Genomic DNA, 72089 nt, shown 5'->3' on the forward strand with positions numbered 1-72089 from the left:
AAGAACCTCTTTAGTTTTGATATGCTAACCTTTCTTTTTTCTTGCCCTCCTATTTGATCTTACTTTGAGCATGCCAGCAACACGCTCAAACTTGCGGGACGCCTCTCGCCGGTTGCGTGCGACATTGCGAGTGCGCGTACCGGCGCTCGGGCCGCCATTGACGTAGAAAGGGCACTGTCGTAACTGTCGCCACTCCGACTGCGAGCGATCCTTCTTAGGAAAGTGGCAGCGACATCACAGGGAGGAAGAGGCAGAAGACGAGCGCAGGTGTGTCCAGCAACGGCTGTAGCAGGCGTTCTGACTGGTGTCTTCTGGACAAACTAATGCTAAAACTATTGTAGGCAAAATAGTAGAGGTCGCGAAGATCTCGTTCTGAGGCCTCTTGTTTCACGCTCGCTCCTCACCTTGTCTCATACGTGCTACTCGAACTCTAGTTGCTCCTCCAGCATTCGAAACCATTTGCACGCATACAGACGAGGTCTCAGTGAACAGGAAAGCTCGTAGCTTCAGTAATAAAAAAGTGTCAGTAGGAAGAGGTACACAACAGCCGTTCACTCTGTATGGTGTGCGACCGCGGACTGATAAAAGCAGGTTAATAATTGGTACCTTCATTTGGCACATCTTCACTGGATACATCATCACAGCCTCACACGAAGTCTTATTTTGTGACATACTCAGAGGTCTGTCTATACATTCTAAACTTGCGTTATAAGTTTAATGCCATGGTAGTTTCCAACGGGCCTGTTCGTCTATATAAGAAAAATGATCCGCACGTTGAACGATACTTCGGTTGTACCTGTGTCATTTTTGCGTGTCACTGGAACACGCTTGTAGAAGAATGTTCGCCAACAGTCACAAGCGTTCGTCCAGGATGTGCAAAAGGGCTTTTGTCGCTTTGTTCATGCAAGAGTGCTTAGGCGAAGGTCCCAGGATATTTTCCTCCGAAAGGGTTGTCATCCCAGCGGCGGCTTCTGTTATTTGCCTTATTTTTAATTTTTCCACCCACTTCCCATCTAAGTATAGGTTAGCCTACCGGGCATGGCTTTAATTAAGCTCGCTGCCTTTCCTTCGTCTCTCTCACTTTCCTTTCACTGGAAAGATCAGTGCTTATGTAATGCGTAATAGGTAAAAAGTGTCTGCCGGGGCGCTTTGCCATGTGCTGTTCGTCCCACGCTCTACTGAACATGCCTTTTAGGCGTCGAACGTGTACGGTATGGTGCTGAACACAAGCACCAGAGATACTAGCAGAAACGACATTCTAGTGGCAAAAAGCGTTACCAATACCGTTGCAAAAGGAGGCCAGAGAAAAGTATGTTTCAACTATGGCGTTCCGCTGGAAAAGGCCTGACCTTTCTTTCCGGTGCACAAGTTTGCGACGCCACGTATTGTTTCTTGTCTACAAATTCATTTGGGAACTAAGCAGTGACAAATTGTTGATCGTGATGGAACGTTGATTAAGCATTATTAGTTGTTCTGAAACACATCTAGGCGCCGAACCTTTGTGGATGAAAGGCTATTTTATTTCTGCCTTGTGAAACTAGTCTATTTTTGATGTCTTGTAGATTAAGTTGTTTTGTTGCTTGAAAAATATCCTCTCAGCATTAGTTTGGGTAATGTTCGCAAATGTGGCAGTCGCCACCGTTTATTTTTTTCATTCATTCATTCATTCATTCATTCATTCATTCATTCATTCATTCATTCATTCATTCATTCATTCATTCATTCATTCATTCACAGTTTCCACATGCTCTCAAGCTCTGATAAAACATTGCACATTGAAGTAGGTTACATAATTAGTAGGAATACAACAGAATGTACAGATTAACACTCCTAGCAACAGGTATCGTACAGTGATGTTATTGAATTCACTAATCGCGAACAAGCCGCTGTAGTAAGAACTATGCAACGTAAAAAAAGTCGAAAGCATAACCACCAAGAGATAGAAAAAAATATAATAAACAAAACAAAAGGCACCCAACAACGCCGTAAAAGCTTCACAATAAAATAATAAAAAAGAAATTTAAGATCCAACGCACATGTTGGAATTATTGTGAAGCGAAGCTTAAGTAAAGCGGTTAAATTAAAGCGGCTTTACGACTTACGGCGATGCGTACAATTTTGTTTACCTTCATACTATGCAACGTGTAATCTCATTGAATGTTCATCTTTATCCGCCACGTAGTTCAAAACTGTATTGTCACGCAATTTATATGTCGAAGTACTGCGTTCACAAGCTACGCCGAAATGCAACCTCCAAACCAGGTGAATGCCCACTGTGAGACGTATACGCAGCCGTGCCACAAGGATGAAGGCGAGGTTGTATGTTTGTTGAGGGAAGAATGGTGACGACAGGTGTACACGCAGAAAAGTACGCCACGTATCAAGCTACAGTTAGGGATTCTTTACCTTTTGCTTCCACAGTGGTACATACCCATTCTAGACGATTGGTCAAGAACGGGCAAGCCTCCAGTGGCACAGACCGAATGGCGAAATGCAATAAAGGGAAGCACATGGAAGAACCTGTGAAATAGGAATCACTATGCTTCAGGAATGCATGTAAACCGACATTATATGTTCAGGCTTTGTGTAGGAAGTTTTTTTTTTCTGCTTTTTTTTGCTACGCAGTACAGAAAGCCGCCTGCTTGGTCAGCATACAAGGGTTATATATAAGGCACTTGGCGGGTGCAACTAATAATCTCTCTCTCTCTCTCTTGATATATATATATATATATATATATACCACATATATATCCGTCGAGGTTGCAACTTACCCTACAAGGGCCGCTTTAAAAACGCAAAAATAGATGGGAGACAAAAAATAGTAATCACTAGTACATACGCGACTCTGATAGGAGTCGTTTGATTGATAGGTTTATATATATAAACAGTCAGGTCAGTAAATAAGGGTGCTTCTATGACAAAGCTTACTTGTAACCTGTTTATGGTTGACTCGGAAGGATTCTTATAATGGCAAAATGATGAGCTCAGTAAGTATTAGGGCGTCAACGTATGCCTTATTGCGGGTATAGTTGACGTACGCTTGAAAAAGGAAAAAGGAAAAGTAAGAAGCAAATACCTAACTGACAGTAAGTACCTAACTGATAATTATATTAATATTTTGCTATCTCAAATTGTCGCGTAAAGATCGCTTAGTACTGTTTTCATTGTTTTCAGTTCAACAGGAGTTATCTGTCATAGCTCAGAGAACACAGTTAAGCGCCTGGCTATTGATTTGTTGACGGAGAATAAAGCTGAATATCGTTGAATGTTTTAGACTTAGATATTTATTGGGTATAACTCCATCAGCATTTTCTGTCCGTTCACGGAAGCATGGCGTCATCTAATCAGGACTGTGAGATAGCTTTGTCGCTTTTGTTTCGTATCTCTCGAAATATAAAACTGTCGTCGGCTTGCGGATGCATCCAAAACGAAGTTCAGTTGAGTAATTCATTTATAATAATAGATTCGGATAGACAGTGTACCTAACGATAAGATGACGAAGCATTTTCTTACCACTTTTAAGCCCATTCATATTTAAGAAGTGGAACTCTTATATTACAGGAGTGGCCCGTAGGAATACTTACTACACATGTTGTGACTTTTCATGTAGCCCATATCTGCAGTCAGATTAATGAATGAATAAGTGTGCGTCATTGGCCATTCCACACACGTTTGGATGTGTAGCCAAGAACGTATACTATATAATTTATGTCCTGCCTTATATGTAAGAGCGCCTTTGTGTGTGTTGCTATATAAGTTGCCGAGAAAAGTTTCAAACTAGGTTTGAAATACACTCTGAATCTTTCTATGCATATACTATTTCAGCATATTCTTCGTGGTTCGAATGTGCTTGTACTGCGACTGAAACATGTCTTTGTATTTAAGAAGTTCGCAATATCGCTAAAATTATCGTCCGTACGACGAAGTTCCCTTCAATTCAATGCAGCTGTATTCATTGTCTGTCAAATGTTTGGATCACTGACAAAGAAACTAAGCAAGCCTGACTGGGTTCGTGTTGAATGCAGAGTGTGGCCACAGTAGCACAAATTTCTTACATATACAAGAAAAATAAATGTTGAGTATATTTGCAGAAAGTTATGCAGGAAACGAGGCACAACCAGAACTTAAGAGAGAGAGAGAGAGAGAGAGAGATTCCTCTTTGGGACATTGCGGATCCTAAATATTGACAGATTTGTCTAGGCTTTAACAAAAATTAGAACGGAAGCCTTGGCAAGAGAAAAGTGGTAGGATAATGTTGCCTTTTAGTTCGTGCTATTTGCGAATGGTCGTGTAGTACCGAGCACGCGCATGTTAGAAAAAGCGGTGAAGCTTGCCTCGTCATTGCGAACGGTTCTTCGCACGGCAGTCTTTTTTTTTTTCTCCTTGTGACAGGCTAGCCAAGCAGAAAAGCATGCTTTGCAGGCACGTGGTGTTGTCTATAGCGCCGTGCTGGAACTCTCGGAAAGAAAAGTTGTGCAGAACGCGGGCCGACGTAAGTTGCAAAATGAGATTGCTAGAGTTTCTTCAGCGCCGGGAATCGTCATGCGAAAAAGAAAGGGAGAGAGAGAGAGGGAGAAAAAGAACACACTTTTCTGGACATATTGAGTTTGCTGTAAATTGCTTCGTGCTGATGTGTGGCGTCTCCCTGATGCAGCCGTGCGCCAATCAGGCGAACGTGAGTAATAGCGGCGAATGTTAAGTTTCAGTGTGCGGGACGGCGTCGTTTTCGGGAAGCAGGAAGACTCGAAGCTTGTATTCCTGGCGAGCGTTTTTGATTTGACATGGTCCTCACGATCAGCGTTTCTCGCCCTGATGTCGACCTGCGGTGAGGTTTCCGCCGCTCTGGGCGCTTCGCGGTGTCCTCTTATTTCTTTCTTCATCGCTCTCTCTCTCGGCGTCAGAGGCGGTCGTACTAACGAGAACCCGAGTGCCGCAGAACCATTAGTCGCGCCCAGGTTGCAGCCACGAAGCCATTGTTTTCTCGTCTCGGGAACCATTAACGCCGCGGGCCCATTTGGGGCTGCGCTTTGAAATTCAGCCTCGATGGCCTGCCTGTCTGCCCGCCCGCCTGCCTGCTCACCCTGGGTGGACAGCGCACGGGTGCAACACCTCCGAAGCCGCCCATCTCTTTCGCGCAAATGGATGGACGAGCGCCGGGAACAGCACGTCCACAACTGAGTCCCCAGGGCTCGACCTCTGGCGAGGTCGTGCGAATCATACGCGTTTCTGCGACAATCTGTCTTCAAAACACCAACGGCAGACGTAAACAGCATCTCCGCGGATCGGTACGCAGGGCGCGTTGTAAGATGTACAATCCATGCACGTCGCTTCCGTGCTCACTGTATGCGGAACTGACGTTCGTAAGAAGCGGACCACGAAGTTCCTAAGTTTTCTTCTCGAGCGGTCGTTTGGGGATCCGCCGTGATGAAAGGCAACACCCGGTATCTTACGCGCCGTGCCACTTAAGCAGCAATGTTAAAGGGACACTAAAGTGAAACAATAAATCAGTTTAGACTAATGAAGCATTGTTTGAGAACCCTGCAGGCAGTCATTTCAAAAAATAGTTTGGTTATTAGATGAGAAAATGAAGGTCCAAGTATCAGTATTTGAATTTCGCGCCGAAACCCTAGCGCCCGTACGTCAGCGTGACGTCAGGGATTCCAAAGTATGTTTTCGCATTTGGACCGCGTTGGCTGAATAAAGGTTCCCGAAACTTGCTATGTTTAATATTTGGTTCTTCTAGAACACAATTTAGTCAATCTGTACCGCTATATATAATTAGTAGGCCCTAGAAGATGCCATCAAAATCCAAGACGTCACAGCCCCCAGGTGCGGGAACTTAAGTAGGCGTCGCCACACATATTTCGTTCTTGCGCTTTTTCTGGCTTACCAAACGTCTTAGCGTTGTAAGAGTGGTGTTTTTGGTGTTGTAGAACGGTAATTTACTGATGCAGAAGAAATCGTTTTTCACTTTAGTGTCCCTTTAAGCAATGAGCAGGGGAGGTGGGAATTTGTTACAGGAAAGGCAAAAAAGTTGTTCTCCGCTAATTACCTCTTGCCTGCTACTCTGCGCAGGGAAACAGAAAATGGTATAGAAAAAAGCGATGAAACATTATGATGATTAGGACAGCAAGAAGGGATGCCTATATAGCGTAACCACGTCATACCGTGATTTCCGTAGTGTGTCTAGTCTGGTCCGGTTCTCTGAAGATAGTTTGTAAAAGACGTGGATGTTTTTTTTTTCGCTTTGTGGTCGCAAATACAGACAAAATAGGACCGCCTGGTAATACTTACTTTGCATTGTTTGCCAGTTTAGAAACCAGCATTTTCCACTTTGACGCGTACTCTTAGCAGTGCTGACACGTTTCCATGGAGTATTGGCAGTTGGCCTCGAGGTTGGAGAAGAAAGCAAAGGGCTTGCGTTAAATGGTCGCAGCCCAGTTTCAAGTTAAAAAGATCAGAAAGCAAGAGTAGGACATTGGTGGCATTCTTTAGTCTCTCTCTCTCTCTCTCTCTCTCTCTCTCTCTCTGTAAAACTGGTGAACTCGCAATATTGCTATATAGTGTTTTGAAGATGTTTATATTTCCTTCAATGAATTGTGTCATGCCGTGACAAATGCCATGTGGCGTGCTGAACTTCCGGCCTGTATGCCTTATTTGCCTTGTAGGTTGGGTTGCTTCAGCCTTCGATTTTTTCTGGCGCTACAGTCGACTGCAGTTCCGGCGCCTTGTCATTCCACTTGGCAATATCATTTCTTACCGCTTCCGCGTCAGTTGCTCGTCGCGAAAGCCAGAACGGCGAAATTAAACGCAACGTGAGGCCAGAGGCATAAAATTTTCGTGTACAGCCAGGGTGCGCACAGGAGTCAGTAATGCCGACTCGGCAAGAAACTTCGGCGACTCGTGGGCAAAGAAACGGCGGGTCCGTGACCCCGGGTGCGCCGGGACGAATACACTTTGCTGCCCTCAACCTCTCATTCGCACAATCACAAAAAATACACGTGCCTTGCACGCAGAAACACAACTATAGAGGCAGGGCATTGGTGTGTGAGAGAGAGAGAGAGCTAACGTAAGTGAAGATGCAGGGGGCCCGCTGTGGAAGCTGTAGAAGCTAGACAGCTAGAGGCAAACAGTGGAGGCAGAGTGAGACGCAACGGAAGAAAGCGCCACAGCAGCCGTATGTGCCGTGCCGCGAGCGGCCACGACGTTGTGGAGCGGCGGCGCGTTAACGCCCAGCCGGCTGGAAGAAAAGCGTGGGGAGGCGAAAGGGAAGAGGAATTTTCTTCCTATATGCCGGAGCGCGCCACTCTGTTTAATGGGCAGCGCCGGTCTCGCTCGTGCGCCTGCTTCCGTCTGACGTGCGCGCCGCGCGCCAGATGTGTTTTCTTCTTTTTTTGTGTGTGAAAAAGCGGGACATTCAAACTTCGTAATTAACTCCCACTTTTTTTCTCGTGTCCGTCAGCTGCCGGGCTGATCACGTGGTGTTTAAGCGTCCTTGATGAGGAGCCTGCTTATGCGCCGCCAGTGCATCTCATCTCACGTGGGTTTATATATTAGTTTAAAGTCGTTGACATCTCGCCTTCATGAATAACGTATGGTGATGGCGTCTAGTGAATGGTTATCTGAACATCTCAAACTTTCTGCACTATACGGGCTGATGGGGTGTCCTTTCTTATTTATTTTGTTTTTTTAGATCTATGCGATGCTGCACAGGAGAACGATTTTTTTGACAGAGGTGGTGTACATTAGTAATCTCGTGAACAATTGTGAGTAGGCCAGTTGGTTTTTGAACACGGAAGCAAAGTTGCGCTGCATAGTTGACACGAAACACACACAATGTAAAAACACCGTCTTCGCGATCTTGCGTGTCTTCGTGCATTTTTTACATCGTGTATGTTCCGTACCAACTATGCAGCGCGACATGACTTCCACAGCGCTATCACATTTCGGACTTTGTTACAGTGTTCTCGACAGAGGCTTTCTCTTGTGTTTTATTTAGGTATCGCCTAGGGCGACAATTTTTTTATTTATGTTATTAACCAATTGAATCAGTAGCCTTCGTCAGCAAACGACCGACATCTCCTTTGTTTATTTTTCATATATAAAAGTCGTGCCTAAAGTTCGCCCTTTCTCTTACAAGTTTAAAGTTCTAGATGTTTATCAGTACTTGAGTGGCTTGCGTTATGCTGCAAAACAACATATGAGTCGTGTAATAAGTGAAATAATTATCAGGTATTACTTGGTTTGTTTGGACGCGCTTTGTCTCACCGCCCACGTACGTCTGCTTCAGCTTTGAAATCAGAGCAGGTGGGACCGTGCATTAACTAACTAACTAACTAACTAACTAACTAACTAACTAACTAACTAACTAACTAACTAACTAACTAACTAACTAACTAACTAACTAACATAAATAAAACGTGATTTAACATCTAAATAAATTAATAAGTAGTCAGTCACCGCTCATACGGATTTAGGGTCTGAGTCCCGTGTACCCATTGACTTAGTTTGTATGCAAACATACCGTTGTAGACACGCCGACGCAGCAAGCGGGGAGCGAGGCATTTAAATGTAAGGCTCGAATTCTTTTAACTGCTACAATATATATGTCGTCGCGGTCCAGTATTCTACGCCGCCAGATGTTTATTCGCATCGTGGGCGAGCGTTGCATCAATTAACGTGTCCCGGACACACTTGCCTCGTAACAGAATTATACGCAGGAATATGTCCGCCATTGGATTGGATTGGAGAAACTTTATTTATGCCTGCAGTTGGGCGCTCGCGCGCCCCGACGAGGGCCTACGTCATCCAGAATTTCGATTTAAGCGTTTGGCTCACAGCGAGCTCATCCCCGCCATCTCTTTTGCACGATATACGCACGCTAATGCGAGGCGCGTTGATCGCGCGTGTGCTTTCGACGAGGACACAAGAACCCGATCTCGTTTCCTTTCCACGTGAACCGCGACCATCTCGAGCGCTCGATTCCACGCGACGGTCTTCTTGAAGGAGCCAGCCATAGCTCTTAATAACGGGTCCCGGACATTATTATAGATCGCGGGAGGAATGATTCCTCCCTGGGTTCGGGGCGCGCGCCGTGCCATGCGACCGGACGTTTCTCTTCTTCTCGGTTTAAGATAAGTGCATTGTCTCTTTTTCGGGGCATTAATCTTGCGTTCCGCGGCGTCGTCCAATAAATCAGGGGATGCCGCCGCCGCCACACACAGCACCGACGAAGGGCGCCCTCTTCACGAGAACCGCGCGTTTCGCCAGAGGGCACGCGACGACGTGGTCGGGGTCGCGAGAACTCCGCCACGTATACAGTCGGCGTGAAAAGTTCACGGACTGCGAAAGCTCAATATTTCCACGCTTCTAATCTCCAGCCATCATCATCATCATCATCATCATCATCATCATCATCATCATCATCATCATCATCATAATCTGCTTCTTCTTCTTCTTCTTCTTCTTCTTCTTCTTCTTCTTCTTCTTCTTCATGGTTATGCCCACTGCAGGGCAAAGGCCTCTCCCGTACTTCTCCAACTACCCCGGTCATGTGCTAATTGTGCCCATGTTGTCCCTGCAAACTTCTTAATCTCATCCGCCCACGCTTCAGCGCCTTAAATTTGAGTGTCCCACTTTCAGTGCGCAGCGCATGTCGCTAGTGAGAAACTATCATCTGCTTGGCCTGCGGTGTGCGACACTCGAGGAATGTTTATACCCCAGTGGTTGTGCATCTAATCGTGATCAGGCCCATCGCGCCCTACTAACCTTTCTAGAGTTAACTAACTTAGCTTCACGTTTGTAGCGTGAACATTCAACATTCTGTAGTAGCGTGACCTTCAAGGACCGGCCCTACTGTGTGTGATCTGTACTGTGTTCTATAACGCGTCTTCCTTCGAAGATGGGAGGTGGCTGGTTCAAACACCTTGTAGTGTATATTGTGAACCGACTACCGGTGAAGCCGTGATTGCATGCAGCTGTACTTGGCGTGTCATCGTGGAGCGCACAATTAGCCTCATAGCGAACTATAGCCATGGATGTGATTGATAATTGTGGAGGCTTTTCGACGCGGCGCGTCACTTTAATTCCGGCTGCAGAGTCGAAACTCGGCAGGACAACGTGCGTAGTGTACTGTGTTCTACTTTAGTCTTTAGATTTGTGCTGTTGCTCTCCCTTTCCTCTTTCCTCCCTTCCTTCCTATCTTCCATTTCTGTGTTGCTGTCACCTCCCTTCAGAAGAGTATAGGCAGGCGTTGTGCCCCTTCCGGTGGCAGTTGCCAGCCTGCTCGTCGCTTTTCCTTTCCTGTTAACTGTGTATGTGTGTTCAAAACAAATAATAATAATAATAATAATAATAATAATAATAATAATAATAACTTTCTGCCGCGCCCTGCTAGGCTTCCCTTCCCTTGGAATCCAGTCCGTAACCCTTAACGACCATCGGTTATCTTCCCTCCTCATTACATGTCCTGCCCATGCCCATTTCTTTTTCTTTTTTACAGCCAGTATTTCAGTACAATATGAGAACAACATCATGCCGTGCACTTTTAATTGGCTTCAGTAGCAGGCTGCTCGGAAATTTAACATTTCCTCAGATCGCTCGGTCCGTGAACTTTTTTTTATGTCGATTGTAAGCGCACCATGCGCACGCGCTTGGGGAGGTTAGGCACTGTGCCGAGAATGCTGCCGAAAGAGTGCTTGATGATGTCTTCATTAATTTGAATGTGCATTCCTGCACTCCCTTACGAAATATCAATTCATTGGTGCGTAGACTACAACTGGTGTGATATACAAAGGCTGATTTTGACGATATATGCCGCGTGGCACAGTTCTTGCAGCTTCTTTGAATAAAGATGAGAAAGCGTGCATTTTATGTATTTCATGCTACTACGGCAGTTATGTACATCTTTTCTTTTCTTCTTTTTCTCCCGCCTTCCACATCTCTTTCCCCCATTCCCCGGCACAGCGTAGCCAACCCCGGAGATATATCCCCTGGTTCACTTCCCTGTCTTTCCTTTGGCTTTATCTCTCTCTCTCTCTCCCTCTGTCTGCTACTACTACTACTACTACTACTACTACTACTACTACTACTACTACTACTACTACTACTACTACTTTTTCAGAAAAAATGCCGCGCCACCGGAACAACACTTGCCGCGCTGGTGCTCTTACTCTTCCAGGCTGAATACTCTGTAGCCTGAACAGAAGAAAAAGAAAGAAACGAGAAATGAAGAGAGAGGAACTTCAACTTCAATGTAAAGGCGTGCAAGGAAACCCGTTTCGCCCTCCTTGACTGACGTCGGCGGTCATAGTGCAGCGCTCGAGATCGCGGAGACGTAATAGGGAGACGTGGAAGCACCATATGGCCTTTCATGCAACAGCTCGCAAGAACATCGTGGGAAGGTTCACTTAGAATTGGGGTGGGCGGAGGGGGATGACGCAGCGAAGTCGACGTATCGCATATCTTCTGGCTCTCGTTGAGATCCGTGCGAATCGCATACGCGAACCTTCATCCAGGATGTGCGCTCCAGCGCCTTCGAAGAGTGGATGTCACCGGGCAGGGACATACCACACAGAAACACTATTGACCTCCCTCTGAACTTCATCACCTCTTTCGGACTGCGTGTATTTTTTTTATTCTCCTTCACCACACGTGACAACAGTCATGGCCGGTAGTCGAATCGTAAAGAACTAGTAGCATTACAGCAGAAAGTTCATCGCCAAATGTTCTCGCGGTAATGCAGTCATGACACGAAAACCTACGACACAAGTATACACATCGAGAAAGGTTCATGCGGCGGAATTTACAAGTCATAACCCGCAGTATACGACAAAACGACGCTTGCCGGCAGTCATTGCGGAAAACTCGATTTCTTCAAAGGGCCCAACCGTACGCCTGACGTGGTGTTCACACTTTTCTTTAATTTTGTTCGCTTCGTCCTTAGATTTCGTGACACTGCGAGTATCCACACTTAATAGATGACTTCACACGTTATAGTCACAGCAGCAAGCTGACCTACTTGGTGGGGCAACGCTGTTCCGTGCACAGCAACGCTGTGCGCTTTTAGCCGAGTGACAATTCGCCTAAACACGTTTTGTGAAAACGAATTCTCCGTTTGATGGCGCGCGGTGACGCATCCTCGCCTTCGTTTCAAGAAAGAAACAAAATTCTGATGACACATTGCCTTAAGATTTACAGTGTCAAGAAGAGAGAGAAAAAAGAAACAACGCTAGGGGTACGTCGTCCGAAGCAAGGAACAGCAGGAACGAATCCCTTGATGTAGCGTCAGCGGCTGCCGTGGCCGGTCATCATGGCCGACCTTTCCTCCTCTCTCTCGGCTGCCGCTCAAAAGTCTTCCCCGCTGAGATGCGCGGCGCGTTAAGGCCCGCGCTACTATGCACGCTCCCTTGGCTCCCGGCATACGTAAGCCCCATACGGAGAAGGGAGCTCGAATCTTCCCCTCCTCACCGTTATCCCTCCTATCCGTTGGTCCGTTGCGCAACGAAGCAAAACACGAAGCCTGTAAGTGAACTCGAAGGAAATCTGCGCATGCGTGGTGCGCTTCTCTTTGTCACTATTTCGAACTCGCTACGCTGTTCTGCGGCTCATCTGTGTAGAAAGAAGCCTGTACGAGAACGCTGAGCAGTAGAGTGGTGTGCGTCCTCCTCCCCCTCTTCTTGGTCTGTCGCCTCTCGAGCGCGGAGGGCCTGCGGTGGTCGCGCGGGGTAGCGCATTGCCGCCGGGGTGGTGGTGGTGATAGAGGGGAGGCCGGGGGGGGGGGGGGGGGGGCTACCAGCGGCGCGTGGCGGTCGTGCTCGCGCCCGTTCCCAGCGCGCCGCGCTTTTGACATTTGAGAGTTTTTCAGCGCGTGACTGGTGGTGGTGATTGAGGCGACCGAGGCGCGGGGCTTGCTTCCTCTCCCCATCCCCCTGCGCCGCGCAGGAAGCTCTTCCTCTTCTCTGTTCCCTAAAATTTTACATCGCGCTCCCGGTCTGTTCCCCGCGTCCCGTCTTCTCTACTGTTCTTTTTTTATATAAACTGTTACTTTCAAATCGCGTAGTTGTTGGCTTTCTTTGCTGCGTTACGTGTGTCACGCGTCCCCCCCCCCTCTCTCTCCTGTCTTTTTGATCTCCGATTTCTGCGAAGTCGTCCGGGGGATGTCGGGCGGCGTTCGGGTCTGTCGCCTTGGCGCGGACTCTCGCACTAACGCGTTTCGAACCGTTTTCTCCCTACTTCCCAACCCAGTTGCGACCCGCCACTTCCCTTTTGTGCTGCTCTGCAACGCGTGCCTGACGCGCGAGTGTCTCTAGAGGAAAACCGCCGAGAGGCGCGCATAATGATGGCGTCAACAAAAGCTTTGCAGTCGCATTGGGTGGCAAAGGAGGAAGGAAAATAAACATTAAATGGCGCCGCACGTCTAGACGCGCCCTCCTTCCTGTTTTTCTTTTTCTGCTATCAAGGGGCGTGCGTTGCAGAGCTCGCGATTCGAAAAACTCCATCTCATACATAGCCAATGAGAAGGCTGACTATGGAGATGGGGGCGGTCCAGGATTTTCAAACCGCGGAAAGGGTGCTCTGACTTTTTAACGTGATCGTGTGCGCGTGCGCGCTCGCGCATAATATTGTTTGTTGCGCTTTGTGTTTTGTTGACGGAATCGTCCTCCACAAGGAAGCCTCACGTGACTTTGTTGGGGGAAGGGGCGTGTTCAGAGGCACTGCTGGTTTTGTTGATGTGACAGGATGTATATAGTGCTTGTCTATTTTTTCTGTTGTTTTCCTCTTCGCTTAGCGCCTGCGCACTAGGGCTGTAGATCCTTGGGAGTCTCACGGAGGGGCCTTGTAAATTTCTTCATGTGGAAGTCGAAAGAAGGCGTTGCCTATGTTGAGGTTTCTTTTTTAATTCTCTGAATTCTTTATTAACCAATGTGTAAAGCTTGTTCACTATTTGATTACGAAAGCATGCGCACATGTTTGTTTAATGCGGCAGGAGGATCCAGTGAGAACTGTCAGGAGGTTCTTCTCTTAATAGTGAATGCAGGAAAACAAACTTTGCTGCAGCAGATCATTACAGAAACATAGAAATGAAAGGCTAAAAGATGGCTGTAGCATTTCCGCGTGTCGCTGTGTTCACACGTTCTCAATTCAATTTTGACATTGGAAGGCATATAGGCGCGGACTACCGGGGCGCTCCGGGGCCCGAGCCCCCTCCGGAGTTTTCCAGATGGAGCAGAGACCCCCCCCCCCCGTGTTGCCGAAGTATACACACACGTGATATGTTATTACCAGAATTTTGCCACCCACATCATTTGAGGATTCCTTTGACTTGCCTCGACCTTTTTTTTCGCTTAAAATTTTAATGTGGCTAGTAGCTTACTGCATGATGTTTGGTGCGGACGTGCAGGGATTTTGATTCATACTTTCGCTTTATTTCTGCAAATCCTGACAATAGGCATCTTGGCGATTCATTGTCGCGATCATGGCTGCAAACCTATCGAGGACGATTGCACGATTATGTCCCGCGGCAGGACGCAGCTCGTCCGTGAAATAACTGAAGGGCAGATGATTGCAAAATTGGGTGATAAGTGTGTTAGTTTCCCTTTGCTTGCTCTCACAGAAAAAAAAACTAAGTTTCTTAGAGGCTGCTTCACATGACTCATAACTTTGTTGCACGAACGCGCAGTTCGTTTTCTTCATGTATGCGCATGCGCAGTTTATACTGCTTCACATATATAAACCGATTCAGTGGCACAATAAATTTAGCTGAAAGTTTGCGCTTGGTGTGTGTTCTTCTCCTACGTCCGTGTGTGTGTGTGTGTGTGTGTTTTTTTTTTGCGCAGTAATACTTTAGTAATTAAGTGGCAGGTACGGCTTGTACGCAATATTCGGAAGCTGACGCCATCTGTACCAAAGTGAGGTTAGAGAAAAATATGCTAACTGCGCATCGGAAAGCTTTTCACTGGCGTTACTGTACCGACGGGTGGAGCGAATGGCGTCGTCTCTACTTCAATATTATCGTCTCCTCTATGTTCTCCCCATTGCTATTCTAATAAGCATCCTTCGCGTTCAGCGACAGTACATAGAGGCCTCTGCACACCGTTCGCTCCGGCAGCGCGCTGTGCCCCCCGCTTTGTGCATGTATCGCAGCTCCGCGCCGGCTCAGTATACGAAGGGTCATCAATCCAGCTATTCATTAAGATGGCAGCTGGGGAGGCACCTTCGTTTCCCGAGCGCCCTCGTTCCTGGCCGGCCTCTTCTTTCGCAGCCGTAGATGCGTTTCCTTTTCTTGCGCGTGCGGAGGACGCGTGCCTTACGTTGCATTGATGCGGACGCGCGGCGATGGACGCTGGAGAAGAGAAAGCGAGGCGGCCGAGGGCGCGCGCAAAAGGGCTCTGGTTCAACGGGCCGCGGTTGCGTGCTATGGGCTCACGGTGGACCGTGGGTGCATTGCGAGCGCCCCTGTTCGGCGAGAGGGGAAAAAAAAGGAAATAAAGAGACTGCCATGACTGAGAGAAAGACGAGCGTATTATGCGGACTCGCGCAGGGATGAAACTTGGTCGGCGCGTCGTCCCTTTCTGCGCCTTGTGCGTCGTTCTTTTCTGTGCGAATTTGTTCCGTGCAGAGCGTGCGGACACTGCAACTTGACGTTGGCCCAGTTTGTAGAGAAAGGCGTTGGAATTGCGCGCTCGATGACTTCGGCTGCTTGGACTGCAGCTTTGCTTCCGTAGCATATTTGCTTGCGTAGCCACGTCTTTCATTCTCCGAAGGTGCGTTGCATAAGTATCTTTGCCATTCTTCTTCAGGATCTATCTTCTTACTGTGGTTGTTGTTTGTTCACTGCAACGAGACAAATTTCCGTCCCAAAAGCAAGGTTACAGAGTCATAAGGCCTAAACGCTGTCTGACCTTTATAAAATTGTCCTTTGAAGACGCCCATTCAGAGATCGACAACTGGACACTATACGCATATATACCACGCACTATGCACCACCCATCGCGTACGAGGAATTGGACCTTTTTGCCGCGTTCTCTCCGTCGTTAGCACTGCCCAGAATTACACGAGCCGGGTGCAGGTTTGTCTTTTGGAGGCTGCCTTTCTGTCGCGCATCTGATTGATATGCAGCGCGTCCTTTGACCGACCCTAAGTGGCCGTTCATTCTTCGGCCCCCGGGGGAGGGAGGAGGGGGGGAGGTCACCCACCGGTTTCCTTCCGCTTTTATGTCGCAATCTGGCGGCCCCCTTTGGCCTCGTCCTCCGCCGGCCACCCTTTCCGACCGGCCATGCGAATAAACGCGCGCGCGCTCGCGTCTAAAATAATGAAAGCGCCAATCAATAAGCGCGCAGACAGGCCGCCATTGGCGTCGTTCCCCTTCTTCTCCAAAGGCAGGAAGGGCAGCAGTGAAAGGCTTTCACTTTTCCGTCTCTGCTGCTTATTCCCTGCTCCGCAGTTCTCTCAGCAGATTATCTGTGTGGATGCGCGATTCTTGTTCGCCTTTTTCGCGAATTATCTTAATTTACGCTGCTTTATTTATTTTACTTAAGCGCACGCGTTCTTTAGGGCGCGCCTCAGCTGCCTTTTGTGGTTCGAACGTTAGTCTAAAACGTAAGCAAATGCACCACGTTTCCTGCACGCGTGCGTTGCCGGATGGCCTTGTTTCCGGTGCTGGCAGGTTTTGTGTCTGTAGACTAACACGCCCGTCTTATTAAACTTTGTATTGCAGGAAATCCTTGATGCCGCGAGTGCCGCCGATTAGGAAGCAAAAAATGTAAATGGTGCAAAACACACTGGACAAAGTATAAGAAGGCTTGTAAGTGCAGTTTGCATTTACCCATCCAAACCAGCTCGCCCAATTCTCATCGTTACTGCGGGTTAGCGAGTGTCCTTCGAGGAAGCTATACCGCTTATTCAGCTACGGCAGCATTCTCGGCCAAACGGCGTCCCATTGTAACCATCGTAACTCATTATAACTTTCGCGTGCGCAGTTGCAGAAGCTCATTGTCCGGACACAAGTCTTCCGCGGCGCCAGACTTGGCCGTACGTCCCACTCTTTTATGTCGCCATGGGCAGAGCCCCATGGTCGTCCCTCGTTTGGCTGCCTGCTTTCGCGTTGCGTTGTGCCGTCTCGTTGGAAGTTGCATATAGTGTCGTGTTCCGCGTCGATCTCCGCGGGCGTCGCAGTGCTGCGATGGAGGCGTGCAGGCGCCGGCCGGTTTTCGCGTCTTCTCATTGTGCGCCGCTCTCTGCCGCTGTCCACGGCGCGTGCGTGATGGATGTCCCTCAGAGGCGACAGACAGTACGCCCGCGGGCGCACCACTTTCCTTGCCTTTGATATGGCAGTGCTCACGTGCGAGATTGGTTGCTCTTTCGCGGCTGCGCATAGCCTCGCGACTGGAACGAACGCCGCAACTATGTTCTCTAACTCATTAACGCATGTAACGCAACACGCAAGAAGGGACAGTTTTCAATGCGTTGTTCGCCATGGTTGTTATGGCTATATAAAGTAAAATCTGAACCTCATTGTGTATATATAGAGAGGTAGATAGATAGAAAGACATAGATAGACCGAGAGACGGAAGCGTATATGTAATTATAAAGAAATTAATTAATAAAAGGCAACGCCTCTGCACTCTTCTGGTGGAATGACACGATTAAGTCTGTTCCATGGCTCCCAAGTATAACTACAGGATCGACAAAGGCATGACGGCCATGTGAAATCCGCTTCTTCTCGTTCAGTAGATTGATAAAAGCGGCGGTACGCCGTTACAGTGCGTACAAACAATGCTGAAACAAATGAGTGTCGTCTGCGACTTGCTACTGCTGTTCCGGAGGCCATTAGAGTCGCATCGAGAGGTCGTAGGGAAAACTCTGTAATTAGGAGCCGGTGCCGCTCGCCGTTACTGCCGCTCGCGTGTCGTCGCGTTAACGCCAAACTCGAGATTTCAGCCAGTTCCCGCGCTCTTCGTGCTTTTTCGTATAGCGGCCAGGCGGGAGTCGCCCGAGTTGTGCTGCGTGGCCACCGGGAGCGCCCCCCCCCCTTTTTTTTTTCTCGGAGAAGATAAAACAGTGTACCAGGAGGGAAGGCGTCCCGTGGCTCGCGTAGATAGTGTATAAGCAGTGGCGTCCCATGTCGCGGCTCGCTTAATCGGCACGAATGGGCGCCTCTCGTCACCTGCGTATTTATGGGGTCGTTGGCGGCGCCTTTTTATGGTGTCGTCCAGCGGCACACGACTTCGGGGCGCGGGCCTCGCGCCACCACTAATTGGAGCTAATGGAGTGCGCAGCACGCTGGAGTGTGTTTCGCCTTCCTCGTTTGGACGCCGCGTAATGGCTCACGCCGCGCTGACCTGTCTTTTTTTGCCTTTTAAAGAAAGCGGCTCTCGTTAAACGGGCTTGCGCGCTGTCACTCAACGCCGCCGGCGTCGCACACGTGCCAGCATCGCACGTCCACGCAGCCGGTTCTCACTGCAGGGGGTGCTTGCGAGTTGCGTTTTCTTTTTCTTCTTTTTTTTTTTCTGAGCGTGCGGTGCGTCGGGAGCCGCGGATCGCACTCCGGCGACTTTCACCTGTGGCGGCAGCTCGCACACCCGTCCTCCCTCCCTCACGCTGCTTTCCTACCAAGGCACGGAATTTTTTTGGTGGGCCAGCGCTAGTCGGGCTCGTCGCAGGCGCTTGCACTTGCCTTGTCTGGCCGTGTGACTTTTACTGTGGCGCGCATTATGCCATCATTAATGGCTAGCCCTTAGCAAGTTCACTAATGTCTAGCCATCATAGGATGTCGTTGCTTCTCTCCAGTTGCCCCCTGTACGAAAAAATAAATTTTAAATATTTTTCGTATTTGTACTATCGATGCGGCTGTCTGTATCTATTTTTTTTTTGTACATACTGCGTGGTCATGGTGTGGTGGACCCAGTAAACATCGAAGGTTAATTTAATGGCTGAAGGATTATCTTGTTAAACTTAAGAATTGGCAGCGTATGTATTCTGGTCGAACGCTCCTCTCATCGATTGGTTTGCCGACACTGTCAAGGAACGTCCTCCCACATGCGCTTCTAAATGGAAACATTTTAACTGGAATGACAAAGCTTCGCGGATCCGTTCAGCGAGACTTGACTGCGGCGTGATACGAGCTCTTGTTCCGGCGGGCAGTGTAGCCAAGTTGACGTTCCGCGGGTATATTTGGCTAACGGCTCGTCGCTAATGACGCGCTCGCTGCGCTAACGACCAGCGGCCACGTCCGTACGTTCTCGAGAAGAGGCAAACAGAGCGAGAGTTTCGCCGTCACACGGGTGCACGCATACAGAGGTGCATGCGACCGCCGTACCGCGCCGAAGTGCGTACCGGGTTATGGTCACGTGGAGGGGCAGGCCCCGTACACGCGCGAGCTCTGGTCCCCGAGGTGGTCGGAACAAGGCGTGTGCTTGAAGATGACCGCGCTCACTGCGTGTATGTGCGTGTGTGCCTGCGTGTGACATGCGTGACTGGCGCGTATTCGTCGCGGCAGGCGCAGTTCCGGTGCGAGGCCGCGCGCCAAGGTGCGCTGCTCTAAATGAGCCACTCACACGAACGTTGGGTGGTGGGAAGGGGGGGGGGGATGCGCTGACGCGAGAAGCGGTGCCGTGCTAATCGAAGGGTGCCTTCGCAACGTCGTCCCCCCTTCTCCTTTTTCCTGGCGACCCCCTTTTCCTCACTTGAGTTACCTGCGCCGCCAAATGGAATCCCTCCCGGAATATGCGGCTTGCCTAATGGTTGTCGTCGAGCGACCGTGTGCGTACCACGTCATCCACCTTGTTGACCACTCGAAGCTACCCGTTTTTCACCGTTGGTCCTTTAGCGCCTTTTTTTCGCGTGCTCCCAGGTGGTGAGCTTCGGCTGCGTGCGTTTGTGGGCGTGTGTGCTCGTGCGAGCGGGCTGCCTAGCGGGTCGCATACGGGAGCTGTGTGCTCTTCGTGACACGTCCAGAAAAAGATGTCTAGTTCAGTGCATGCACTCCAGCAGCGTTGGTCGCGCGGAGGCGGCCACGTTTCGCCCTTGGTGGAGAGTGCGTGCCTCGCGCCGGCGCTCGCTGACCTCTGCCAAATCGGTCTCTCACATGAGGACCATTATGGCTTTAAGCGGACCGGGGGTCCCCTTGGGGACTTGCCGAGCAGCATGACGAACGAGTGAGACGGCGCTTGCCTCAGGGGGGTGGCCGTGTGCAAACGAAGTGTAGTGCAATTTGCGCTCCCTAAGCTTAGCTATCGATTTGTAACGCTCATGTTAAACATTGTACTGCCATGGAGGAGCCATTAATATACTGCTGTTGTAGACAGGGCGCCTATGCTTACACGCAAACGCGTTCACAAACGTTCATTCGTTATTGGCACGTCGTACATGTATACTCGTTATTATTACTGCGGCTACATATGTCCGTCAGCCAAATGACAAAGAGGAGTTCTTGTAGCTGTGAACTTCGTGAGTAGTAAAATAGCACGGTGGAACTAATTGATTGCACTTTACCCTCCTTAATTTCATTGTAGGTTAGTAACATTAAACTTTAGCTGCTATCCGGCTGCGCTCAGGTGTGTCTGTCATATATCATCGATGCAATGAAATCGCTCGTGACAAGAAGCACCTCGGGTTCGGTGCGATGACTTGATCCGAACCCGCTACGTACACAGCGTTATATCACTTTTTTTCTCCTTGCCATTGAGGAACGGCCGTGTCGCTTGCGACCGCGGAGCGTTGACCCTATCCGATGCAACAGCTGCCGCCGCCTTTACCTCAACTCGCTCGTCTCGCGCCTATTCCGTTGACAGTTGATTGGTCTCGTGTTTCTTTCTTTCTCTTTCTCTCTCTCTCTCTCTCTCATTCTTCTTTTTTCGTCACTGCGGGTAGCTGCGGGTAGCCATCCGCTGTTCTGAACAGCCCAGGGCGGCTAGTATCCGGTCAGACGCTCACAGGCGCGACAGGACTGTCGATGAGAACGTAATAGATGGCCAGTCTCCCTCGCCCGTCCCCCCTTTCGCTGGTCACCTCCTGGCTAAGTCCGGCCGGTTGACTTCCGGACGGGGCAGGCGCCGAGCTCCGTCTCCCTTTGCTGACGCGCCGGTTGTCGGACACAACTTTGGATCCCGGAGCGCGGTCGGCCGCTCCTTCGGCTACGAGCCACCTGGCGATGTTCGCCTATATGCCTGGGCACGCGTTGCCTGCACCTGCCGGCACTATACTTGGGTGGAGCTGCCGTGGTTGCTTAGTGGCTACGGTGCTGGGTCGCGAGATCGAATCCCGAGCCACGGCGGACGCATTTCCATGGGGGCGAAATGCAAAAACGCCCGCGTACTTAGATTTATAGGTGCACGTTAAAGATTTCTCGAGGTCCTATAGTTATTCCGCAGTCTCCCACTACGGCATGCGTCGTAATCAAATCGTTGTTAGGGTGCGTAAAACCGCATAATTTAATTTTAATTTAATACTTGGGCGATGATGGCTCGCCTGATGAATCACGGACATCAGATTCGAATGACAGTGTTATTCAATCACAATGCATCAGAGTGCAGCAAAGAAGCGCATCGCATTGGTTTTGATCTGGACTTGTACTCGCAAAAGAAAAAAAAAAAAACATTTCTTTCGCTATTTCTCGTAATTTATTAGTAAGGGTAGGTGCCAGCCACTCGCAGCGTTCGACATCTCAGCGAAGGCGGCCACACAATACCAAACAACTGTCAAGAACTAAACGCTTCGTGAAGTCGGTCACCTAATAAACTTTCTTTGCGTTGATGCGAATAGGTAGAAAAGCTCGGAGATGCCGCATTCTGCATCGGGCTGAGGTCTTCAAACACCCGTACCATTGTTGTCTTGCATACGTTTGCTTCTTGTTTTCTTTAAGCTGTTTCTTCTTGTTTTATTGCGATAGCAGTTATATGGACACTCCAGGCGCATTTCTGCCGTCGCCGTCGGCTTCGCCATGAGGTTCCGTATGATGGAGGAGGGGCGATCTTCGCCGGCGGCTGCAGGGGTGTCACAATGTCCTCCTCGCCCGCCGCTCCGTACAGAGGGGAGACAAGTAGAGACAACCGCGGCGCTTACTACGACGTTGGACACCGTACGCCGTCCTACGCCGTAGTAGACGCCTTTGGCGGACGCCGCAGGGACGCGTTGCCGGCGCTCGTATGTCTTGAAAGCTTTCTGCAACGTGACTAAAGTGCGCGCCCGCGCGGGCCTCATCTTCAAAGCGATCTGCGATGTTTACAGAGTGCGCGTAGTGCCGGTAGCTTCGTATGCGCTGTGCTTTCGACGTTTCGTTCGCGTTGAAGCGAAAGATGCACGGAGATCAATTGGCTCGTGGCCGATGCCGCGATTCCTAACTCCAGCGTTTTCACAGACACTTTCCGCTGTCATCGAGCGCGATGTGTTCATGTTTATTTCCTTACGCTGTTGGAATACCGACTCGCCCATATACCGCCACTTTTGTTAACCTGGGGCCTTATAACGCAAAACTATTCCAATATGTTTTTATTCCAATCTCCCAACGTCATATTTGCGTAACCGCCGACGCAAGCATCGGGCGGTCACCCGCAAGGTTGCCTGAACAGACCAATCAAACGATCTTCTCTTTCATAGGAGGTCACTTTTGTTTGCTTGAAAAACGAATAACATTGCCTACAATCAGCGGCTTGTCTTATCAATTTGGCTCACAAGAGGCGAGGAGCACGCTCAAGTGGAGAGGGATTCGATGGGGCCGAGCCACTGCACTGAAAATCGATAACGGATGAAGAGGGTGGGGCCGCCGTCTGCGATTGGTCCGGTTTCCCTTACTTAGCTTGCGGTGGCTCGTCGACAGTCGCGGCGGAATGCAACGAACCCTTAATAATGTCGCTAAAACGGATCCTCAGCAAAGAATAGTTGGCAGAACGAAGTCGTAAACGTGCTCAAAGTGCTTAAAAACGTTACACGGCCACGCAAAAAGCTTTATTACATACAAATAAACCCATGCTCTCCGGCAGGTGCGAGTAGCCAGTGCCTGAGCGATCGGCGGCAGCCATCTTTTATTCCTTTCGGAACGGGGTAGCCTGCGGCTATTCAGAAGAAAATTCAGTTCAGTTCGGCATATTAGTGCATCTTTAACACGTACACGTCACTTTGACGAGGTGAGTTTTTGCGGTTTTCGTGACGTCGCGTGACAGACAGGTGATGTGGGGGTGGTCCAAAAAAGTTTTTCACCAATCGCGGAGGGCTAATTGCAGAATTGGAATAGAAAAGTTTGGAATAGTTTTACGTCATAGCGCCCCTGGTCACAGCTTTCTGGAAAGGTGCAACAAATAATCCCCACTCGTCCTAACGTCGTTCACGCAGCGATCGTAGATCAAGAACATCGTATACTGTGCTGCGCTGGTAGAACACGGAATAAAGAGCGTGCGTGCACGGTGAAGCGCCCTCCTCACTGTGGTGCTAGGCGGAATGGACGCAGAGCGAGGCGCGCTGTTCGCCAGAGAGCCCATCCATCATAGCCGAAAAGATGTGGCGAGCTAGGCACACATGCCTGTTGCCCCCATATAGAGTGAGGCTGAAGAGGCCACTTGTATGGGACGATGGGAGGGGAAACGGGTGTTGTCGCTTCTTGTCTTGCATGCAAGTGAATTCTCGAGAAAAGCGACGTTTGTTTCGTTCAACTATGTGGCAGGTTATTTTGGCTCATAATCTGTCGCTCTGATCTGTCTCTGGAAGTGGCATGGGAACAGGTCCTATGCCTGGTACTCGAGCACGAATCACTTAGCGCGCCTTTTTTTCTTTTCTTTCCCTGTTTTTTCTTCTTATCGTTGTGGCTTTCTCGGCACTAATCGATCCCTTTGTACTGTATACTGCAGATTCTTGTTGTTTTCCGTTCTCTCGCGTTCGTAGATATTATGCGTCCGCGTACTTTGGTACTGTTTAATGTTTCATTCAATATTTGATACGGTGTTTGAAAGAGTACGGGCATCTGCACTCCGTCGTTTCTTCGATAATGTCGACTTCTGTGAGCGCTTAGAGCTTTTGCTTGCACGTTTCGACCATTGCAGTTGTGTCACATTAGTGGAGATGTCGGTTTATGCAGTTACTATGCAATTTTTGTTAATTTTCGCAGCAAAATCAGGCACAGTGTGTGCTTCCTACAACTTCTTTCTCTGATCTCCGTATCAGACGCGTTGATTGCATGAACATTCTCGCGCACAGAGAGATCTAGTAGGGCAATGGAAAAACATTCGAACAATGGAAAAGCTAGCCTGTTCACCTTGTTCTTTTCTCGGCGTTCCGTTGTTTAAATGAGAGAGTGAAAATAAGTGAAGGATAGGTCAACCAGACACACGTCTGGTTTGCTACCCTGCTAGTGGGAAGTGGGTTACGGATCGAAAAGGAAGTATAAAGGAGAGAGAACACTGAAGGTGTCGCTTATTCTGGAAGTGCACATCGAAACTGCATTCGCTTACCGAGGTCTGCCGACTTGAGGAATTGCATTAGTGCATATATCTTTTTGACTTGATCACGGTCCTGTCGTTTAACATGTCACTTAACCTTTAGCCTTATAGCTTTCCTTCGCCTCGTCCGTGCTTTCCGTTCACATTTCCTTCGACCATCGTTTTCTTCTCGCTATATTGCCTGGAATTACGATATGCATCGTGTCCAATCTCCCTCAGCGCGACGTCTGCCATGTCTGTGGACAGACGAGACAGCAGTCGACGAAGAACAACGAAAAGGTGCAGCGCAGAGTGTGGACAAAGGAATCTGCGTGGCACACGTGCCGGCCGAAGTGTTGACAGGTCCGGTGTTGACAGTGCTCTCCTCCCGGCGGACACTGGCGTCGCGCGCGCAACCAAGTGGCCGAGAGGCGCGCCCGGGGCCCATCGCAGTAATCACAGTGCCCGGCGCCGCGGCTTGAGTTCGGCGATGAATAATTCCGGAGCACAGCCGCCAAGACGACGTCGGCAACGGAGGGGAAGCAGGGTTATACCCGGCGCGCGTGCATGCATCTCTCCCGGCGGCGACGGCTACTTGGAGTGGCGCTCCTCGCGGGGGAGGCGAGTCAATTAGTTGAGTAGGCGCCTGATGGATGACGCGCAGCGTGCGGCGCGCCGATCACGTCGCGCTGTTTGCTGAGCGTGCCCGCCGCCGGTTCCGGGGAGGACACCGCGGCGGCCGGGCTTGCAACCCGTACTGGACGGGACGCACGCCCGTTGTGAGCACCCACTCGGAGCGGGCCCATGTGGCGATGGCGCAACACCTGGAGTATATCTTATATGCTCGGTTCGTAGACGCCGCCCTTATGAGCGGTTATACGAACGATTTCCCTGTTTCACGAGCAGTGACGTCAAGTCACAGGATTCGGGGACACGCTGAAGGCGTTTCTATACGGCCATCTTCAAGCGTACGAAGCGGCCGCGTATACTGTGCATTGGTTGTTACAGTTAGAAAACGCCCGTGATAACAGCGCATGATGGAGGCACTACCAACGCTTACATAAAACAGTCTGCCTCCTCTGACGCGCTCCAAGCGCGGAGCAGGCGGACCGGTAACCCTCCACACCTTCATCCGCCGTGGTAGCTTCTGTTATGACGATCTGCTGCTCAACTCGAGGTTCTAGGTTTGATTTCTGGCCGTTCGGCCGCATTCTAAATGGTGCGGCTCGCCATATCGCCTGTGCGCCAAGCTTTTAAAGCAGATTGGGAAATCCCAGATGGGGAAAATTTAACTGGAGCCCCAAGCCACGGCGTTTCTCACACTCCTCGTGTTTTTTTGGAAACGTAAATGCTGCCTGTCGCCAACCATGACACGCACGCAATCATGGCGACGCACTGGCGCAACGTCGCGGTGCTTCACGGTATGTACCTGCAGATAGTTCTTATCACGTTCACGTAGTCACCGCTTCGTTACAAAGATGACTAAAAACTTGTTGGTTGTGTCTGGATTCGTTACTTATAGAGCGCGAAAGGTTTACATGTACAGTGTTATTTTTTAATGTGGGACTATGTTTGGTAATGGGTGCTTTTGTGCTTGCTATAGATGAGTGCATAGTTATTGTAGTAGGCATTTCAAATATCACGCTTGAAGGAACATTAGTTGGCAGTCATAATGAGCGTTCTTTAGTGTAAACTAATTGAATAATCGTTTCTTGGCACATACAGATGACAATTTCTGTAAGCCTGACGACAACTTAGCAAATTTGAGCCTTTTTTGAAGCGAAGAGGCCACTATCGTTCGAAAAAGAAAGAGAAAAATATGGCGTGAAATGCGTGAACTTGGAACAGCGTAAAAGCGTTTGAGGAACCAAAGTATGAAAAACGCGTAGTTAATAGGCATGGGAATAAAGGCTCGAGCGACGAGGCAGGAGGGGCTATTTCAAAACACTGCTCGCTGTTTGTACCTTCAGGGTTGCGTTCGCACGGAAACATCTGTTCGGCTAATGATTGCGATTGGTTCTGTATGTATATGGCATTCGAGCGAGTACCGAATCTTTTTCACATCAGTCTCTTCGGCCGGCTGACCATCAACACAGCGCCTGGCTCCTGCTCCTGTAGGATGAATGCTCGTACATCCACTATGTTGGGCCGATGTTTTTTCCTCGCGGCTCGCAAACGGCAACGTGACCGCGGCAGCAGAGGGCCCATCCAGAAAGAGCACGGGGAGGGGGAAGCCAGAGCGCACCCTCGGCGTGGGCGCGTACGCAAATGGACCTTCGGCCATCGGCGGTACGTGTCGGCGCCGAATGGAAGACGTGCCCGTACGGTCAGCAGCCGGCCTAGCCGTCGAGGGGGCGGGACTCGCGAAGCGTATTCCTCGGACCACTCGCGCTGATCATTCTCGACGACCTGCGTGCCCCGCGAGTGCGGGTCTGTTAGGCCCCTCTTCTCCTTCTTCTTCTTCACCTTCCGCAGCCGCGCATACACTCACGGGAGCACTCGAGCTGCCCGCCGCCACTCTTGCGTCTTTGTGCGTGTGTGTCTATGTTGTGCGCCGGCTAGCTCTCGTCGCGGCCCTGCGCGCCGGGCTGTGTGTCCGTGCTCGTTGCCACGGCGGTCGGTGCCGACGTGACCCGAGCCTGCCACAAGGCGAACGCGGGGGGACCAGCAACGGGAGCCGTATGTACAGCCCGGCTACACCGCCTCGCTGCTCGCACGGGTCGCGAGAGTGCGCGCGTGCGCGCTGCAGGGCGCGGCGCTGGGCAAATTAATCTGGACACGACGCGAAACAGCGGTCCTCTTGTAGGCAGCCGATGTCGGGGCCTGTGTTTTGCGGCCCCGCGCGACAGCGCCAGCGGAATAAAAAGGAACGGAATGAAAAGGAACGAAAGTTGTAGAAGTGGAACTATACTTTCAGCATTGCTTTGTTTGGCGTGTTGGTTGACTGACTTGGAATATGCTTTCCATGGAAGTATACGGCAACTTTCTTTTTCGCATTACACGCCCGCGGGTGCACAAAATAAAGTGAAATAAAGAATGAACTTTTCATATGTTTACGAGAGTTTGGCATTGCTGACCTTCGTATGTGTCTTTCGCTTACTGTTACCTAATATAAAGAGTTGGAAGACGCTTAAGCTTCGCCATTAAGAGTGGAACGCGATATCATTCAAAGGTCCCTGACTGCTTCTCGCGCTTCCCTGCAACTGCAGCTTGTGTAACCGTAATGTTTACTGGGAAATGCTGGCGGTGAACGCTATGCACGAAGGCGAGCTTTCTGGTAGAAACGCGACCTCTTCCGTGGGCCGCAATGCGTGGAGGCGAGCGCCATCTGGAGGTTGTTGTAATCGTACCGCTGGCACGAGTTGTTGGGGTCTCGGTGCTGACGCCCGTTATTGCCAATGGGTCGCAAGCCCCAAGGGTAGCGTTGGCCTGGCGGCCTGGGGCACTGGAAGCATCCGAAGGTCCCGGCAAAGCATGAGAAGACTGGTAACAGAACAACTGGTTTATTCTAACATAGCAAAAGAGCGGCCGGTCAGGTCGACCGGAGTGGAGAGACGGGAGAGCACGTAACTCAACAGTACAAATCGGAGCCTCTCCCTGGCGTCCGGGGGCAGCTGCTCTTATACCCTCGGCGTCGCGGTCCAAAAGGGAAGGAGGGAAGGTCACGGGATGAAGGTCACGGGACGGCGCAGCAGGAGCCCACGACGGCGCGAACTGTCGGGCCGAGAGACCCCCAGGCTCCTCATTCGGGGAACTCCGCTCCCCGGCTGCCGCGCTTTGACAAGCGAGGGCACACACGCACACACGCACACACGAAGACACGTGGCACTGAAACACGCCTGGACACGCTTGGCGGGTAGGCGTTGCGGCGGCGTCGAACAGGCCAAAATGTCCGCCGTTTTGAACAAAGCCCCGGCGTCCGTTGCATCCGCGCCGGCATTACCGCGCGTTGAAGGCGAAACGTAACAAGGTGTTGCAAGGAATCGGGCGCGCCGCTGTATTAATGGTAGAAACGCTGGATAAGGGGGCGTGTGTTTGAATTTCTGCGTAACAGAATCATGTTTTCTCGTATATTAAAACTACTGTCTGACATTATCATGTCTGAAGGTTGTGTGTAAGTTGTTCTTTACGATTTTTCTGGCGCATTTTATTTTGAGAAATTCGGTTAGTTCAGTAACTTTTTTGCGCCACAAGGAGTACCTGCATGGTTGGGTTTGAGTGGTTCGCACTCATTTCTCGCGAAAGGACTGTCGACGCTCGAGGCGGGACGCCGGACACCGCCACTGTTATTTCTGTTACGCGGAGCTCGTAATGCTTTCGCGTGAAAATATTTAACTCATTTTTTATGTAATAAGTTTGTTTGACGAGGAGTGGTGGTGATTGCCACTTACCGAGTACTAGCTTTCTTGACGGTCGTGTATTAAAAAAAAAAAAAAAAAAATCGCACCGTTTTTCGGGCATCTGAAGCCAGGGGAACCTGACCGATGTTAATCTATTTGCGAGATCCAGTCAGCACGAGGCCCTGCACGCGTGAACCGCGCCGCCTGGCATGCCGGCATGCATTACGCCTTCACCGTGGACGAGTGGCGATGGCTGCGCGAGAAACGCGCGCATAAATGTATAAACTGCGCGCGCTTCCACGGATTTCTTATGTACGCCTCTTCCGTGGCCTTATTTTTAGAGCTCCTGGTAAGCGTGCTATACCACGCCGCCAAACGTTCCGAGTGCTCTATTATTGGCGCTTCTTGTCGAACGCGGGCTGACCTGTTATCAAAGGCGCCGCTGCGCGGACGGCTGCTGGTTGTTGTTAGCGTTGCTGCGCCGCTTTTCAGCCGTCGCTGCTCAACCGTGCGGCGAATTGCTTTGCACGCACGCAGCGCGGTGGCAACCTTGAATATCGAGGCGCTCTTCAAAAGCCGTAGGCTGGCCGGCCGCGTCAGCCGGAATGCGGGCCTGTCTGTCGCACGTTACGCGTCAACAGAGCGGGCGCTGCTTCGTGCGTGCATACTTTATGAGGGCACGACTGAACCTATGCCGGCGTTCTCTTGTTTGTTTGGCTCTTTCCGTCTGCCGCTCACTTAGTCCATTTTGCTGCTTGGTCCGTGTTGCGCTGATGAATAGGTGCGGATAAGAGCGGCGTGCCTTCGAACAGTCTGAGTTCTTTGTAGCGACGGGTATTTGCGTGTCTCGTGCATAGAGAAAACAGAAAACCTTAAATGCGCGGTGCTCGTGCGCGTGTCTTGTTTGCCTATCTTCCAGACGGGACTCTTGAAGCGAAAATTGCTTCTGCACTTCGCTGCGCACTGTCAAGAAAGCTCTTTGCATCAATTGTTGGGCCTGCTTGCAGCGAACGCTGTAGACTCCGATAGCGGGAGCGAGATCTATAAAAGGAGAAAATGGGAGGGGGGGGGGGGGGGATGGGTTTAGTCAACTTCGGGATGTTCACTCCCCTGCCAGCTTTAACTGAATGCGTTTGAAATAACATTTGCACTGCCCGCGTGGACAATGTGTCGTCTTAATTTTTTCTTTTTCCTTGCTTTAATTTCCACAGTGCACCTGTATCTGACATGGCTATCTGTTTTTTTTCTTTAATTATTAATACTTTGTATCTGTATAAGTGGTTGGAAGCACCACCGCGAGGGATAACTACACTACTGTGTATGTGCGTTGTGTTCTGGGAGTCCTTGTGTGCAGCGTGACCTGGACATTAATTCCTGAGATTGTCTTTCTTACGCTTTTTTTTTTTTTTGCAGTTCATTTCGATATATTTGTCGGCATACACTTGCTTTCTGTCATTTTTTTTATTTGCGCACTGACTATATATACTTCATATTATGCAAGGAGGGCCGCTATGTTTACACTCATTTTATGAGCGCGAATGTTTCTGAACTGATAGCAGGAAGTGTTCCTCAAGTGTTTTTTTGGATGCTGCTCTCGCTTCATTCTTCGCTTTTTGTAGAAGAATACGCGTCTCGCTGTACAGCCGCATCGTCAACGCGCGGCTCGCCTCTGCTCGCGCTGCTGGTTGCTGGCGTCTCTTTAGACGGTGCTTTGGGCTGCCTCGCCGTTTCCTGTCGCTGTGCCCTTTTCATAAGGAGCCACTAATAAACCACTTCTCAGCTCAACGATTTTTTTGTTTTGTTTTTACGTGAGAGCAGTAACCTGCGCCTCTAGGACACGTCAAAATCTCTCCCTCTTTTTCACACACACACGCACACAAATGCAGCAGATCCAACGAGTTGGAATCTACATACAGTGAAGCTCTGTGCGTGTGCACAAAAGAGTCGAAACAGAAGTTTGCGTTTATTGAATATGCGCACGAAGTGGCATGGAAGGCTTTATTTAGGCATTTTAGCCAGGCTAATGCAATGCCGCTGCCGCGGTGGTGGTGGTTGGGATGATGATGATGATGATGATGATGATGATGATTTATTGGCATCTCCTACGAAACGGGCCGGTGACAAATGGCCACCTAGTCTGCTTGGTTTAATCAGGTAGGCTATACACGTTTTTCATCCTAGCATTTTCGTATACATCTCCTTAATCAGTTTTTTCTTCCACCTCAGAACTTCTCTATCTAACTTGTACCGCTATATACTTATGCCAATACGCTATCTGGTCGTATCAATCTCTTCGCTATATTTTTTTTCCACCAATGCTCTAAACGTACCTTGATTATATCAACTATACTGGCCGGTTGATGCTTCCGTCCCCTTCAAATCCAAGCGCTTCTGGAAGGTGTACGTTGCGTGGTAGAGTGATATATAAGCGCGACTGTACGAGGACGTAGAAAGAAACAGATACACAGACACAGCGCTTCACTGTATCTGTGTATCTGTTTCTTTGTACGTCCTCGTACAGTCGCGCTTATACGCTCTACCATGGATTCTAGCCAACAAGCCCGCCTACGTGTTTTAACCAAGTACGTTGCGTACTGGTCTCGCTGGGTGAATCCCTTCGCATTAAGATGTGCTCAGTGGTCACCGTACGTTTTTTCTGCAGCATACACATGCCTCATCTAATTGCGAATGCTTGCTACGGTATGTTTTACCTTAGCAACCAGCTCGAGCCTCAAATAGCAAGGCACTTCCATTCGTGTTATCGTACAAATTTTCCTTTCCTATTTCGATGTGTGGAGGCGAGCGCCATCTGGTGGTGGTGCAAGGAACCCAGCAGCGCGCGTAGTTCGCTGTGATTGGTTGGCCTGTTCGGCAAGGGAACAGCCAGGCCGCAGCACCCACAGTAACGATACCCGGCGAGGCTCGCAAAGAAATGCTTCGCTTTTAAAAGGTGCACAGAAATAAAACGGTGCATGCGCTCATTATAATGCGAAGGTCTCCGGAAAATGTCGGTTCAGATTGGTGAGGTTGGCTGTTGTGAAAACTGTATATTTCTGAGAGGAAACAAATTTTGCGGAAATCCGCAAGGTATAGAAAGTTTCGTGAAAAACGCCGCGTTTTATGCATTTCCGCCTAACTGATTTTCTTGTTCAGTGTTCTTGCGTATCGAGTTCTCGGTTAATATCGCGCCGTGCTGTTTTTATTAGATGCTTCTTCATCTTTAATAAATCTGCTGTATGGGATACTAAAGCGACCGCTCTGGAAAGGCGTTAGTGGTCCCTAGTTCGATCCGCGCACCTGGAAGAAGTTTCATTCACTTGCGAAACATTCCTCTAAGAAACCTGTATGGATTTCCTTTGCAGCTCTTTCTGCCTCTCTCAAGTGAATTGCAACTTTTTCATTTTCATTAGATCCTAGTTTCTCCACGCATCCTTCTTTCTATTCACTATACAATGCTGATTGTCGCGCAGACGAACGAGCCGAGACGGAAATAAGCGGAGATGTAGTTTAAAGATATACAAAAGGAATGCACTGGAACGCGACTACAGTCGCCATGGATTGAGGAGCCGTTTTCTTCCTAATTACCACCCGGAAGGGACGCCCGCCTCTGCTGCTCCGTTGGAACGAATCGTTGCCGCCGTTCCTCTTTCGCGGCTAAGAAAATGCCGTTGTTCTCGACCCGGTGCTTTGCCGTGCTAGCGGCCCTATAGCCTTCTGGCCTTGTTCATTCGCTTTCTTTCTTTCTTTCTTTCTTTCTTTCTTTCTTTCTTTCTTTCTTTCTTTCTTTCTTTCTTTCGCTTACTGTTTACGCTTCTTAATAAGTCATGGCGCTTCGCGGAAAACTCGCCCCCTACCACTTCCCGAGCGCTCCTGTTCTCTCAAGTCATTAGAGTTGGCAAGATGGGACACGTCGGTCCCTGCGCGACCGGATGGAAAGCGGCGTTGGGGAGGGAGGGAGGGAGTTGGGGAGGTGGACCGAGAACGAAGTAAGAGAGAGAGGCACATAAAGAAATTAGAAAAAAAAAGAGTAAATGAACGTACTCGCGAAGCGTTCGAAGGAGGAGACGCACCCGGCATTTGGCGTGAGCATCATCTCATTTGCGCTCATTGGCGCTGCGCTGGTCGCCAGTTGTCTTCTCCGGAGTGCGTGCATGTGCGCACCAGCCGGAGGAAAGGCATGATCAGCCTGGCCCCTCTGTCTAAGTCTCCGCCTGGTCTCGTTTTTGATGGATGCCGCGATAGATATGCTCTTTCTGTCGAGCTTCTCAGTTCGTCCGTTTCGCTTCTCCACTTTTCGTACTTTTTGGCTGCTGCTGCTGCTGCTGCTGCTGCGCTTTGGCGTCCGAGTTGTTGGGGTCCCCCCCCCCCCTCACTCCCCCCCCCCCCCCCCTCCCCCGCACTTCCCTGCGTATGGCAGACAAAGCCTCCTCGGTTCTCTTTTGCAAGGCTAAAAAAGAAAGATTCCTCTTTTGTATGTGCCGTTGTGTGTGCGTGCGTAAACGCTCTCGCGCTCTAATTTCCTGCCGCATGGTCCCGCTGCTTTTTCAGATCTCCGTTTCTATTTGGTCTCCGCGCCGATCCGTTGAAGGAAAGATGTCCCGCCGGCTGTGCTCTTAAGTGGAAGGGGCACTAAATGAATTAATGACCTCCTCAGCCGGAACGGCCTACGGCATGGGAAAGGAAAAGAAAAATAGGAGGAAGGGCGGTGCTCTGCTATATCGGGTGGTGATGCCAGTGCCGCTCGTCACGATCCCCGTTGTCATTAGCGAGAGATTCGCTCTACGCGCCCGCTTTCCTAGAGTCTGTGCTCTTTTGTTCCTCTCGTTATTCTTCGCCATCGTCTCGCTATTAGATCCCGCTGTTTGGCGAGTCCGCGGTACTTATCCCGTTTCTCTTCTAAAGGAGGACAAGTGAAAAGAGCCACTTGAATACTGACGGAAAGCGTTTCCCTGTCTGAGGGAGGTTCGCCTTCTCATGAGCGCGTAGGGAAGAAACGCCACGTGGGGGACGCTTCGCCTCCTTGGCGCGGGTTCGCGTCTGGTGCTCGCAGATGGAGTTTTGTGATGGTTGGAAAGATGCTTTGTCACCATTTTGTGCGTTGGCCCGACAAATTTAATGTTGGAACTTGGGATGTGTACAGCTTCGCCACTTGGATTATTACGTAAATATCCCCAAGCGGCTGTCGCTTGTGTACCTGCGTGGCGCGAAAGCTTTACTGCTGAATATTTATTCCATGAATGCTTTGAATGAGTTAACGTGATATATGCTATATAGAGAACGCGAAGAGAGCAACTTTTTAATATAGCCGGGATACACGAACACAGCGCTGGCTAACAACAAATCTTTGTTACGTTTTGACACGGGTATATAGACGGCACAACCAAATTAGTCCTTCGTCAACGATGTGTTTGCTCTCGAGTTTGTCCTCTCGCTTTTCCCTGCATGTTGCACATCGTGCAGCAACTGGCGTCATGCTTAATTCTTGTAAGAAATGCGTAAATATGAACACTTATGGGAGTGCACCACTTATGAAGCAAGGCTACTAAAAAAAGAAAGTGCTGCTGCTATTACTGAATGATCGCGAAATTAAAGGAATGACCCCGACGAAGTAAGCCCGTCTTGGTACACCTCCATTCCGGTCACCCTTATCCTACGCAACGATGGTTAGCAGAGCAAATATGTTTCTTTGCCTGTTTCTCTGCAGCGTAGCGGTATGTGTCACCGGATCGCTTTCCACGCATGTGGTTTTTGTCTGCTTGGCTAACCTTATCCCGCGCTTTGTTTATAGCGTTTCGTTCTTTTCGTTTATTCGGTTCATCTTAAAGCTGTTCTTAGCTAATGTTCCTTTTTTCTTTCTCTTCACAGGTAAGACATGCATCACACTTCACGTTTCTCTGGTCCAGACCCGTTGTCGTTGCCAGGTAAGACATTGTGTTCGCTACAACAGCCACAGCCCCTTTCCCTAGTACAGGGTAGCCAGTCGGTACGTACAGTGGCTAACCTTATTTTCTTTCCTCCCATTTTATCTCGCTCTCTTGAGAAATAGGGGCAGTTCGTGGAAAAAAATCAGAATGTACTTTGGCTACTGCTATTGCATCTTCGACTGACAGTTTTCTCGGTAGTGTAAGGTAGTGTAATTCAACAACTAAGTTTTACTTGGGTTCATAGGGAGTTCTAGAAATGGTGTACTCAAGTAGCTTTGCGTACGCAAAGGCACAAATCGTCATCGCCGCCTTCACAACCTCGCCCAAGAGATGAAAATACTGACACCACCCACCATGGAAAGGTGCGATGCAAGCTTGCTTCGCATATTACGATTAGGTGTGTTGTTCACCCGGCACTACCTGCATATCTCATCGGCCGGACAGACAGTCCGAATTGTGAGGAATGTGGTATTCCTGAGACGACAGGACACGTCTTGTGCATCTGCCCACGATCTGATGTGCAGAGAAAATCGCTGACAGACATCTTGTCGAAATGTGTCGTTGCACGATTGACTGAAAAAGTTCTATTTGGGCCTTCGCCTGATCTTCGTCGTCAGCCTGGTAGTCTCAAGGCTCTCAACAAATTTTTGCATGAGAGTGGACTGAACAAGTGGCTTTGAAGAGTCATGGACCTTGCAAGTTTTTCACTACCGTATTCATCCTCATAATCAACGTCTTCTCTATTCAGTCTTTTTACACCCTTTCCCCTTTCCCGAACGAGGATTAGCAGGTCAGAACATTGATTCAGGCCGACCTCTCAGCGTTTCCTTCATAATAATAATAATAATCTCTCTCTCTCTCTCTCTCTCTCTCTCTCTCTCAGGTGCAGGGCATTTGCGTTGTACTCTATTCGTGTTCTTTTTTACGCCTTGCAGGTTGTGATCTCTAGCTTTGAGTCACCTATTTCTAAAACACCCTAATAAATTCTAAATAAGGTGATGATTAGCAATGATTTTTTTTTTTTGTGATCTGAAAATTTTCAGTGCGGACAGCTCGCCTATATGTGTTTGTGTTTGCGCGTGTCAATGTCCTTCCCGGCTGATGTTGTTTAACTCTTATTGTTATGTTTTAAACACCCATGCCTATTTTCCTCTCATAAAATTGTTGTGGGCGGAAGCATGTTGCTCTCAACGTCTTCGTTTAGATCTTAAGTAAACGTATCTGCTTATCCAGCTCGCTACCTCCATAGTTTCTTTCTCTCCATCGTTCTGAATAACACACATCGTAAACAAGTATTATCGATCGAATCAATAGGAGGAGGAGCAGGAGGAGAAGGATAAAAAGGATAAATAAAAGGCAGGGAAGGGAGATCAAGCAGACGCGAATCCGGTTTGCTATCCTTGGCGGGTGGAAGGTGGTTAGAGGATCAAAGCACAGAAAGGAGAGAGAGGGAGGAAGGTACCATCAATATGAACAGGCGTGTCTGCCCGTCACACCTACAATCGATCTGTCGATTTATAAATAGTAGCAAATCCCGCATCGCTTTGTAGGCCTGCGACGCGTAGGGCCATGGTCCAAGGATCTTTGTCTCTGAAAATGGTCTGTTATCTAGTCGGTTCAACTCACTCCGACGAAAGGCGCATTCGATGTCATAACCGTCACGCGAACAAAACGCGTGTTGGATCGGGCGGAATTGTTAGAAATTACCAGGGTGTGCACCGCTACCCACGAAGCGTGTGTCGCATCGTCATTATGACCTGTGCTCTAATTTCTTGACACAGTTCGCGCCGCTGTCGCTCGCTGTATGAGACTCTTCAAGCGACGCCTCAATAAATGAAAGAAGCGAAGCGAAACCGGTGAAAACACAATGAACGAAAATTTTCTCTTCGCGTTTTCGTTTCATCGTTTATGTAATTTCTTGGCAACTCGAGAGTGTCCCGTTCCTCGGCGCGAGAGCGCCTCACCGCGAAGCCTCGCCTGCCTGGGGTGTCCCGCCGCGCACTGTGTTTCACATCGCTATCGCTTCGGCCGCATCGTGTGATCCATCAGCTGCTTTCGGCGAGCCTTTAATTTGCAACCCACCCGCCTGCCCTCTTTTCACCTCTCTCTCTCGCTCTCTCTCTTGTTACGTACCGCGCTCACGCTCTTGCGTTCGCGTTGTTCATCAATTTTCGGCCCAGAGTGTCGGCGCCGCTGGCGACGCGCGTAACGGGTCCTAATTGGTCATGAAGAATGACTCCACGCTGCCGTTCTTGCTCTTGTTTTCTTTACCGTCCGCCTCCATTCGCGCTCACCCCCATCTCCTCCTCCTCCCAGACCAGTGACCGTGAGAAGAGAGAAGAAGAAATGCATAAACATTGTGTATACGCATATGGGATAGTCTTATCGATGTCTTGCGCGGAGTGTAATGACGTCGCCTCCCCCCCCCCCCTCCCCTTTCTATTTTTGACCTCTTCCGCGTCCAGTAAGTGATGGCGATCCTCTCACGTGAAGCGTGACCCAGACTTTGGGACGCGTTGTTATGTGTACCCGGCGTTATCGTCTCGCCGCTTTTAGCGCTGTTTTCAAGGGGCTTAATTTACCAAGCTTGTCGTTTGCAAATACATTTTGCCGTTTACCAGGCACCCTTGCTATAACATGTCGAACATGAGGACTGGCTGAAATTTTTATGAGCAATTTTAGGGTACGAACTTTTTTGTGAATACCGGCCCTGGTGTTTGAAAGATGCCGTTGTCTGTTTTAAAAGCTTTACTGCCGTTTCTCCTATAGTTCTGCAGTTCAACTGAAGTGATTCATCGCACCTTAGAGCTGTTCTACGTGGAATTGTTGGTTTCTTCTGCCACACACGGTTTCATGCTTTGTACCTGCCGCGCGGTACTGTTATCACGTATAGGGGTCGAATAGTCACTGCCCATAACAGTGCTTCGCTTAAACTGAAGAATTGAGCCAAGGCCGGACGCACTAACGCTTCGTGTCGTTTGAAGTGTTGCCAGAGACAGAATTTGAACGACTTGTCATCCTTCTTTAGGAACTTATCACGGCGTAGCATGGAATACTACTGACTTGATAACTAATCGTGGGCTTTTGTTAAACCTTAATGGTCCGGTTTGTACGCGCGCCATATCATATAATGCCGTGTAGCGTGTACACCATTTATCCGGCAAATATCGTCCGACTCTTCCCAGATAGCGTACAAAACCTACGCGATAATACGAATATACAGGAATGGACAGTCGGGCTATTCGATTCATGATCAGTAACTTGCAGCGCAAGAAAACGGGAAGGGGAGGAGAAACTGACTAACGAATATAATGTTTGGATGTGCAGCGGAGGAGAGCACTTACCTTGCGGCATGTAAGCAACGAAATAGCACCGGATGATTATTTCTCGACTGCACACAGGTGACCACTTTAATGACCTCCGCTGACTTCATCAGTGGACGTGGTTTACCAGCATGGCTCGTCTCAATCCGTGTACCGACACGCTCTTGGAATCAGGACGTTAGGTTCCGTAACACGCTTATCTATACGCTATTCGTGTTCATCGAAGTGACGCTGTATAGACGCGCAGCCATGTTTAGGCATCCAGCCCAGAGATGGCCTATAAAGAACCGCTGGTCGCTGCATCACATCCGCGCTGCTGTTTAGTATTGCTGTTCCGGCAACGAGCCAGCGGCATCCCTTTGCTAAAGCGTTATAGCAAGAAGCAGCGCACCCGCTTGCAGAGGCCGTGTGCTGCCCTAACTCCAACAAATATCGCAAGCTATACGCGCGGTGGCGTTGAATCGTGCGGTGCCCTTTCTCCGGAGTCGCTCGGCGGGGAGGCCGAGCGGCGTCCTTTTTAAAACGCAGGGCGCGTCGACCGTCGGCAGAAACAATCGTCGCCAAAGCAAGGCCATCGACAACGTAATTGTCATGTCAAATCGGCGCTGTCGACAGGCTGTCTGAGAAAGGGAGGGACCCGATGTCTGGGAACGATGGGGAGCCGGACTCAAGAAAGAAGGTTGCATCCACCGCCTTATGTAGTATATAGATTTTACTTCTTATTCGTTTTTGTAGTCTTCCAGATTGCGGTTGAGAAGGCACGGCTGCTCTGTTCGTGCTTTTGGTCTCTGTTTTTTTAAAGTGGTGGAATATATTTTGTGCGGTGGTCGTCGGGCTTTTGCAATGAGGCCGGCGCAAAATGGCGTGTTGGCTTTCTGCGCGGACTCTTTATCAGGCATGTACCTGCTTACAATACCCTGCTTCGCGCCTTTGAATTGTTTCGCCACCTATTTCTTTATTGCCTATTATTCACGCACTTTGCGAAGGTGTTCACTAGCTTGTCTTGGCGATTCTTCGTGCTCCTTTAGAAATCTCCAGTACCGTGAATACGCTGAAATTTCTGTGATGTCGCCTTTTTTACGAAGCACGTGTCAGTATTTTGCCACAGCTGAAGTTACGATACTTCCCAGAACCCAGGTTTACGACATCGTTGGGGCGCAGGAATTGTATACAATTGAGTGCGTAGGCATCTTCAACTTGACATAGAACAAGATGACAGATAAAAGGCACCGACCACTGAGATACACATTGGGAGTCAGTGGCTGGCGCCTTCCATCTTAATCGCGTTTTCGCGTTATGATCGTCGAGTTAGCGAGATGTGCTTTCAAGGCGCTGCTGTTTTTTTTTCAAGGCGCTGCTGTCGTAGCTCATGCAAAACCATGAGCTACGACGGCCGCCACGGTCTTCCAGCGCGCCCATCTAGGTCACGTGATTCTCTTTGAAATCTGCGTGCGGCGGCACAGCTTGCGATACACCCGGCCTTTCAATGGTCCTATTTATTTACAGTGCTGTCTTATGCATACATTACGTCATAAGCTATGTGCCAACTTTGAATGTGGAGAAGAGTGTAACGATGTATTTATTCCTCCCGGTTTTGTGTGAAAAATGTATCGTGTGACAGAACGTCCGCTGAGCCTTTGCACCGACTTCCGTTAACCTGTTTATTATTATTATTATTATTATTATTATTATTATTATTATTATTATTATTATTATTATTATTATTATTATTATTATTATTATTATTATAGGGCAGTCAGCTGTGTTTCTGTAGCCGTTGCTGCGAGGTGTATACGGTATAGCTGATCGGAAGGAGCGTGGGGTCTTAATCTAGACGGCTTTAGTTGAACGCCGGTCGGAGGCGCGTGAAACCTTTGCTTTTAGCAAAACTTAATTGTTCAAGTGCCATGACGCGCGCAAATTTCAAGTGCCATGCCACCGCGAGTACCGTTTGAGCGGCATTCTTGAATGTATGAGTGCCAGAACACTGTTGGAATGCGTAACTCTGCCAGTGTCTTTTAATTTCCGAGTTGTGTGTCACGCGCAACCCTTTTTTCTTATGCAGTGTACATTATCAGGGCAAGCAAAACAACTATATTCCATTTCTGGCCAAATTCACGAAGCCTTGCGTTCCTCGCCTTCTTTAATAATATGCGTGTGATCACAATCGCTGGCGCGTGCTCTTAAGAACAGTTATGGCTTAAGTGCTCTTTTGTGAATAAGGCCCCTGTTATTTGGGCTCCAGAACGTAAAACCGTTATGAACCTGCTGCATTCAAAATACACGATTACCAGGGGACTGCAAGCGCTGTAAATTCGATCGTCTGCGACAGCTGTTTCTTGAAGTAATGGGGCGTACGTGCCATTGCTCTAGGGGAGAAAAAAATAATGGTCTTGCCGGGCCACGGAGGCTTTCTTCGAAACACTGACGACATCTAGCACTGTGCGTACGTGATGGGTCGCGACTGCGGCAGCGCCTCATTGCGACCTCGTCGCCAGTGTGCGCGCTCCTCACGTACCGCGCTGTGGCGGCGTCGTCTCTTTCTCGTTCCTCCGCCGTCGGGTGCGAGACGCCGGGTCGAGCGTGATCTCGGGGCTCACAATGAGCCAGCTTCGCTGTTGCGCGGCGATGTGGGCGCGAGCGTCCTGCCAAGCATAGGCGCAGAAGGCCGACCGTGGACGGCCATATCCGCTGATCGATGCGGCCGCCAGGGAAGCGGCCGGCCGGATTGAAATGAGGGGGGGGGGCGAGGCGGACGGGGCCGCCAAGGCGCAAGCGGGGAATTGATTAGACTCGGCGCGGAGGATGCGGATCACGTAGTGCGCCAAAGTTAGTTAAAACCCTGGAGGCCCGGGGAGCGGCACGGCGTTCGCGCGTCAGCACTGCAGCGACGCTTTCGCCGCGACCCTGCAGTCCTGCCGAGGGTTCCGGTCCCTGCTCCTGCTTTTCTCCTTGTCGACCTCGGCTCCCGTATAAGTAGTAATAATAATAATAATAATAATAATAATAATAATAATAATAATAATAATAATAATAATAATAATAATAATAATAATAAAACCAGTAAAACAACATCTATCGATTACGTCGATCATTCCTCTTAAGTTCATGAAGTTGTCGCATTGCGTCGATATTTTAATGCATGCCTTTCTCCACACATTGGAATTTTCACCCATAAGTTACAGTTTCCCCATTGTCAGTTCACCTCGTTCTTGTCCATTCCTCCTAATCGCCTGATTCATGGCCAGTCCCCCACTGCGGTCATGTGCCACAGACATTTTTGGCCACAGCGATAGCGGCAACAACAAGCGGGAGTCGTGTCCAGTGCAAATCTTGAGTGTTACGTACGTCGCCGCTTTAAAGTGGAACTTCTACAGATGATTAAGAATGATAGCGATAGCACATAGGAACGGGTAGCTTCCGAGCATGAATGACGTGTAATTTTGAGAGGAAAAAAAAGAAATAAACACTGTTACTTATACTGATAAAATAAATATTGATGGCACCGTACACAGGGTTCTCTTTTATTAGTTAGTGGTTGCAATTAAATTTCTTCGTTGCTTGTCGATACTGGATACCTTTGTACTTCACTTGTATATTTGCGCAGTGTTCAATTTTTTTTTTTTTTCATAATGATCGGTTGCCTGTTCTCTAGCGACATAAAAGTGAGTTGCACAGTTTGTTCGGCTATTAGATTTCAGAGCACTTACATGGGTTATATAAGTGATAACCATATACGATAACCATGTAATTGATAAATGATAATTGGCTTACACGTTGTCTAAATGATAACGTAGAAGCCTTACCCGCCACCTTACCCCGGCCTAACTAGAGAAGAGGCAGTAACCCTCAGGAAATTGCAAACGTACAGCTATGTCTACGGCATCCTACTGCACCGAATCTCACCCACTAAGCGCATACTACATACTGTGATGTCCCAGACACCCTATGTCATTTGGTACGCGTATGTGTAGGAAAAGATGGTACTGTAGGCACCTAAACACTAAATGAAGAGCAGTGGGAGGCCAAGCTATCAGTCCCGGACCCGAAGAGGCAGTGCAGCCTGATTGAACGGGCAAGGGTGATGGCCATGACCCGCGGCTACCTGGGATAAGGAGACCGGCCACCTAGGGCGCAGACTGCGCATGCTCAGAATAAAGGTTTGTTCTCTGCCTCTTTCTCTCTCAAGAATTCTCTTATAAGCCGAGGTGTGTAACTGTCACATTGACCACTCCGTAGGGGTGCAGCTCTTGGAATTTTTCCTTCATGAAGACCTCGTTCTTGGCTAGTGACACAGCAAGCGCTGAGCGTCCGCTGTAAAGAGAGAGAGAGAGAGAAGAATACAGGAAGGCAGGGATGTTAACCAGTCAATAGTCTGGTTGGCTACCCTACACTGGGGAATGGGAAACGGGGAAGAGAAAGAAGGGAGAGAGAAGGTGTAGATACGTGTACGGACAGCACTTGAGTTAAAGTCGCTCGAGCAAACCAGAAGTTCTGAGAAAACACAAAAGTGCCTTCACTGCCTTCTGAGCCGATGATCGGTCGGGACGGTGCTCTAATATTGTCTGTTCACTCAGAGGACGATCATCTACTTTCCTCAATGTGTTGGACAAAGACTGTCTTTGTGCTTGAAATTGAGGATGATGGCACAATAAGTGGTCAATGTTCTCCTCGCATCCGCAAACATCACACGCAGGACTATCAGCCATTCCAATTAGTGCTGAGTAGGCATTCGTGAAGGCAACTCCAAGCCATAACCGACACAGAAGAGACGCTTCACGCCGGTGCAGACCGGCTGGAGGTCTGAGTTGAAGTGACGGGTTTAGTCTGTGCAGTCTTGTGCGCCTTGTATGTGCGGTGTTCCACTCTGCTAAGGAGATCGTACGTGCTAGAATGCCAAGTTGTCTCGCGGCGTCGGTCCTTGAGAGAGGAATGGGGACGCAGCTGTCTTCTTGGTTTGACGTCCGAGCTGCCTTATCGGCGTCATCATTTCCAATGATACCGCAATGACCTGGTATCCACTGAAAAGAGATATCATGGCCTTTTTCTCTTAAGTGATGGACAAGTTCCGCGATTTCGCACGTGAGCTGATCGTGAGTTCCATGTCGGAGAAACGACTGCACACATTGCAAGGCCGGCCTTGAATCGCAGCGTCCGCTGTAGAAATGCTGTAAACGTTGGTCAGCTCACTGGGTGTTCAGGTATAGGACCCCATGCCCACGTGACGCAAGGTATAAGGGCTGTCGAAAATATACTTCCTGAACTGAGTAAGATTACTGAGAAGGGAGGAGGCACACGGAGGGACTATAGGCGTTAAAGCACAGTTGCTGTCCGCAGGCATGCGTAAAGCCATCCTGTTATTTAACCGCCTGAAACACCCCTTGCTTAGCGCGCAGCATGCGGCTGCGTAATGCAGGGGAAACAGCCGAAGGACACATCGGTACGTTTGAATTGCAAAAGAAGCATTGGTCACAGTCACTCCGCGGGCGTACAGGAAGTAGGGACCACTACTGCTTGTGCGGCATACACCGGGAAGGGTTGACCGTGCGTTGTTTTCCTGCTTTTACGTAAGTGGCTCTTGTATAGGCGCTTCCAGCTGCACGCGCAGCGTTGCGGCCGCTGGGGGTCTGAGTAATTCCGTGGGTGAATCGGCGATCATCGTCATATTGTAATTGCAACTAATCGCCGTATTATTACGTAAAGAAAATGTCAATAAACGACTGAGAAAGATTCAAAGCTAGAAAGAAAAAGGAATAAAAGAAAGAAGACCGAACATATTATATCAAACACGTGTATTTCCTCCATGAAAAAAAAAATACAGCCGAGGGAGAATTCACGCACGTGCGTGGTTCACTTATCAACTCTTCCTATGCGCGTGAATTCCTCCGACGGTGGAAGCTGCATGTACCGCGTCAAGCGGCTCAGTTCCTCGATCATTGTCGAAGCCGTATACTCGTGAGGTGATGTTGGTGGAGGTGCTTTTATCAGATGACGTCGGAAGAGTGGTGTCCTGCGAGACAGACGGCGCCGTCCTGGTAGTCATGTGTTCGCGTGCGCGCTCTCGTTTCTACGCGACTGCTGCGTATCCCGCAGGGCAGTGGCATCTGTGGCTGGCCAGAAAGTGGCCCTCATTGGTCAGCGGCCCTGATTAGCCTTTGTGAGCGGTGCGCACTGGGTGGGGCAGCCGCCACACTCAAGATCCGATCCCAATCCGGTGCCCCTCGGGCTTGTGGCCGTTCGGCGTCGGGTAAAGCGGGGCGGCTCTCTCGCGGTCACTACCGACCGCTACTGGACCCGAAGGTCGCACCCATTGCGAAGGTTACACGCTTGGAACGGTTTGCTATTAATGCCTGCGCCGCCGCCGCCCGACGCCGGCGTTTGTGGAAGGCGGTTGCTAATGGGTCCCTCGCTGCGATTTGAGGTGGCGGAACAGCGGCCGGCTCTACTTATCTGAACGCTGGGTATTTGATTATGGCTCCTAACCTGTCTCGTTGCGATATCGGCGTGGCAAAGTGCTGTACGCCGGCGAACTTCACACGTGCGTCAGTAAAAAGCCTGCACAGTCTTCGGCTAACCTGCGCTTTAGTATTTGTCGGTCGCTCTAATCTGTGCTGTTCGAGATTGCACGGCGAATTGATTTATGATTCCCAGTTTTCTGGTGCCGTGGTAATCGATGCAAATGATCACGCCCATACGGAGGCGATGGAAGCACTGTGGGCACGTTGCTGTTGGGGTACCAGGGCCGTCGTATTGGATAGACTTCCGTTCCTTGCATCGCTTGCCTGATCGCAGTAATGAAGTGCTCGGTGAGATGTCTGGACAGTCCCGAATGTTTATTGTGCGTGCTGCTAGATAAATCACATAAACGCTGATTATTCTGAGCGTGAAATCGAAAATTGATCCGAATGGTCCAACCTGAATCCCGAAAGAAACGAGGAGTTGCGCGCACTCTACCTGAAGCATTGGTGGTTTCAGAGCAGCCAGTATTCTCATTATCTTGTTATATTACCATCCTATACCGTGAAAATTATTGCCTTGTTTCACAACCGATGAACTCTGTATTGAAGCTTGCACAACTATAGCGGACCGACCAGTTTTTCCTTCGTTATGCTTGGCTGCTTGAGTGTGATAGCGAGCGTTAGTGATACTCCGCTCATATGGAAGCGTGTATCTGCTGTTGTGTCTGTAACCTTTGGAAGTCTTCCTTGCTCGCTGTGGCCGTTGTAATGTCATGCAGGTGATAAAACTCTTTAGAAGGCACCTTGGTGTCCTTGTTTAGGTGATCTTGCATGTGCACGTTTGCGTCTCACTTGTGAAGAAGTTAAAAGCCCCGGTGACCAGCCAGGTAGTATATAGTCGATCACCTTGCGGTGCAACTTGTGACTACAGCATACGGCATTACGGCGCGCGCGTTGACGTCTTGACACGTGCCAAAGTGGCGAGGCCATCCTTTTGCGACTTCACGTAAACCGTTTTCAAACGTTTGCTTTAGTCTAGATGCGTCCTTGAACTGAAAACAAAGTAGGTGTGCAGCGTTGTAGATAAAGAAAGGTCAAATCTTTTCCACATTTTAGCATCCAAAGATTTGTCGCATGTCAGCGCTTGTTTTTCTCCTTTTGAATTAAGTTATTGGGGTCTTCTTGTGCACCTTATGACTTCCTCGTTCTTGGGGGTCCTTTATACTTGCTGTCTCGCATATGGTATTCCTTTTAATTCTTCAACTGGTAGCTCAACAATATTGTTGACCTAACAAAAACATCAGCAAAAACGAGACAAATCTAAATATTAGTCTGTGCCTCTCAATTTACATCTGTTTATGTTCCTGCTCAACAGTGGCATTCACGAAACTTTCAACCGTGAGGAGCAGCACATGTTTTGATGACAAAATTGGAGGACTTCGTCATTCTCTTCCTATAGCGCACATGGTGGTGATACGATCTCGACCGGGTGAGGTGGGGCTTCACTGCACGAATCAGGAAGCGACGCCGAAGTCGGGCATCGTGATGATTAAAAAAAGTAGAAAAGATTGTATTCACTTCATTGGTACGTGGTTGTGTCTCTCATCCGAGTATCGAGCGGTTCTGATAAACACGGGGGCCAGGACGGCCTTAGATAACCCCTTGCGGTCTTATGGTCGTCGACGTATTCGTCGGGAGCCTGTGGAAGCATTAGTGCTTTCGTCAGGTTCTGTCGTCGAGCTCCTGACCTTCGGAATTTCTTCCCTTCGTCCGCGAAGACCCGTTCGCCACATTACGCCATCTTCTGATATCCCCACCTATTCTAGGCCACTTTGACCCTGACGCTCCTACAGAAATCCACACGGACGCTAGTGGAGTAGGCCTCGGCGCTATTCTTGCCCAGCGTAAGTCTGGCTTCGAAGAGTACGTCGTCTCTTACGCCAGCCGCACTCTCACCAAAGTGAAAACAAACTATTCAGTCACCGAAAAATAATGTCTTGCAATGGTTCGGTCAATCACCAAATTTCAACCTTACATATATGGCCGTCCATTCGACGTCATGACTGATCAGCACACTCTGCGCTGGTTGTCGTCATTAAAAGATCCAGGTGGTCGTCTAGCTCGTTGGGTGCTTCGTCTACAGGACTATGACATCCGTGTCGTCTACAGGTCACGTCATAGACATTCATATGCCGACGCTCTTTCGCGCTCACCACTGCCCAATAAGTATGGTGCTCCGTCTCTCTCCAGCTACGATTCTTCGTCTCTTACATTCGCCGACACGCCAGCACAGCAACGCCGGGATCCTTGGTTAGCCTCTCTTCTAGAGTGTTTATCTCAACCATCACCACGTATGCCACCGACCGCTCGCTTCGGCGCACTGCTCGCCACTTTGCCATCGCGAAGGGCTCCTGTACCGCCGCAACTATACCTACCTGATGGCCGTAAATGGTCGCTAGGGGTTCCTCGCCATCTACGTTCCGACATCTGTGCCTATTTTCATGCGGACCCGCAATGCGCCCATGCCGGTGTACTAAAGACGTATGCACGCCTACGGCTTCGATATCACTGGTGAGGAATGTACCGCTTCGTTCGGCAGTACGTCCACTCGTGCTCCTAGCGCCAACGCCGCAAGAGCCCGCCTCGAAAGATAACAGGGCCGCTCCTACCATCGCCTTGTCAATTCCGGACTTTCGACCGTATTGGCATTGATTTGTACGACCCTCTACCGTACACCCCAGATGGCAACCACAGGATCATAGTTACCGTGGATCTCCTCACCGGCTACGCTGAAACTTCAGCGCTCCCCGCGGCCACAGCATGTGAAGTCGGCTTGTTCACTCTTCGCAACCTTGTTCATAGACAAGGTGTGTCTCGCAGGCTACTGAGTGACCGTGGTCGTTCATTCCTCTCCGAAGCTGTAGAAGCCCTTCTTCGCGAATGCAATATTGTCCATAGAACTACAGGCGCCTATCATCCGCAAATCAATGGTACGACTGGACGCTTTAATCATAATCTCGACGACATGCTCGTCATGTGCGTTTCCGCTGACCACGCTAACTAGGACCGCACCCTTGCTTTTGTTACGTATGCTTACAATAGCGCTACTCAGTCTACTATATGGGATTCTATCCCTTCTTCTTTATGGTCGCGAACCTTCCTCGTTTACGGACACGATTCTTTTGTATCGCCCCAACGGTTCCGAATCTACGACTCTATCCGATGCCGCCACTTATGCCGAAGAATGTCGTCAGTTCGCACGCTCACTTACCGCGCAAGGCCAGGCCAGCCAGAAACATGGTCGCGACGCATGGTATGATTGACTTTTCCATCATATATTCACCTATATATATTCACCATCATATATTCAGTCGAAACCTCAGCAGTCATGGAGGCATTGCGGAATCAGGGTGTAGACAAGCCATATGTAAAAATACTGAAAGATATCTATAGCGGCTCCACAGCCACCGTAGTCCTCCATAAAGAAAGCAACAAAATCCCAATAAAGAAAGGCTTCAGGCAGGGAGATACGATCTCTCCAATACTATTCACAGCGTGTTTACAGGATGTATTCAGAGACCTGGATTGGGAAGAATTGGGGATAAGAGTGAATGGAGAATACCTTAGTAACTTGCGATTCGCTGATGATGTTGCCTTGCTTAGTAACTCAGAGGACCAACTGCAATGCATGCTCACTGACCTGGAGAGGCAAAGCCGAAGGGTGGGTCTAAAAATTAATCTGCAGAAAACTAAAGTAATGTTTAACAGTCTCGGAAGAGAACAGCAGTTTACGATAAGTAGTGAGGCACTGGAAGTGGTAAGGGAATACATCTACTTAGGACAGGTAGTGACTGCGGATCCGGGTCATGAGACTGAAATAATCAGCAGAATAAGAATGGGCTGGGGTGCGTTTGGCAGGCATTCTCAGATCATGAATAGCAGGTTGCCATTATCCCTCAAGAGAAACGTTTATAACAGCTGTGTCTTACCAGTACTCACGTACGGGGCAGAAACCTGGAGGCTTACGAAAAGGGTTCTACTTAAATTGAGGACGACGCAACGAGCTATGGAAAGAAGAATGATAGGTGTAACGTTAAGGGATAAGAAAAGAGCAGATTGGGTGAGGGAACAAACTGGAGTTAATGATATCTTAGTTGAAATCAAGAAGAAGAAATGGGCATGGGCGGGACACGTAATGAGGAGGGAAGATAACCGATGGTCATTAAGAGTTACGGAATGGATTCCAAGGGAAGGGAAGCGTAGCAGAGGGCGGCAGAAAGTTAGGTGGGCGGATGAGATTAAGAAGTTTGCAGGGACAACATGGCCACAATTAGTACATGACCGGGGTAGTTGGAGAAGTATGGGAGAGGCCTTTGGCCTGCAGTGGGCGTAACCAGGCTGCTGCTGCTGCTGCTGCTGCTGCTGATGATGATGATGATGATGAATCACCTGGAACGCTGGTATGGCTCCGCGTTCCCGCCTCTACTCCCTGCCGTCCTACAAAGTTCAGCTCAAAGTATGACGGCCCTTACCGTGTTCTACGACAGACGTCCGCGGTCAATTATATCGTTGAGCCTATTCAGCCATCTACGGACCAGAGGTTTCGCGGACGCGAAACTGTTCATGTCGGCTGACTGAAGCCTACGACCCACCAGTGCTCCCTATTCTGTAGGCAGCCAGGATGGTTACTTTTTCGCCGGGAAGTGATTGTATACAGTGACAAATCCGGGCGCCAGCAGAAGAAAAAGACTGTGGTTTTTGTTAGTGTTCGCGCTCGCTCCGCTCGGCCGTTGCCTTTTTCTGTGCATTTGTATAAAATACCGAGCGCGTCTAACCCTAAACGCGTACTAGTAATTAGAAAGCTTATTACTAGGCGCGCATAATTCATTCAGATGTCACCGGTCGATGTTTTCGTTGCTTGATTGATAGTCTGGGATATCTGTGGTTAACATGTTTTTTTTTTTTTCTGCACACTTTTTATAATTACGGACGAAAGGGAAAGTCGTCATGCGAATGAAAAACCTAACGCCTAGAACGTCAAAGAAGGTACTTTGATGGGCGCCGATGTTTCGTCGATGTACCGTGACTCGAGTGATGCACGAAAGTGGTGCCAGCAGGAAGAAACGTCGAGCGTGTACGTATACATATATACGAGCTATACAAAATGGAAGCAGACGTGGAGGGTCGATGCGTAGGAAAGACAAGATTGCGACAGGGGTGCGACCCGAGCCTAATGCGTGGCATGTATTCCTGTCACTTGTCCCCGTCCCACTGCCGACTGCCAATCGAATGCCATGGAAGACGCGGGGCTGCCGCTCAAAACAGAGTCAAGGCGCGACTTCGACCGTACGTCTGGCGTCGGCACAGCAGCCCTTACATTCTACAGGGTTCGGACACGCCACTATGTAATGGCGCGCGTCATTCTGCGACTTTTTCTTGTTCTTTTTCTTCGTTTTCTGCGCTCCGCATGAGGAGCTTTGTTCGAACTTGGCTCATATTATTCCGCTCCGGGCACTGTCCCCATGGCGATGGTTTTGTTATTTTCTGTACTATAACCTGGAAGGACGGTATTCGCGAGTGGCATCAGCGTGTGTGGCATTGCGCGTCCCAGCGTTGTTGGCATCCCAATTGGAATTCGACTGTGTCCCTCTCGGAGTTCAGCCCGGAGTCGAGAGAGCGTGGGGACTCGGTCTTTAATCCGGCCGGCCTCGCCGCACGCTCGTGCGCGCATTCAGCCCCGGTTCGGAACGCGAAGTAGCCATTGCTGTCCGGCAGATGGCCATCAAGGCACCTCTCCCCCTCTCTTAGTTTGGTTGTATAACAGTTGTGCGAGCCCCCCATCCCTTTCCCTCTGTTTCTCTCCCCATTCCATTTGCCTAGACCAGCGCCGTGCCTCTGCGTTTTCTGCTCTCTCTGAAGGCTCTTTCGGTCTGTCTATCATTCTGTCCATGCGGGCGAAGCGGCGGCGTGCTTTCATGCTGCCGGCTGACGCTCCCCTCCTCTCTCTCTCCATCGTCATCCCAGTGCCCCTGCTGAATCCCCAACGTCCCAGCGCGGCGTTCCACGCCGCTGCGGCGTTCGCTCACGGCGGCGAATACCGCCGCTATGCTGGAAGCAGTGCTAAGAAAAAAAGGACGTCCAGCAGAAATTCGAATTGGAAATGGACACCGTCCATGGCGATAGACGTCTGCGCCAAGTAATGCAGCACAAAAATGTGCAGCGGGCGAGTGTGAGAAAGAGGATGCAAGAAAGTAAGAAAGAAAGAAAGAAAGAAAGAAAGAAGAGAAAGAAAAAGAAAAAGAAAATGTCGCAATAGAGAGGCAAAACAAGTGGAGCCGAACGTTGAAGAGAGGTTACCATGGGACGTAATATAAATCGAACTGTCGTTTTGTGTTTCCTCGTATCCCACCCTGCGCCTGCTGTCCCCCCCCCCTCCCTTCCTCCCCTTGTCCCCTTGTTCCATCCCTCGCTTCAGTGTTCACCGACCGGCCTTAGCCGGCCGCTCGCTCGCGCGCGCTGGCCTCTACTGACTGGCTGATATCGGGCTCCCTCTTTTTTGCTTGCGTTCTTGTTCTTTTTCTTTCTTTAACGAATTTATGGAGAGGGGTCGAGGATCGGTCGAACGATATCTGAAGTCCATCCCGCGCTTGTGTAACTATTTCTCTTTCTCTCTGTCTATCTCTCTCTCTCTCGTTCTTTTTTGTTCCTCGCTCGCGGTATGGCTCCTGCACCACGCGTGCGTCCGTCCGACGCGCTTATATTCTTTGTGCAGTACGGTGACCGTTGATGGTTTCCTACCGTTTTTTGGTAATCGCGCCACTCCCGCTTCCAGGCGTCGCTTTTTATTATCATTTCCTTTTCTTTCTCCTCTTCTCATCGTTGCGTCGCTGTCCAGGTCCACGCGCAGCGCGAAGCGACGGCTCGGACCGACGCCTCCGCAGCTGAGGCCCTTCGCGCTGGTGGAGCGTTGCTCGTCGTTCGCAGGCCGTTGTGTCCGGCTGATCCGCAGTGCGCTCCGGGGATATATCGCGAGCCTCGGCCTTTTTGCCTTATTTCCTCCCGTCGAGCCTGGCTTATCTAGCAGGCTGAAAATGCGCAGGGTGTGCGATTGGGAGGCCTCTGCGCGCGCGCGCGCTCGTTTGCTCTTCTTTTTTTCATTTGTTCCTTTGCTACGACGCTCGTGTTTGAAGAAGCGGAGGCTGTGAGCGAGGTCTTCGATAGAGGGGTTGTCTGACCGGTCAGTGCGGGGCAGGTTCTACGCATTACGCGGGCACCGATGGACCAATATAACACTGGTTATCCATGTGGCTTCATTTGTTTTCGTCCGACTTTTGCGTCTCTCAGGATGACAAACCTAATTAAGGAAAGGAGACAGATGTATCTTAGCGTGCCGTAGAGAAAAAAAAATGCATCCCTGCAGGTAGTTTCTACCCACAGCTAGCACTTCTCCTTCTCATTTCTCGAACTAGGTAATAAGCACTGCTTGTACACGGGGCAGCGCTGACGCCCATTAGCAGTTAGATAATTATGGCGAGGAGGGTACCAGTCTCAGTGAAACGCATGATGACACATATTTGATAAGCTACATTGCACTTTTTTTAATTCCTCATTTTGCTTTATTTGATTTGTTTATTTTTCTACGTCGTTCTCGTAATGTAACTCATTTGGAAGATCGCTGAAAGACGGCTATAGCTGCTCCAGAGAAGACATTGTATCGGTTTATAAAAGGATTTGCTGAGTGCCCAGTTGGTGCATACCTGAGAGAGTGCGAAAAACAGACTAGTCCGCCCCTTTTCTTTCATGCAATGTCTGCTCACTAACTGCACCTTGTTACCATTTCCTCCGCTAGGCCAAAAAAATGCAAACCTACGATGTTCTTCTCTCATCTGGCGCACTATGTTGTGCCAGGGCCGAATTAAGTTCAGCTTGCCATTGGTCGGCTGTGTTCACTAACGACATATCCGACATCGCAATAGCCTAAGTATTTGGTCTTACGAACAGGTTCAAGCGTAAGAACCTTTTTGCGATTACGGGCACCGTTCAAGTATCGTTTTGTACCTTGATTGCAAACGTCGCGTATAATAGCCAGCGCATCGCGTGCGACGTGGGTTCGACGATTGTAAACATTGCTTCGCCTTTGGTATAGCCAGCTCACGCGGCGTGGGGGGTGGCGTTACCAACGTCCCGTGCTCGGCGCACCGTGGCCGGGAATGCAGGCCCGGGGTCCCACGGCGTGTCTCCATATTACGCACATACCCGCGGTGGCGCGCAGCGATTGCCGGTCGCGCGTTGCGTGCGTGTTTCGGGGGCCTCGGACGACGCTTGTTACACGCCGGGAGATGGAGAGAGAGAGAGAAAGAGCCCGGGGCGTTGTTAATGTAATCTCGGGGCGCTGGCCAGCCGAGTGTTATGGCGCGCTCGGACGGCCGCATTGCTCGCGCTGCCCTCCCTTCTTGTAGCTCGCCCCCCTCCCCCACCTCTTGCCCATTCGGCGCGTCGCTGCGTTGTCCGCCTGTGTACCGTTTCTGGTTGTTTCTCCCGCCGCGCTGCCGCTGCTGCTTGTGCTGCCGCTGCTGCTGCCGCTGCTGCTGCTGCTGTCGCCGGCGGAGCGGCGATTACGCTCGGGGGGTTCTCGGCACGGCCCCGTGGCGCGCCCGTGCGCCGGGCAGAGGTGCCTCGCCTCGCTTTACTTGGCACTGCGTGCCTGCGACCTCTACCCTCACTGCTGCCCTCCTCTTTTTTCTCTCATTGCTTTTCGTTCTTGATATTCGTAGCTTCCTTCCTTCTTTATTATATATTTTTCTTCCATTTCTGTTCTGCCCGCTTGTTGGTTGTTGGGTTGGCTGAGGCTTTGAAGCTCCTGTATACTGGACGTTTTCCTGTTTTTGTTTCATGCATGCTTGTTTGTTTTCTCGCGCATGCCTGTAGCATGCTCACGTCTTTCGCACGCCGGTTCCTAGGCGCATACCTAGTGCACAAAGAGTTGCTCCTAGTTTTCTTTTCTTTTTTCCTTGCATCGCGTTCTCCTTCGGGCATACCGCGCTTACGGTGCGTTGCCAAGCCACCTGCCAATTTGCGGCCCCTATACTCGACGTATTGTGAGTGTTGTCGCACGTCGTTTGTGAGGATATTCGGAAAGCTAAACGTACCGTGTAAAAGAAGTTAGCTGATATGCGGAGGCTTTAGCATCGTGCATGTCCCACAAGGCGGAATTAGGCCATTAAGGTGGCCCTATACTGTGCGCTGGTGCGGGGAAAAAAAAAAGAAAGAAAAAGAAGACTCCGATCGCGCATGCGTATGAGCGAACGACACACCGATACCCGTTGATGCCTGCTACGTTGGCGCGGCTTACGCACGCCTACATGGGAATAATGCAGGGGGCTGCAGCTGCATCGGGAGTCATGATAGAAGCCCGTTGGCGCGAAAGAAGCCCGCTTCCTGATGGCCACGCGTGATGGTCCCACGAGTAATGAACCCGTTTCGCGAGGTGTTGGAATTAATTTGCGCTTCGGATAGCGTGGCGCTTCCTGCGAGGCGCCGAAGCCATCCTGGCCAGCTCTGGAAAATTAATACGACGTGCCATTTCGCCGTTGTGTTGACCTCGCAAGGCGGCATGTACGCGTACATGCGATCAAGGCGCGCAGACTTTGTGGCGCGTCCTTCGCGTGCTCGTTGATCTGAGGATTATAGGCCCGCTACTGGCTCGACAAATTTGTCCTGTGTGCTTGCTGATTATTTATATGGCCGCGTTAAGGAATCCGACACCTTGCTCATATTGCGCACTCGGCTTCCTGTTTGGCGGACGCGCCGATTGCGTGCGAAATGCGTGATGCGGCGTCGGCATAATGTTCCAGGCGCCCTCTCAAGGCATGAAAATGTATGGCATTAATGCTCAATACTTTGGCTACATCGATATACGAAGTAGCTCTGACCTTCTAAAATGTTCCGCCGTGCACCTTGTGTTGCGCCGACTCTTGAAAGTGCTCGTAGGCTAGTAAATTGCGGACGATTTTACAAATTCTAAACTCCTGAAATCCAGATACTGGATTAGGCCTGCACTCATCTGATGTCACAGTAGTGGCGCTGTGCTCACGTTATAAACAGAATAGGGCGGTCGTGGGAGGCGTGCGGTAACAAAGGGGTAGAATCAAACGAAAAGAATCGTTGCGTTATACCAGCCAGAGATTGTAGAGAGTACACCAAGCACCAAGTCGCTAGTTTTGCTACTGCTGCCGATGAACTGTTATCACATAAGCTACCATCTGCGACATGCGATTTGCTTTCTCCTCATAGCGCGCGTGAGGATGCTTTAGAGCCTCTCCGTGTGCTAAAGCTCGGTTTCACCACGTGCAGCTGCGAGGATACGATAAGGCATTTCCTTTAAGATATGTTCGTTAAAGTGTGCCTAGAGAATAACACTCGACCGCAGTAGATCGACTTATGAATCGCGCCCATGTCAGAAAAGAGGATACTCGGACGCTGGTCCAGAACGTCCTCAGCACAAAGGGCGCCGAACGCGCCGTTGCGCTTCCTAAAGACATACGGACTGAGTGCGACTTCGAGAATTGGTATGGGCTACATTCAGCTTTACAATCACACACACTCTCTACATTCAGCTTATGTGCGGTCTTTTTCTCTCTCTCTTTTGTTTTATTTTAGCTCGTTTGTCCTTTTCTCGCCTTTACGTCTCTTTAGCCCTATGTGCCAGTACAGGGTAGCCAGTCGCTATATACACAGGTTGACCTCCCTGCCTCACCCTCTCTTCTCCCTCTTCTTCCCCAATGCTCTGAAGCATCCCCCTGACGCGTCGCACTGCACTGGGCGGTGACCGAGAGCATGATTGCGGACCTCTGTTCCTATGACACCTAGTGCACACCTTAGTTTGACATAACGCTTTTAAGACGTAGACGTCAGTCGTATATAGTCAATCAAAGGCTAGATTTCCTATCTATAATAATGAAACGTTAGTATTATCTGCTTATATATCGCTCAAGCAATTCTTCGCGCACGAATAGCGAAAGCGGGAAAGCGTGATATTCACCAAAATGAAGTTTTGCTGCGTACCCTACACGTGAACCTCCTGGTTGTCCCTTAATGTTCGCAAATAGAACTTCAGGCACGTGAAAACCTAATTCACGTCGTAAAGAAGAAATCATATCTCTATAGTGCGTCTTCTAGTGAATTATGACACTGTAAGGGCATTAGAAAATTTCTGTCGAAGTAATCATGGAAATATGGGGGGATATAAAAAATTCCGGAATGTCGCACATGTTTATTTGTCGCGACGGGAAAAAAATAAAAAAAATGAAAGAAATATTTCTGAGTCCCCTGGAGGTGCTAAATATTGTCTGTGGTGAACGAGCTAGCGCAAACTGGTGCATACTTAAAATGAGTCAATAATTCTCGCATGTGGCTTTCTTTTAGTTCTCATCGTATAGATGGTCAACCAGGCATTGTTTGAGCTACCATCTTGCTTGAGGCGCGGCTGCCGACTGTGCCTTGCACTGCAGCGTTTTGATATTCGCGCGGGAAACCTGGATGCATGTTTCACCCGTTGGTTCACTATTAGCTTCATCTGCACGTAGCAAAATAAACATAAAGGGTGAAACGCGAGTGCCTAATCTGACCGTCGGACGATGTCCACCCGAACGCAGCATCTACGAGGAGAAAAGGGCCAGGGCGCACAAAACCGAGTTTGGGCGGCGCGGTAATGAGACGGCGGCCGCTCATTCATGCGAACGCATTCTCCGGGAGAGCGGGACTTCGGGAAGAAGAGCCAAGTGTAAGGAGCCTGGCCCTCCCCATTCCCGAAACGCGCTCGCGGAAACGCGGTCCTTGCTGCGGACCCACTGGACCGGATTCATCTGTTCCCTTGGAAACAACGCACCACTTTCCCGGGCCTCCCCCCGCCGCCCCCCTTACACCGTCGGCCCGGACCGTTGGCCTTAGTATACAGGCGCGTGGAAGGCGCGCGCACGCGCGTGCGAGGGCCCTGGACGCCCAGGCGGAACGTTCTCATTACGCGAATGGTCATATTCTCTGGAGCGAAAGATATATACGGGACTGGGAAATACAGCAGCAGCAGCAGCAGCCCCAGCACCGGCGGGGCCAAGCAGCAGCAGCAGCGCCTCGGAGGTCCGAGGGAAGGAGCGGATTAGAGGAGCCACCTTTCGCATTAATCACGCACCCGCATCGATTCCGCAGTGTCAGCGCCAGCGAGGTCGCCCCATTAGCGTCATAAATTCGAGGAGGCCCGCCTTGGGCAACGGTGTTCTGCCTCCTCGCTCTTGCTCCTTTGCGTCCTCGTGCTTTTCTCCCCGAGCATCCCCCCTTTTATTTTTGTACCCCGTTATACCTTCGGCCGGCCTCAGCTCCAGCCCGCGCGCCGTTTGTTGTTGGCAGCGGTGCCGTTGTTTTCTTGGCGGAACCCATTCGGCGCGGACCGCGCCTGTTTCGCCGCTCATCGGTCGCCCGCCGTGCGGCGATGCCTTTGTTCCGTCCGAACTGTGGACGTGCTTCGCGGCGGCGGGACCCGCCCTTCAGGGTGCATTCCTGGCGGTCGTCTGTTTCTGACGTCCGCGGAAGAAACGGCACCGCTACGCCCCTTCTTCGGGGAGGGCCTTTTCAATCCTCGGAAGAGGCGAACATGTGTCCCCGAGCCCCTTTCTTTTAAACGAGTGCAGGTACGCACGCTGATATTTCAAACAGTTTGGAAACTGGCGAGCTGCCCTCGTGCCTTCGAAATTAAACGGGTACGTCGGGGAGTGCCGACAAGATTGTTGGAATGGGATGGTAATGCGTTGAAACAGAGGCCGGAATAGTAGTGATGAATTGCAGAAAAGCGATGGAAGTATGCGCCCGTGGCGGCCACGTGCTGTACACATCCGGTTTACTGTGCCGTGGTACCCTGCGTTTTGTCCAAATCGCTCCGATAATTCAGGCGTCGATAATGTGTTTACTGTAATTCGAGAAGCATCCTTGTCGTTCGTTTTTTTTTTTTTTTTTGGGGGGGGGGGACCCATTATTTGTTGACCATGTTCTGCGGTTGTGCTTATTTATCTCTTGACTAACAGCTTTATTCTGATAGATTATGCGCACTTTTCTCATGAAACTCGACTTGGTTCTCGTTTCAGTTTTTTCCGTGTACATCTTGGCCATGCGTCACCTCATTTTTATGAAAGACTGATAAGCAATGGTTCTCTATTTAAAACATGCACGTTAGCGACTAGCATAGCAACACAGCATATCGGCATCTCATTTGTGACTGTCTTATGCTACAGTCTTCGTCGCCATGGGAGCTGTCCCTGCAGTCCGCCGACCGTGTATGTGTTACAGGAGGAGGCGTTAACCCCGTCATGAGCGGCTTCACATTGTTCGATTCATGTGAAATGAGCTGCACACCTCCTTCAACTGGAATGATAGACTGACGGAGCTGCTGCGTCAGTGGCCACCTTTCTGCACACCGCTAATGCATAATAGGTCAAACGTTGCGCATCATGCACTGAGTACTTCATGAGTGCGAACCGACCCGAGTGACAGTCTAGAACTCTTGTGCATTCTCCCCCTTGCACTCAGTGTTCACCCTTTTCGCTTATCCCTTCTTTTTATTCCCCTTTCTCTTACCTCCAGTGTAAGGCAGTAGACCGGATGGCCGTCTGGCTGACCTCCCGGTCTTTCCTGTCCTTGTTTTTTCTCACTTGGGTCAGCTAACAGCTTTGAGGATGACTTCATACCCTGATTAGCTTCGGATTCGCTGCACTCTGAAAAAATAAAAAATAAAATAAAGACACAACCTCGCGGCAGCTATACTACCGTAAGGTAACTCGTTGTCACAAACGTTCTTAGGTTGATAGTTACGGGCGGCTTGTGGCTGTAAGAGTTCGTTAAGATAGTCAGCTCGACCCGCTCGGTAGTAGTAAGAAATGTCAACTCTGCTAAGACTCGTAACATGCGGCAAGTGCTTCTACATTGCGCAGTTTTTCATGGCACACTCTCTGCATCACACTTGATTACATGACATGCGCCATCGGAATACGTCATACTTCGCGCGATTACAGTAACAATCAGCACAAGGTGGTAATACCGCGCGATGGTGCCAGTTGAATCGGTGAAAAAAAAATATTTTGAACATATATACAACGTTTTTGTATTGTGTATATCGAACCGATTGCCTAGAGTTATGTATACATAGCCAGCAGAGCACGGATTGTTAATATCACCAAAGAATTCGTACATCATGGCACTAACGTACGCCTCATTATTGCGATTGCGCACAGCAACAAATTACACGTTGAATTTGTTGCTTTTATTTCCAATAGCAATATCCATGATTGATCTCTAACGTCTCCGAAAAGTTTGTACGAAAGTATAATGTAGTACTGAAGTATTTAATATATTTGGTCTACCTTCAACTCGGTGACTTGTCCAGCCTTTACAAACACTTTTCAGTGGTTGCTTCCTTCGCCGCTGCTGTTAATGTTTACCTCTATAGACAAACAGGTTCATCAAATGATTTACTGATCGTAAAGGTAAGCGCCGTGCCGACCAAGCGACAACAGTGGTTTTCGATTGCGTGTACCCCGAATTTACTGATGCGCCAAGTATTAGATATCTTTGATAGTTTTCGAGCATTCCGCTTTCCAGCACTCTTACCTTACTGATTGAAATAAAAGGCGCAAATGTTAATTATTTATTGCGAATGCCGCTCAGGAGCCGTCTGCACAGTTCCTTCTCCGTCGAAGTTCATGGCGCGCCACACCGCCACCTCTTTTGTGGAGCATTGCGAAACGGCCTCGGTGCTTGCCTGGCGAATGTGCCGTGAAATGATTTACTTGGCGTGTTCCCAAATATCGGTACTTTGGAGCGCCGAGCCGTGGGCATTTCCCTCCCTCTGTCAGCTGGCGTTTCCTACTCAAAACAGCCAGACTGACTTTGGCGTTCGAGCACTCATTTTCGCTTCGTGCTCCGGCCTTTGATCTGAACGCTGGCTCTGAAGCGGAGCTTCGCTGGGAGGAGGCGTGGGACGATGGGGAACACGTAAGCGTGACATGTGAGGGGGAGCCGTTAAACTTTTCTTCAGCGCGGCTGAAGAAGGATGGCGGCCCACAATCGAGACTATATCGCGCTCGCGCGCGCCGAGGCCATCATCATTGCCGTCGGCACCGGGATAGCGGGGAGAAGAAAAGGGAGTAAAAGCTATGGGATAGGGAGAAAGGGCACGATCGCGGGGGAGCGCGTCCAGAGGCGGCTTCCTCCTCTCTCAACGCGACTGCGTCGGCGGCGTCGTCATCTTCAGCGGCGGCACTCGCGCTCTTGGCCGCCAGCCCGTATTACTGTTATTACTGCATTTCGGGTCGCGGCGTTCGTTCGTGGTGTGGGCATGCCCTCGCTTCTCTCGGCTCCTGCTTGCTGCGTTGTGCGCCGCTTCTATTCACTCTTGGTGCGGCTGCCTGTGCAGCACCAGTGTTTCTGAAACAAGCTTCCTCCTCCGCATCGCCTTCTCTCTCTTACTTTATTGTCGTTTTGTTTTGGGCTGGTTGTTTCTTTGTATCCCTGTGCTGATACCGCTTTTATTCTTCCCTTTCTTCATTTTTTTTCCCACGCTGCCGTTGCTCTTCCACACGTATTCCTTTACTTGTGGTGTTGTGCCCGCTCGGACTTTCGCGATCCTAGCTCGGCGGCTGCCCTCTCCGTGGCCGTTGTTGCCACTGCCGTTGTCGGGCTAAAGGACATCAGGCTGGCCATTTCTTTTTCATTACTACCGCAGCCGGAGTCGCGGCTCATTTAGGCCGACAGCATTTTCCACGCCGGAGCAGTTTTTGTACACGGGTGCCTCGCGGTGGGCGAAGGAGAAGCGAGATGGATGGAAAGCTGGCCGCCATACGTCCGCCGTGCGTTCGCGTGGCGTGTGTATTTGCGCCGAGGCTCTCGGTGATGTCAGGTTTGTGATGGGGGATAATGCTGCAACAACAGCAAGGTGAGAATCGCGGGGCTGGAACGTATAGTGCGCGTAAAAGCGAGCGTTCTGCTAGACTGACGGACGCTGTAAATGGGAGCATCGGAAACAGACAACGACAGGCTGCATCCTGCTTTGTGACGTAAGAGAGGAGGAAATACTCCCAATACATAACAGTAAAGAGAGGGCCCGGTAAGGATTCCTTTCGATTCGTTCTATGGCGTTCTTATCATCTGCCGCTCACGAACAACGAATGGATCGCGACGATAACGTAGGCGGAGCTAGCTCTGCTCGTATTTCCGACAAAGTGCTAGAAGGCAATTAATTGGAATGGAATTGCTATATTATCAGTGTTCGTTATACGTTTCTTCTCGTCCTGCTTATTGGCAGATACACGTGCTCATGCAGGGTATGTTAGCGCTATATTTTCACGTGTCCTACTGATTCTGGGCAGCCATCAAGGTTGCGGAGATGGGAGCGAAAATATTTAGGAAAGTACATTGCGTCGAGCCTGTGTCAACATAACGCGTGGAGTGCAACGGACGCATAGGTGGCGTCTTTAGTGTGACGTATTTCTAGTGCTACACATTTCTTTTGCGCAGATTGCCCCAAAGACGTTGCTTTCATTTCTGAATTGGGCACGATTGCATGACTCTCTCTCTCTCTCTCTCTCTCTCTCTTTTTCTCTGTCTCCCTCCTCTTTTATTATTTTATTTTTCTTTTTTTTTTTTTGGCGACGCGTTATAATCGTTCTGTTCGTTGCGTTCAATGAACTGTGTGGTGTCTTATTGATTGATTTTCTTCTTTCTCATTTTTCTGTTCTTCGTTATCTCCTGATTTGTTTAGTAGAGTAGGTGCTCTTGTTACTCTCTTCACCGTCTCTGTATTTTGTTTATTGTCCTCTTGGTATTAATTTCTTAGGTCTTTATTAGCAGGCTTTGACATCTTCGTGAAAGCGACACGCATATTTGAACAGAAATCTCGTTGTGAGGAGTACGACAGGAATGACAAACTACAGGCTGGCGTAGCCTTGAAGAGGTTCAGCGATGACCATTAAACGGTAATCTTTATATTCCGTGTAAAAATCTAGGGAATTGTTTCTCTTTGACCACTGCCGTTTGGGTCTCGCACCTCTTTGTGCGCTAGATACGCTCTGCATTAAATTCTCGCGCGGTTCCTGGCCCCGTTGTCAAAGTTCGCCTTCTTAGAGTGCTTCGTGTCACCGTAACGATCCACTACCAGCCTAACCAGGTTACTCCTACGCTCGGAGCACCGCTCGTGCGTTCCAAGAACGCGCCGTCTCGACTCCTGGCTTCCCCTGTTGCCCGGGAAGATGGAGAACGGCAATGCCAATGAGAGGAAGATGCTGCGAAGCGTGCCGTCCAGAAGGGAGTGACTGCGAGGGGATGCGAATATAAAGGACCACGCTGCCGCGCTTTCATCCAGAAGGGGAAGGAAGAGAAGCGAAGGAAGAGGAGGCGGGCCGCGTGTGAAGTCGTCAATATGCCTGTCACAGGCTTCGCTCTTTCTCTCTTTTTTCTTTCTTTCTTTCTTCTTATCTCTCGTGCTTGTTTCTTCTCCTCGCGGTGGCGCAACTCGCCGCCTCGTGGGCGAGGGGGCGCGCGACGCGAGCGTCTTCATTTCCTTGAGTCGCGAAGAAGACGACGACGGCGACAAGGAAAAAGGAGCTGCGCTCTCGGAGGACGGCCTCCCCCCCCCCCCCCTCCCCCTTCTTTTCTCTGAATCAAATAAGACGCGGAGGCGGGGGCCTGCCGCTGGAATCCGCGATGAAGGCGGCTTCTGCGTCTCCGCCGCCGCCGCCTGCCGCTTGGTAGCCGAGCTCGCAAAGGAGGCGGAAAAGAAACAAGAAACATGCTCGCCAAAGGGAATACAGTCAAGAACGCAAGAAACGGGTCCGCCTAAAGAGGAGGGGAAATAAATAAAAAGTCGCGCTTCAGCCGGGCCGGGCCGCTCTGCCTGCCAAGCCTGCCTGCCTGCCTGCCTGCCCGGCTCGGCCCAAGCCAAGCGCTGGCGGCAAAATGGTTTCCGTGTTGCGAAAGGACCGCGCGTGCGCACTGGGCTTTCTTCTCTCCTTTGATTCGCGTGCGGCACCCGTCGGTGCGGCGCTTCTTTTTGGTGCGTGAGTTGTCGCTGCTGGCATCCGCCACTGCCGCCTCGCGGCGCGGCTTTTTTCTTTTTTTCGTCGAGCTCTGTTCGCGTGATTCGATTTCTCTAAATTCGAAAAGTGGGAGGCGGCGGGCCGCTGCTGGCTGCCGCCGGCATTCTGCTGCCTCCTTTGAGCGCTGTTGCTGCTTTCCTTCCTCTGGCTGTTTTCTATTCCTTCTTTTTTTCTTTCTTTCCCGAGCGCCTACATCCTCTCTGCCTGCTTCCATCGCCTGGCTGTCTGCACCAATAAGACCACTGGGCAGAAACGGCAACGAACAGCACCTACGGTTTCCATCGCTCGCGATGGCGATGACTATGTGGCTACTCGGCATCGCTGTCGCTCGAGGAAGCTAGAGCGTGCTCTGTGCTTTAAGGACAGTTCTCTCGCGCGTGCTGTGCTTCACGCGTCGTAGACTAGTGATACATTCCATATTGCTTCTTTTACGTATAGTGAGAGATTGGGCTACAGTTGGCGTTGCCTTTTCTTGTAATGCGCAGAGTAAACTACTGACAGACCGCTCGAAAATCGAAGGACACACCATACAAGCACGACGTAGAAAAAGTTATTGGACGCCTTTTGTAAATTGTGCACAGGGATAAGAGATGTGGGTAATCGGCTTCGAAGCATACGTTTGGACCAAGGGATCGTTCTTTCATGAGCGCACTGTATAGAATTCTTCTAGGCCTGTATTCGCGAAACATCCCTTACCTAGAAGTTTTTCGTAAGTGCAAATTGTAGCTAACCCTGATGTTGGACGTATTATCAGCGAAGGCAGCTGGCCGATGGCAGAGAACAGTGATGTACGAAAAGCTACCTAATTGCTCATATACATATTCGCCGATGACGATTGGCATACACTTCTTCGTACGAACTGTTCTGGCTTACGAACTGCTTGGCGAATATGTGTCTTTATTTTTTGAGCTCGCGACTATTCTTTGCTTGCAAGGGTCTCCCTTATGTTACGAGCGATATTCACAGTAGAACGTATCGTATTATAAACACGCTTTCTGTCCCTCCATTTCAACTATTCATAAAGAGCGAACTGATCAACGCTGGTTTTTCGCAAAAAATAATTTGCGATCTCAGTATTCCGAAGATGCGCTTGCAGCAGTCGTTTAAAGTACCAATCTTTGGTCGTGGAGTACTTCGAAGCACCGCACCCTGACTACCTACAAGGCTACATGGACAGATCAAGTACTGTGGACGCAGGCGATGTTACATGATGTTGCGTGCCCCGGTTGTGTCGAACGTTTAGTCTCATCGATGATTGAAATGGTTAACTGCCCTTGTGGCTGCAGTCGGTCTGCAAGATTATAAAACGTGCCCTGCTCAGGTCTTTGTCATAATCGAATGTTTTTAATCGGCGTATGCAGCGTCTCCCGGGCTCCTATGCCACAAACTTTTGTCAACGAACGCTGGTCTTTCTAATCAGCCCGGTGATAAAGGACTTAATTTCGCATTTCAGGGGACACGTTAGCGGTTAACACCTACTTCGTTGTTAATATGTGCAAAGCATTCAGTCACGCCAGCAGGCGACGGTTCCTTTTCTTTTTGTCTTCTTTTAAGGCGAAAACCTTAAGTGTATCGTTGTGATGGCTCATAACGGAAAAAAGCGGCGTCTAGTCCAGTGAGACGAAAAATATCATCAGGAATGGCTCATACCTCCGTAAGGAAGGGAAGACGCAATGGCTCAATGTGAATGAAGAAACGAAACGAAAGAAAGAACAATTGAAAGAACAAAAAGAAAACGTCAACGAAAGAAAGAAAGAAAAGACAGGAAGAACGAAGGAACAAAGAATATAAATGAAAGAAGGAAAGAAAGAAAGGACGAAAGACGGAAAGAAAGAGAGCACGAAAACAAGAACGAAATAACCTTTAGGTAGTGCATTATGTGCTCGCATGTGTCGTTGAGGAGGCCGACCTACAGCGCCACACGTTTACGCCACACTGCGACTCGTTATAGCTAGCAAAAAGTCTGATCCCTCCGATCGTATAACTTAATGTATTACAACGTGCACAGCAGGCTTTCGCCTTCACGTGTTACAGGAGTGTAACATGCTGTCGAACTTCTTGCTTTCCTTTTTTCTTGGAAGTCTTCTTGTTTCGTCAGCCAGCGATCTTTACAAGACACGCAACCAACTCATCTTTTATGCTTTCGCGACCTCGCCTTGTCATCCCTCCCGCGCGGTGTTTATTTTCGTGGATTTCGAGTGACGTCCCCTCTTGCGCGTGTGATCGTGTTTATGTACTCCTTGCCTCGCGTCGTCGCTGACAGATCTCCGAAGTGTCACCGGCTTATAGGCATAGTCCTGTCACTCGACGCCCCTTCGCATGCAGGGCCGCGCGCTGTCCTTTCCGTCTTGTTATTGCATACACGTGCAGTGTCTTCGCGTATGCGTTGACGACGCCCGCCTTTGACTTGCCCACCTCCGTTGGGGCGGAAACCCTTAGCGCGCCGCACTGCATGCCGCCCCCTTGAGCACACAGGCGTGCCCCGTCTGTTTTCGCTTTTTTAGGTCGCACGCACGCGCGCCTCGCTTTCGTCACGCGACACATGCGCGCGCGCGACACGTCGATCGTTGCAGCCGCCGGCCGTACTCCTTCCCCTGGTTCGGCTTTCGCCCGCATGGCAATAATTGGGTCGATCGTCGAAGAGAGAAAATCGCGCTCCCGAACGAACCGGCTGTATAACAATGGAACGGCGGCCGAACGTCACGTCTCGGCCGTGTGTGTGTGCGCAGCCGTTTCATTTTCGCTTGACAACTCAACCGTTTCTTCTGCCGCGTCTCGCTGGCTGCGGCCGCGCGCACACGCATCGGAGCTGCTTGAATAGGCGCCTCGCCGAAGAGATGGGCTCAGCGTGCGTCCCCGCGCGTGTCTCGCCTGAGCGCTGTCAGATAGTTGACGGTCAACTTTTGACAGGCCGCCTTTCGCCGCCGCGTTGAAGGCGTACGTGATGTCACCCTATAGGGCTTTCGCTGCGGTTGAGCGGGCGGCTGGACGGCGCGAGCCAATGGCGGGATCGCTGGGGCGGCGCTTTTGAGTTCGGCGATGAAGTGCAATGGCGCTTATGAATAATGAAATCTGTAAAGAAAACTCGCAGCGGTGGAGAGAGTGATAGGCGAAGAGGATGGGGGGGGGGGGGGAGTTTGTTGCTGAACTTCCACACTTGTCGGTGGTGGCGTCTGAAACGTGTCCCGCGCCCTCAGCACCTCCTGTCCCTCCCTTCTGCATACTTGGACTCCGCTCTCTTTCGTATTTATTAAACAGTCATGAAAGGGGTGTACCTCATTGGTTCCTCGTTATCATATGCGCGTCTTGATTTGGCTCCAGCGCGTGCCCGCTGAACGCACAGTTAGCGTGTTCGAATACCTACTGCTCTCTGCCTGAAGTTTGCTGTCTCAGTGTGAATCTCGCGCGAGGCCTCAACGTTATAAGGTGAGTGTAGTGAAAGGAATTAGTCTTGTACATTTCTTTAGCTGCCGTAAAATGAATTATGGTCATTCAAGTTAAGAAAGCTGTTATTCGAAGCGGCAGCGCACAAGAAAGTGGTGCCTAGTTCGCATTACATTTGAAAGGAACCGATGCACTCTTATATTGATAATGTTTCTTACCCAGAGATGATGTGCCTTGTGAGGTCTTCTGCAGCCTTGAGAAACGACTCTACAGCAATTGTCTCGACTGTGCCACTAATATTTCTCCTCCCCAACTTCTTGCTTGTCCACATTGACATCGCGGCTTTATTGGGGCAGAAACTATCTACTTAAGCTACCGCTGCCTTCTCTATTGCCGTCAGAAATAGGACGCCGTAGACTCTTTACATTTCAAAAAATAAGGAAACGTTAAATGAAGAGTTTTGGCGACCTGTTATGCACAGGTGAACATTGACTCGGGACGTAGGAGCGGTACTCTGCATAATCGGCGCTGCCGAGTTTCATACGTCAGATCTAGTGTTTACCTGTAGATAACTGATTGTAAGCATATCGTTATTGTCTAAATGTAAAGCATCTATATCTGGCGTCTCATCAATGATAGCAGTAGGTGAAGAAGACAGCTCCTGTCTTAAGGAAGCTGACTATGTCGGTCGGACGAAGCAAGAAGTTGGAGAGGAGATGCATGTGTATTTGGTATTTCGTGCTCCCGAATTTAATGCAAAGTTCCAAGGATCCCTGATTTCTCTGAATTTTCCGCAGCTCGGTTGAGCATTTATTTTGTCCCCGAATCACATTTTGGGTGGCATCATCTGACTAGATCGAGATACATGTTTCAAAAAAAGGAAAGAGAGAGATAGTGAGAAAGAAAAAACCGCTATACTGCTGCCTCAAGCATTGGCTGAACGCTGCTGCCTGAAGTATTCTGTATGCTCGATGGGGAGGAACTGCGTTGATGAGGCTTGCGCATTATGTTAGGCGCGGTAACGACGGAGAGCTGCAGGACTGCACTGTTCGGTTTCAGGTAAAGCGTTCCATCTTGTAAGCACAGTTTCGAAGTTCTTATAAGCGGTAGCTATATCGGCATCGTCACGTGCGCCGCCGTACAGTGGGGAAGTGCTTAAAAGCAAAGGAATGTATAGCGGAGATGGTAAATCGAGGAATATTATTAGCAGACGCAGGCAATTCCTCCCGCGCTGAACTTTCTATACGACAGCAACAGGTTCTCACAGTGCACACAGTACATCGCCATGTTGCTTAAGCGCCTCTTTGCTCCTCAAATAATGGCGCCTTCTTTTTCCAACCTTTTCGATCTGTACAACGTCGTATTCGTCCAAGTATTCCTTACCGTGCCCTCTGTATTAAATGCGCAGAAACCACCACTCTGATGGCGCAATTGACTGGTCGTTCTAGAACGGTCTGGATGTGCTACAAAAGTCATTAAAACCAGCTTTAGCGGTATATTACGATAAGATAGTGCGTGTAGTAGTGATAGTTTGGCTTTACTATTCTAATTGCAGCCTGTTTACGCTGACACTAAAGCTTATAGTGTAATTCAACTGGTCGCTTTCGAGTGCTCTATAGCACCGTCGTGATGCGGACTGCATTCGGCTGGTCGAAATTGAGCCCTCGGAATACGTTCGCCATGTCCATTTCAGACCGCCGTGCTCCACCAATGAGCGCTCTGAGGCGATCTCTCCTTAAACCGAAGAGTGCCAACGAGATCCGACGGGAACTCGATCACGTGGATTCTGCGAGTGCCCTGGGAGCAGCTAGCGCGTTCGTCTGGGGCAGCCTTCCTCTGGCTCCACTGTCGCGGGGGCTCCGCTTCGCTGCCAACCGAGTTGGACCGCGGTATAGGCACCAGTGGAATGTACCATTAGTTTCTGCCTTACATGGCATTCCCCGTGGAGGAAATAGGGGTGCGGTGGAGAGCCGCACTGACTAGCTCAGATCTCCAGGACCTACTTTGGGCCATAGCAAGCCCGGGAAGCCCCCGGCGCGGCCTATACCCTTGGAGGCCATCAATTTGCAGGATATTCAGTAAAGCTATCATGCACACTTGACATTTGCAGTGATGTCAGTGCGCTCTAAAGTGAATAAACGAATGTGCCATTAGGATCTGCGTGAAACACTGTCGCACACGCTCTCGCGCAAGTTGCTAAGCGCGATTGTTGGGCGATAGCTCAGTGGTAGGTGCGTTGGGCTCCTTTAGTTCCATGTGCATTGTTGCAAAGGTGCCATTGCGATCTCCAATAGGGGTGGTGTTGGCAAGTTATTTGTTGGTTTTCCTCATATGTTGAGCATGAAGTTTAGGGGCTGACCTTACGACGATGGCGCAAAGGAAAAAAAAAAAGACAACTGGCGGAGAGTTTCGAGCTTTCAACTGCTGTCCCAGTCAAAATTACTGTGTTATATTCTCTCGAAAGGTCAATATACGTGTAGTCCGTGAGTGAGTGAGGCCTGCACAGATCTATATCCGCGGCAAGGGTGGGGCAGCTGACCCGCTATCCTTGTTTTTTGTTTCCAGTAGACAGCCCTCGCTATATGAAAAGCGCGTCTTTTTTTTCATTTTCCGCGAGATGCGGACGCCCGCGAGCGGCAGCGCGCTCTGTTGACTTTTGTCGAAGCCACGTCGAGGGTATACGCGAAATACGCGATAGTGGCGGCCGTGTTTATCTTGCCGGCAGCGTCGAACTTCGTGGCATCCGCTGTTCCCCAGTCGTGGCACCGCTGTTCGTCTCCTCTGTGCCCCGTTTTGGGCTTGGCGATACTCGTAGCTTTAATATATGTGTCCCTCCTCGGGGTGGCTACGATGAGGCGGCCGGACATTCCGCCCCGCAGTCAGTTTCGATGGCCGCTCGCTTTCTTTAAAGGAGGAAGCGCTCGGAAATGAAAATCCCCGAGAAAGGAACGGGCCCCTTCTCTTCCCGAGTTTGCTTTGCTTCCCCCCGCGGCCTTTCTGCGAGAGCCGGTGGCTTGGATTCTGCACTGCCATGGCTGGCGGGGTCCGGCTAAGCGTCTATGTGTGTTTGTCCAGTCGTGTCCGGTCTTTATAGGACGTGTCTCAGTTCTCCCGGCGTGCTCGTTGCAGGAGCTGTACCGGACAGTCCATTACGGCAGGGATGGCGGTGGCGGCTACCGTAACGTAGCTGCGCAGAAATCTGTGCACTCTAGTGCCTCTCAATCTGAGCGCAGACGATGTGTCTTAGATTTAAGGCGGCTGCCAGAGACGCAGTCATTTCTGTTGTGGTCATTGTGCCGCCGCTTTTACTGAACACTGTAAAATAATTTACACCCTTAAAAGTGAGAAAGGGTGTAAATGTGTCCATAACTCACACCCTTAGGGTGTGATTTATGTAACTGAAAACCTAAGGGTGCGAGTTATTGACTCACTTACACCATTTCTCACTTATAAGGGTGCAAATTGTTTTACAGTGAAGGCTTCGAGTCGACAAAGGCTGGAGCACAATCTATCTGCTGACGTGACTGCCCGTTCGAGAAGGGACTTTGCATCTCAGGCAGACAGTCGAACGAAGAAAGTAAAGCGTAGCAAAGACGAGAGGAATAGAATCGGGGAGCTGTGAAACAGTTGCAGCCCAAGGTACCGATAATTGAGAAAGCTGACTGCCTTTCCTAGCTGAATTGGCAGAAGTGAGTCTTATTGCAGGGGGGCGGGGGGTTGCCCTGGGAGGGGGTTGCACCATAGGACTAGTTGCACTTCGGAAGTTACCGAAGTTAGGCAGTTTTGGGCTTGAGAGCTTCTAACGGCAAAATGGTTAACCAGCTGCACATTGATGTGAGAAGTGCGGGCGATTAATTACGCAAATCATGAGTTGATTTTTCTCAAGTTGCAAAGCTTGTTGTTTTTAAAATACTTTTTAAATTGCTTTTAAGTTGTGTCATGCGGCCTTAATTGTTTTGTAACGATACTTTTTATTTTCCGTTCCTGTTGCTTCCTGTCATTGACTTCTGCGATATATCGCATCCGGGCTATCACCCAGATCTTCATATTCTGAAAACGATCATATGAAAATTAAAGAATCGTAAATAAAGGTTGCTTGCAAAATATACCCCGGTCTCGAAACTTCAATTTGTTGAATACAGTGTCATATGTCCTTTCTGTCTTAAAGCGCAGATGTCTGCAGTGATTCACTAGACTACCAGAATGTGTCGGCTTTGCGATCGTGTCAACTTGTTGTTATCGCTGCCTGACGCATTGTTCTTCAAGCAGTTTATGTTAATTCGTTCAGAAAAAGAAAAGGAAAATATACGTATGCATTAATCTACTAACGTAGAACATCACGTCAACACATTTTCATGTGTCAGGGAAACGTGGACGTAGGAACAAGAAAGTAAGGTTTATGCGCACATTACGCACACCTCTTTGTGTGCTTTTTTGTTTGTTTCATTGTTTCTCGGCAGCGTTGATATTGAGTCGGCGCCTTCATCTTCTTGTACACACTTTAAAAGGGCTTTGTAGGGTGAAAAGGAAATAATGTCATCCACCTTGCAGTGGCACGAAGCTATACATGGACGGCAATTTTTCAAGTTTCATAAATCTTCTTGCACTTGGCTGATTTGGCCCTGCTGGATGTGTTGCAATGATATATCGGCTACAGTGACACGTTTCGCTGTAAACTGATTGTTCGTGTTTTCCTTTCATTGCAGGTAAGCCCGCTGCGATTGTGCCATGGTTGTCTGCTGAAATGCGAGTGGCTCCGGCGCATTCGGGTACGGTTGACGTCCAGATCAAGATACTTAAATGCTACGCGTAAGCAATGGAGACAGTTAACGTAAGGGCAATTTACACTAAGAGAAAGCTGTAGCTCGGGTGCCGCATCCAAATGCATAGGCGGAATGGAGAAACCGTTTTACTTGGCAACAACTACGGGAAACTTGACGAGTTCTGTTGCATGATATATATATATATCATGCAACAGTACTCAGCAACAACATATATCATGCAACAGAATATATATATATACCAGTGGCTGTGAAGAGCGTTTTCGTTTTTATTTGTTTTCAATATTTTTACAAAAATTGTTGTAAATTGGGCAATATAATACATTCGTGCATCAAGTTTACAACTCCAGAACTGAGCAATAAAAATTTATATGTCATAAACCCTGCAAACTTCACTTATTACATCTAAGGAGGACAAATGTAATGTGTTACGCACCACTCTCATATATGCAATTCATTTGTCAGTAAGGCTTGTGCAGAACCTTTGTAAGCATCGTAACGATTTGTCGAAAGCTATAAATCCATAAACCATATTTGTCCGATTTGCATGCTTTAACTAAGCGATGCATTTTACAGAACTGGGATATCTGGGTTACGGGTTTGGAGACTTAGTGCACGTGCTTTTTTTTGTTGTTATTGTTGTTTTTTGTTACTTTACCGATTTTCGGAAACTATTGTAAAGAAATGTCGGGCCTTATATCAAAAGTCGGCTTCCTAAAGTCACTAGAATGTAACTTTCTCAAATGCAGCAGACCTTCATTTAAATCGGTCCAGCGGTTGTCTCATAACAGCACTTCTCCTTTTTACATGTATTTGAATAGCAAAATCTGAGTTGGCCCCGAACTAAAGCTTTCTCTTAACGCGCCCAAGTACCTTCTGCATTTAACTATATCTCCGTGTTGCCTTTACGCGCAGAGTTAAAATGCATGCTAATCTCATTCCGAGCATCGGTCAGGATCGAGGAATCGTAGTCAAGTGCGCTTGTCTGGGTAGTGCACTCCGACATTAAATGTACTAGTATGTATGCTTATCTATTATTATTATTATTATTATTATTATTATTATTATTATTATCATTATTATTTTATTAACGGCAATGTGGTTTTTCTTTGCCATGTAGAAGCGCATATGGGTTGTAATTGAATTCTGGGGTTTTACGTGCCAGAACTACGATTTGATTATGAGGCACGCCGTAGTGGGGGACTCCGGATGAATTTTGACCACCGGGCGATGCTTAACGGGCCCCCAATGCACGGGACAGGGGCGTTTTTGCATTAGCCTCTCGTAGGAATGTGGCCGCCGCGGCCGGGATTTGATCCCGCGACCTCGTGCTTATCA

Source organism: Dermacentor andersoni, chromosome 5 (assembly GCF_023375885.2).
Source record: "Dermacentor andersoni chromosome 5, qqDerAnde1_hic_scaffold, whole genome shotgun sequence".
NCBI lineage: Eukaryota > Metazoa > Arthropoda > Arachnida > Ixodida > Ixodidae > Dermacentor > Dermacentor andersoni.